General features: G+C 38.7%; 2 protein-coding genes across 3 annotated transcripts in view; one reads left to right on the top strand and one right to left on the bottom strand.

The window, feature by feature from the left end:
- The window catches only part of lrig3 (leucine-rich repeats and immunoglobulin-like domains 3), a 21,582-nt gene extending 14,569 nt beyond the window's left edge, over positions 1–7,013 (bottom strand). Inside the window, exons 1-3 of the mRNA XM_067581501.1 lie at positions 6,530–7,013; positions 1,930–2,001; positions 1,733–1,807 (exon numbers count right to left, since the gene is read on the bottom strand). Coding sequence (XP_067437602.1) covers positions 1,733–1,807; positions 1,930–2,001; positions 6,530–6,726 — 344 coding nt within the window. The 5' untranslated portion in view covers positions 6,727–7,013. The remainder of the gene's footprint in view (positions 1–1,732; positions 1,808–1,929; positions 2,002–6,529) is intronic.
- A 21,120-nt stretch (positions 7,014–28,133) lies between these two features.
- Positions 28,134–57,903, top strand: LOC137176247 (monocarboxylate transporter 2-like). Of its 2 annotated transcripts, none has more exons than XM_067582429.1 (5): positions 28,134–28,294; positions 39,007–39,252; positions 47,777–47,920; positions 50,761–51,564; positions 52,298–57,903. In XM_067582429.1, the coding sequence occupies exons 2-5, from the start codon at positions 39,036–39,038 to the stop codon at positions 52,576–52,578; spliced, it is 1,446 nt and encodes a 481-aa protein (XP_067438530.1). In that variant the 5' UTR covers positions 28,134–28,294; positions 39,007–39,035; the 3' UTR covers positions 52,579–57,903. The 2 variants fall into 2 exon arrangements, with proteins under 2 accessions (XP_067438530.1, XP_067438531.1); XM_067582430.1 differs by lacking the exon at positions 28,134–28,294 and adding an exon at positions 29,976–30,164.
- The last annotated feature ends 14,186 nt before the right edge of the window (positions 57,904–72,089 follow it).

The following is a 72,089-nucleotide window of genomic DNA, read 5'->3' as shown; positions in this document are numbered from 1 at the left end:
ATTAGTGTTACTTGGCCAAATATATTTAGTTCTATACTTACAAAAAATATCAAATTTCTCTGATAAATGTTTGTAAAAGTTTTCATTTATCTGTATCGCCTCAAGTCATACATAATTCTGTGACTCTCAGTTTTATTAGAAAATGAATATTGTGGTAAAAACTCAGGAACGTCAGACAGCTAATATAAATTAGCTTTGGCTATGACACAAAATCTGTAATATTAATATTATGTTATTTATACTTGCTTGTCTTTTTCACACTCTGGATTTTATTATGTTCTTGTCTTAAAATAAACTATTGTCTGTGTTTCGTGTTATTCTTTAACTCAAAAATTCAAATAGTGCTGTATTTTTCTGGAGCGTGTAAAGGCAGAGTTAACATGACACGACTTTTTGGTAAACCAAACTGAACAACATCCTGAAATCAAAGAAATTATGGTTTGGAGAAAGTCGGGAATTTGAAACATGAATCTGTGTAGAAAGTCTTCTTTCTAATCCAGAGTTGCTCAAGGGTACTTAAACAGCACACATAGCAGTTGTGGAAGATGAACCTGTGCTCTCTTTCTAGCCATTGAAGGAACAATCCAGCCAATCACACCAGGTGTTATTTGTATGTGGAACAAATACTACAATAAAGATTTTTTTTTTACCTAAATTAAGATATCATGCACAGTATATTCAGACAAAAATAGTTTTTGGTCAGAAACAGCATGCACATCTGAGAAAATTCATCTAAAAGATGCATGGCATATGACATCTACTGTGTAAAAGGCTGTCCTGCCCATCTTCTTCTGCTGGGAGCAAACTTGTAGCTGGCGGTGACACTCCTGCACTAAATGTGAAAACAAATTGTCGATGGCTGATGGCTGAACGCCCTGCGGCTGCTGCAGAGCATCGTGTTGGGGCTTGATGAGGAATACGCCTCATCTAGCCGGGAGACAGATACATTCTTCCAAAATAACTCCATGCTGGTTGGTTTGGAGAGACGTGCCACAGAAAGCAAATAAAATTGTTGAGGTTTCACACACTAATATCTGGTGTTGTTCTGAAAGCACGTATTGCACAACAATATTCCAAAGAATTGTCTGGCTAAAATCTGAACTGTATGAAAAATGACAAGTAAAAATGCCTTTTCATTGAATTTATCAGCAGGAGAGAATTCGCTCAAACAGCATGGAAGAGCCAACACTTTAAACACTGTTAGCGATGTTTATGCTACTTATACACACACGAAAACTGTGATTAAACCGCTTTTTTGAGATGACGGACCAACACATTGTCCAGATTGACCATCACACATTTCTGAGTCCTATAAAGGCCCACACAGCAACATGTAATCCCTCCACTCAAACTGAAAAATAAAAATCACCAAATTTGGATTTCTGTCATTCTCACATGACAGATTTTCTTTATTTCCAGCGTCACGTCACTGCCTCCAGGTTAAAAATACACCAACAGCAGCAATAGCCACTAAACAAAACATTTCCATTTCTGTTGATGGCATTTGTCTTTGACCATGTGACCTGTCTGGGGCTGGCTGCCATGTCTCAGACTGCCCCGTCTGGGAACTGGCTGAGCCAAAAGGGTTGCTCTCCAGGGAAAGAGGGGGGAGGAACCACTTCCAAGCTCACTACTTTACAGTAACCAGCAATGACAACCCTAGTGGAGGATTACCCTCCAGACCAGCCTGAAGTGAGAGTCCACAAAGGTGTTAAGAGGGGGTTTTACTTACAGAATGAGTGTTGTGATGTTTGAAGCATAAGGTCCCAAATCAGGTATTGCTTCCAGTTCATTATGGTTCAGCTTTCTGTTAAAATTAAGAAAAAGAAACGGTTAAAAGAATAGTTTGTCACATGTAGGACAGTGATTGAGGCAGTTTGGAAAATCTTGTGTTTACTCTAGGAATCTCAGAGCACAAGGCATACTTACATTTCACTTAAATGTTGTAGTTTGGAAAACAAAGTGCCATCAAGCACCTGCAATTTGTTATGGCTCAGGTCCCTGTTAAGAAAAGAAAGGCAAAAATAAAGGGAAAAGTATAGACCATGGACCATATTTCTCAGATGCAGCAGTCCTCCATTTGGGTCTACATTGCAAACATAATTACTCCCAACTTCCCTGTTGTTCTTGTGAATGAACACTGTGCACAGAGGAAATGGATCAAAGAAAAATTACTGTAATTAAACTGTAAGGTTCAGAGAAATGGTGTGGCAATGAAATGGAACAGAGTGGTCAGAAAAGTAAGCAAGAATAAGATATTGTTACTGACACAGAAAACTTGCAGTTTCAGATACTGTCACCTAAAGTAACCATGAAGTCCAATGTCAGTGTCTTATTTTTTTTAACAAAACTCTTTACAAAGTTCTTGAACTGGTTCTAATTTAAGATTCCTAAAGCTCTGTTTGACAAATATCTGACCCTGCCTCACAACGAACTGATTTTGCCTGAGCAACATCTGAAAGCAACTTTAAACGTTCCAAAACAAACTGCTTCACATTCAAACCCAAAAGTAGGCTTATGAGTGGTTGGCTTTTCATCCCGTCTTTATAACACAGAAGAGAAGGCCCATGCCAAAACAGCTCCCTTCATATCCAGGCCTTTGCTGAGACGAAGAGCCAAAACAGACAAGCTGATATGTTACTGAGGGTCGAGATTCTTTTCGTGCTGAAAGGAGGTCGGAACCTGGCGAGGGAAGTCAATAAAGTGTTGGAGTCGAGACTTTATTACCGGCCAAGTCTCAGTCCGGACGTCTATTCTGACGTCTGTACTCGTATTAATCTCGTACACATTTGACCTTTTCTTTTTCTTGCCTCTAGTGGACATTAACAAGATGTTTTCAAATGAGTTTTCCTTCATATTTGATGAATTTTCTGCCTATGACTTCACACAGGTATTTTACCTGTTGAAGCCTGAGTAAAGGATCTCAAACCTCTGGCGATGTGTGTATTGATAAGTCATTACCTCTGTAAACTGTAAATTTTTGAAAACTTCTCAATCTGTATTTGTACATTTGGAAGGATATGAGAGTTGCTTATTGCCTATTTTAGTCTTGAATAGTGCTCGATTAGCTCTGGTCTATGTCTTGATTTTGTCTGAACCCACTTTGGATCTGGGCCTGAGCCTGGTCTTGGATTCGACTGAAGCAGTCTTGGCTGCAGCTCACTGGGGGTGAGACTCTTGTTTTTTTGAAGAAGGAGACTGAAAACCAGCTCAAGGATTCTGGCAAGCGGAGCCTCGTGCGCTATAAAGTGGTGGAGTTATTGACGCTGCTGCGCACGATCAACGCTGTGGTGCCAGACACTTTTTTTTTTTTACACCCCCTCACCCTAACCCCCCCTCCGCCTCCTCCTTACCTCCCTCATCTGGAATCCATCAAGGAGCTCTGGGAGGAGGGGAAGAGCCTAACAACTGGTAATGTATTCACAATGCCGGGAAAAGCGAGAGGGACGCCTTTTCATACGTCTGAAACACCCCTGTCGAATTTTCTGGGGCCTGTTTTTGTTCTTTGGTGGAAGGTTTCATCAACCACTCAACCAGAGTTTTACTTGCCTTGCTAAAGCTACCCCCCACCCACTTTCATCCTTTTCTTTCCAAGCATGCAGCTGTGCGTTGTTGTTGTTGTTGTTGTAATTCCAGCGCTGGGGGCCATATGGGAAAGGTGTCCTATCATACTCCCTAGATAAACCCTGAGTAGCTCTGACACTTCCACTTCCCTCACAAAGCAGAGTCTGAGCGGAGCAAGATAACACACAGTGCTGCGTACAGGCTACAGCCTGTATCTGCTGGCCTGGTGAAAATGTACTGCACTGCATTCTTATCAGTGACTGAAAAGTGAATAAAGGAGCTACTCTTCAAGCTAAAGGAGCTGTCATTAATGTTTTAGATTAGGATAACAAAGGGACATAGCGGCAGATTTCACATTAAGTTCCATAAATGTTTCTCATTGGTTGGGTTGCACGTCAATAGAGGCAATGACCAACGTTTTTCGAAGACCTAAGTTGCAAACTTTGGTAAGAATATGAATAAAGCTGGCAGTCATGTCTTTCTCATTAATGACTTAGACATTTGTGATTTTGGAAGGTCAGCATGCTATATTGTAAACTACTAGCAATTAGCTAGGATTTATAGGTTTTGGCTAGCGTTATAGGTTCCAAAACATCTTGCCAAAAGACTGAAATTAACCAGCTGGCTTACAGAAAGGTTGATTAATGTGTGTTGTCCTTATAAATAAACAAATGAAATGAAAGAAAAGCTAAGTAAAACTCAGGATGGTCAGTTAAGTAGCTAACGTAAATTAGCACTGGCTACGGTGCAAACCCCTAGGCGTGCTAATATTGACGCCCTCTTGTGCTTCCTGTCTTTTTCACAGAGCGTTACTGTTACTTGGCCAAACAAATGTGGATCTTTTGCTCCAAAAATCATCAAATTCCTCTGAAAAATGTGTGTAATACTTCAATTCTAAAGAAAGTCTGTATACCACTCCAGGTGGTGTATATTCCCTTTTAACAACAAGGTAAAGTCTGTGTTTCATTTATCCCATGATGAATGAGCACTGGGATTCTTCAGATGGACATCAGGCAAGTAGCTAACGTACTGATAAATTATGGCTACTGGCTATGGCACCAACCCCTTGGATTCATATCATCAACTTAATCTTCCAGTTTTTTATACTGAAAATTAATGTTACTTGGCCAAATAAAAAATAGTTCCTTTGTTAAAGAAACCACTATATTCCTCTGAGAAATGTATGTAAAGCTCTCAAGGGAATCCGTAAACCCCTCCATGAAAAAATTACTTTCAGTTTCATGTCTTTTTTGACTCCAAGTTTTCTATTTATCAACACTATAAACGGTGTAGCAGATTTCCCTCAATGCACACATTGTTTTTAAGATGAAACTCCTGTAATTACTTGGTCTTAAACCCTAGAAAGAGAACAGACACTAAATCTTGGCAATCAATCTGTAATCTTTCCCCCTCCCAACAACCCCCCTGATATTCATGGCTTAATCCTACTTCTTCTCACTCCTCTCTCCTTCTCCCTCCCACTTTCTCCTTCCCCCCATTTCTTTCTGTGAGTTTGTTTCGAACCTAATCCTACACGCTCCTCCTTAATCAGTACCATGGCTCTGGAGTTGCTAATTCAGCAGAAATAATGGGGTGCTGGAAAACAAAGGGTCGGGCGGTTTAAGGGGTTTAAGATGTGCTGGAGAGCCACTCGTAAATTAGCATGCCAGAGTGAAAAGAATTTTCCCCCCATGTGGAACTTTTTTTTTTTTTTTTTTTTCATTTTCTCTGGAAGGCCGGCCTTGGTTATGAGGCTCAGGCTGGGTCTGTTTTCTCTGGCAACATCAAGTTTCCAGAGCAGAACATTTTAGAAAGAGAAAAACTAAAACCAACAGTAGGGCAACAGCTTCGACCAGGCACTGAATCAAGCACTATAGCCTAACACAGGACAATAAAAAACAAGTACTCCAACTTAACGCAGGGCAATAAAAATCCAGTGAGAATAATTATTTGTAAAGTGGAACACACTGAGGAACATGCCATTAATGATGTGTTTGGTATTTCAGCTAAAACAGGCTCTAGGCCAGCCTCGTCTCAACTTATGGAGCCAGTAGACAAACAGGAGAGTAAGAGAGATATTACTTTAGGAAACAGTCCAAGGCTGCACACAGACTACATCTGATTTATGCTTTTATGGCTCTGAAGGCCTAGAGGTCTGTGAAACTGAATCTGAAGACTGAACCAACACTGATGGATTTTAACTCTGAGAAAAATGTGCACAGTGTGTCAACACACTGTGCAACCACGATAAACACTATGGATGTCTTTTAGTTGCTATAATTATATGTAAGACTGGAAACTAACAACTACTATTAGTGTTGTCAATACTAAAACCATTACTATTGCTACTATTTCCATCTACTACAACTACTTTCACCATAACAATACAAAACTACTTAAATTTTAGTACCTTCAGGCACTGGGAGGATTAGTTGATAATTACACTTTAGTAAAGGGGTTTGCTGGGACTGACAATGGCACATTGATGTGTAAAAACACACTGAACTCCTGCTTGTGCTTCCCTGCTGGCCTTCAGCCTGACATGCTGCTGTGAGGGACAAGACCAATGCAATAAATAAAACCTATTAATACATATAAATAGATTTATCAACCGGGGTCAAGTTTTTCCGGCCTTTTCTGATATTTCTGAAGTTAACTTTCTGAGGAAGAAAAGCTCTGCAGAAAGTTTCCTGACTGCACCAGATCTACAGTAAAATAAGGGTCAATCTCTATTCAATTAAAGGAAAGTCAATCAGGTGGATTTCTTCTGCAATACTATGTTCCTCATGTGGTTACAACCCATTCCAGTTTCACTACGACAGGAATGTGGATCATCCCATCGGTGCTGAGAGAAAACACTAAACCTGTTTATTCCCCAAACTGCAGAGGTGTGAAATGGCATTAAAGCAACAAAATAGTAAACGAATCATAAATATTCAAACAAATGCTCTTTAACTGGACTCACAGTTGAACTGTCCATTCTGGGATCGTGTTTGGAATTTGGCCCCTTTTCAGCCGACTACAGTCCACAAGCTCCCCAAAACAGGCGCAGGGAGGGGGACACGTCCTTGTGGTAGCACCAGATCCACGCTGTAGTCTTAAAAACAGAAGAAAAACCACGGCAAACCTCGCAAAACTGCGAAGCTGCGTAGAGGGACACATTTTTGTCTGGCCACACAAGAGAACACCCCTTCAGTTTTATCTTCAGATGAAGCGCAACCAATCCAAAGAGTGCGTAAATCACCAAAAAATCCCCAAATCTGGTGCTGTTGATCAACACGGGAGATCCTTATATCCAATCCCTTGTTGTTGTGGAGATCATAGTTGTAAAATATGAAGGAAAAGCGCTCCTCTGAGACCTGATCATTCCTGTGGAGAAACTTTTCTGCCGTGCTTCTCGCCGAGCTGCTGTTGGGGCAACTTGTGCTGTGCAGGGTCCCCGCAGCGCAACGTGAGCGCACACCAGAGGTATGCGGGGGGAGGGACCCAGGGGTGCCTGGGAAATGTAGTCCGTGCTGCTGAATCCTGAATCTGAATCCTGCAATGTTATTCTTAGTGGAAAAAATGATTATGGGGGTTTGACATCAATGATAATTCCAGCGTGAAATTTTAAAAGAAAAAGTATATTAATGCCTTTTTAGAAATTGAAATGTAATGTGAATCAGTGGGTTGTTTGCTTATTTGTCAAACCAAAACCTATTTGTCAATCAAATATGACCAAACCACACCCACACAGTCCTGATGAAGCAGATAAACTGGTTGTTTGAGTGTTAATGAATGCTCAAGGATATTTTTCAGAAAACTTTTACTTTTGATATTTGCTTATTTAGTCATGAATATATAATTATGGAGAAATTCTTATATTTCAAAACCAACCAAAGCAATGGACTACACATACACAATCTGTAACAAATGCCATTGTAATGTTTTGTTCAATAAATACTTCAGGTCTTCAAAAAAACAAACATACCTATTCATTTCTTTCACATTTGCAGATGTGGGAGTAAATAAGTCCATTGACTTTAACCCTAATTAATGTGACATATTGGAGCATAAGTCAATTTTGTTGTTTTGTAAGAGTTCATATTATTTTCACTCTGTTACACTTCAAAGGGAAATATGATCTTTTTAATCGACTATATTTTACCGATAGCCAACATTATTTTGTAGATTTAGATTTATAGATGTTATATTCAACACAAAATAGCTACAATTTTATGCTGCTTACACACAGTAGAGTCCAAAAGTCTGAGACCACTTTCCCATTGGGAAAGTGGTCTCAGACTTTTGTGGTCTCACACCATACATTTAACTTTCCAACCCTTACTTACAATAAAGTATTTTCTATCATGTTGTATTTCACTAAATGATCTCAGAACCACTGGTCTATTGTAGAATGTACTTTAATTTAACTTAACCCAACTGTAATCTATTATTAGCCTTTTCATATTTATTTGTTTGTTATTTGTAAGGGACCATGTACAGTGTTAAACATAAATGTTACCATTTGATGTACTGTACCAGAATTAGCTGGCAGCTAATTTTCATCTGCAGTCTCTTAGCTGGTCACAATTAAAACATATGCACAGTAACAGAACAGTACAAAGCAAAAAACAGACAGGACTCATAATACAAAGTTACACAAGGTAGCACATCACACACCCTCACAATGTCAACTAGAAATGACAAATGTATGTTGGACAAATGCTGTATATATGTATATAATCAGACATTAATAATCCCATTAATCTGTTGTAAACAGCTTAACTGTGATGTTTTGAAACTGTAATATTTTAACCTATTTTTTGGGTGAAGTTTTCCTCCCACCAAGAATTGGTGTGTACATAATTCATGAATAGTGCTAATTAGACAGAAGGTGACATTTCTCCTTGTTGTAGGACACAAAACAACCTCATTCACCTTAAAGGTAAAGTCACTAACAGGCTTTAATTGACATTCTGCACTTGAAAGCGGACCGATATTTTCTCATTTGCAATGTAAAAGGTGTGTGCTCTTTTTGTCATTTCCACATTAAAAGGCCCTTCATGGGATATTCATGCCCACACAGATGTGTCAGGTTCCCCTCAGGCAATGTGTTCAACAGTTTCCTGCTGACCAAGGTCATACTTTCACTGTCCGCTGGCACTTCCTCTTCTCAGTGAGGGCACAAACTCATTAATCTGTTAACATGCAGATGAAAGTCAGACAGATCTGGATGGTAACTGAATAGAAAATAAATGTCAGTGAATCACTCTGTATGCTTAAGAGTAGGAGCCAAAACCAATAAGTACTCATCTTAATCTCTTTGTATTCATTAGAAGACAGAGTCTGCATATCTTTCTCAGTATTTGGACTAATAGGTGCATATGGTAAAACAAAGAAAAGATAACAAAAAGTCTAGATGACATTTTCAAACATTTGAGAGGACATTTATCACAGATTGGGTTGCACATTCATTTACTTAGTTATAGTTAGTCAGTTCTTAACTACTTGTTTCAAGCTAGTGATTTATTAAATCTGATTGCACCATTAAAACTTAAGGAATGTCTATCAAGCTGTAACATAACTTAAGTAAAATAACAGTTTTGGGACTCCAAGGGTTATATTAATTTGTCAGTAATTTTCTACTTTTAATAATAATTTGTGTCTAATATGGTTTTTCCACAAAAAGTTCAATTATCCTTAAAATTACATCTTCTCCTTCCCCCTCATTAAAAATCCAATCCAAAATCCAAAAAGTTTAACTGTTGGACACAAGATGTCTCCTACTTCACTTTAAGTTCATTCTGAGTGTTTACGCACTGGAGGCTTCAAGTTTCCACATCACACTTGTGCATAATAAATATTGGACCAGGATTGGCTCCAAACTAGTTGTGATGTCACAAATTATGCTCATAGGCCTGCCAATTACATTTTCGATGATCACAGAGAAGCTTTCCACTATCAGCAGATTAATGTGAAAACGGCTTTCTAGTGTCAAACTCTGCACATACATCATTCTGCACAGTGAAGCTCAAACATACAACAGTAGGAACAAGAAGAACATGTTTTTGAGTGGAGGGGGTCTTTAAGTGTGTGGAAAATATCCGATGATGCTAAGATGCTAACCTGACTTATGTTTTTTGCTCATTTAGGCTAACGTTATTAGCATGATGTTTTGTAATTTTAGGTATATTATGTTGTTTTTGTGAAATGTGATTGAAAACTTACCAGATTGCATAGTTATTATTAAGATTATTATAATCAATATATTAAAACGGGTAATATATTAGCAAGCTAACGTTATTTTTGTCAGTTACTTCAGTTAACTAATCAGATAGTTAGTAGATGTGAATATTTAGAAACAGTTAATCTCTGTCCAAATTTTATGTGGTGCAAGTCGTTTTAATTTAGTGATATATATATCTCCAGTTAGTGAATACTTATAACTGCACTAAGTTTGAACTTATGAACAACTGTTGCAACTGGCTATTGAGGCGGTGTAACAAAAGAGCACAGTACCAGCAATCCATTTTATGAGACTTTACATTTACTTCACTACATTTGATAACTGTAGTTATTAGTTATTTTGCATAATAACTTTTTATATAATCTCACTAACACTTAAGTACATTTTTACCATGAACTCTTCTACACTTTTATTGACATAAGATTTTGGATGCAGCAATTTTACTCCAAGCACAGTATTTTATTCATTACTTTGGCATTTTTTCACATCACTCTGATCACCATCAACTAACTGCATTAAATTGCACATGGTTACGGGACGTTGCTGTGTTTACAATAAACATTCTGCACCATCCATCAGTACCAGACATCACTTTGATTAAATACACGTCAGCAGACTGAATTGTTTTGGTGTGAAGCCTCTTTTGTTGATCTTGATCTCTCTTGGTGACTGGTGATAAGCAGTTCTATTGTTTTGTGAAAGTTGTCTTGTGAATGGTTTATTGCCTGTGTAACAGCTGCTCAAAGGTGTGAGACTTGTCCTTTGGTCAGGTAGTAAACTCATTTGTATTCAAAAAAGGACAAATGGGACAACTGCAGAAAGTGAACCCCCCCTTTAGTTCTACAGATTATAAGAGTCAGTATCCTATCATTAGGGGCATATGTATGTATATACATGCACATTACTACTTGTTAAAAGTTTTTCTAGCATTCACTATCACAATTTAACCAGAAATCTATTGTTTTATTTAACATTGTTAATGCATGTTCCTTTTTTTAATGGCAAAACTCAGCATGGAACATTTTCCTGTTGCTCCATTTGCTGCTATCTTCACTCATTTTTAATTAAAAGCTATCAATAAATTGGATTGTGCTGGAAAGAAACTGGGCTGTTGAACAGTGTATCGATTCTGTACTCATGGGACAGGATGTGCATGGACAGCAAGGTGATTTAATGCTGTTCTCCTGAAAAATAATGAAAACTTTATTTTCATTTGCTGCTGATATAGTTTGGTACATCACCAGTACACCCTCATTTGTGTGAGGGGCAGTTTAATTCAATTTGAACAAATGATTCAATTTGACATACCGTAAGAGCCATGTGGCCTGATTCCATTTGGCTCATCTACTATAGACTGGCTGAAACTTAATGAAATCAAATCCGGTGTCTGCAGCTGAATAACTATAGAGGAAAATGTCCCGCCAGACTCCGCTGATCGACACAACCGATAATAACTAACTTTTCTTCAAGGAATCTGCTGTTTTTTCAGAGTCTCAGTGTGCTGACCTCTCAGTGGGGAAAAAACAAACAAAAACACAAACTTAGCAGGAATCTGGGGCAGGAATGGCATGTCGGAGAATTTTGCCTGTTTGTAGTGATTGATTAGATCCCTGCAGACTCTTGAAGGATTTTGGAGAGCAGAGGGGGGATCACACCATCCCAAAAGACCCACTCATAGATGGGCTGATTATTTCCTCATGGCCTCCTCTGCTGAGGCCTACAACACCTCCATCTTGTGCAGTGATTTCATGTAGAGCCCAAGACGAAAATCTGATTTCTTTTTGAAGTAAATGGCAAAAAAATCATCCATTTTCTTTATATATGTGTACATTCTTCATTCTTTTCTTCCTCAAAAGTTTTGAACAAACTTAAATGTCCCATGCAGAGGCATTTCAGTCCCACAGAACATTACTTCAGGACCCTTGGATTTTATAAGGGCCCCTTATTCACGCTCTTGCCAGCTGTAGCCCCTAGGATCATCAGCACCTTTCACCTTTCTCCACTAGCAACACCACTGATCCCACCATGCCTTCTTTCTGCACAGCATATACAGTGTACACCAACCTTGCAGCGTGCCTCAGCTCTCACATTCCTCTCCTGGTGAAATCATATTTTCTAGCCGCCGCTGATTTGTTTGGTCACAGCGGCGCCTGCATGATAGATGTTTTTCTGGCTGTGAAACACCTCCCGTACCCCTCACTGCACCCCCCCCCCCCCCACCCCTCCAACCCACCCTCAGACAGTTTGGAGAATAGTTTGAAGGTATGTGGAGCTGCAAGTCTGTCTGTCAGTAGAGTAACGGTGCCAGATCCTCCACAGTCTGTGTGAAACGCGTACAGATGTTGGCAGCGAGCTCGCCGGGCTGGTAATGCTGTACGTGGCTGGCCGCCAGACATTATACTCAGAATAGTAAGGATGCTGAAAAATGCCTACCCAGCATGCCTAGCTCCAGGTATCACTCTGTGCCAGTAACAACATACAGTCGAGAGGCGGAGTGGCATGGAAGGTATGTCTGCATGTACATATGTGCTTTCAAGGAGTATTGCTTATATAAAAGAGCAGAATAGAGCTGAAAACATTGATCCATCAGATTAAAACTGTCATTTTTTTTCAGTTTTAATTAAATTGTGCATTCACAATCAATATTGGGTGAGTTACTTGCTCATTTAAAAAGATTACATTAATTTACAAATTGCTCAACAGAAATCACTTACTACTTTACTTTTGTTACTCAGCCAAACTCTCAAATATGCCTTTCAGAGATGAGTGGCTTACAGTTTGGAGATATGTACTGGCCATCAACAGTTAGTTTAACATTAGCATGAAGTCTTGTCCTTTTGCTGAAGCTGCATTGCTCTTACACTCTCCAACTCTGAACTAATTCCTGAATGTTGCCTTACCAGTAGGTAATGTTAGCAAACCAGCTAAGAAGACACAACATGCAAATAACACAACTTTAAAGTTACATGGAATTGCATTTCTCCTCTTTTGGTGGCGGCTAATCACGCTCCATTTTGTGAAAGGAGGGTCGCAGTCAGTTAGATATTATTCACATGATTTAATTGTTCATCTGTAACAGAACGTTTTTGGCCATCCAGCTTTCATCAGTGTGTGAGCACAGTGGCATCCCTGCAAACAGGGCTAATCACATTCCCATGCCTCCAGCCCCAACATCAAACTAGCAGATGCCAGACCAGTCTGTCCACTGAACGCAAAGAGATCAAACTGATGTTAAGCCTCCATCAAACTACCTGTAAGTCAACTCCCAAATTGTCAAAGTAATGTGTTACTGGGATTAGTAACTATAATGTAATTACTTAATTTCACATTGTAATCGCTACTTGTTACTGAAAAAACTAATCACATTATTGTAATGCATTACAAAATAATGTGTTACTGCCCAATGTTCATTAGATGCTGAATGTGCCATGAGAACTTTCTTTTGGTGACAGTAGGCATCTTTTTTCAGCAAAAAGATGAACCTACTGTGCACTAATTTTACAGACAAAGTTGCCGACCAGCCGACCAGACCATCTCTTCCTGTCAATGTGTCAAAGCATCCTTGAGCAAGACACTGAGCCCCAAGTTTCTCCTACTCAGGCCAGCGCCTTGTGCGTGGGTGAATGGGTGAATAAGAGACAACAATTATTATGTGTGTTGTCAGTTAAGGTAGAGAGGTGCTATATAGGTGCAGTTCATCCATATAATGGACCATTTAGCTGCCAAAGAGCCAGATATTTCCCTCATAAGTTAATGGAGACCAAATCAGAGCGTAAAGCAAAGAAAATATTGGGTCTACATTACATTAGTGGCCAAAAACACAATTCTTAATGAATGCTATGTTGCTCTGTTTCTGCTGAACGTGCAAATAAGCAACTGCATGTTCACACACCTCACCTTATCAGCGTTACAGGGTGATATGCCAATGTTGTGCTTTCAGATTGTTGCACTGCCCCCTTGTGATAAAAATAATAATAATTAAAGCAGGTAAGTTCACAGAGGAGGTGTAGAGAAATTCTGACTCTTCAAAACTCCATGAGTTTAACGAGATGGTGATCTGGCATTAATTCACAACAAACCATAAAACATAAAATGCATCACCTCCTGTGTGGAAGAAAAGAGCAACGGGACACCTGTGATAGCAGTCAGTCAGTTATTTGCAGGAAAACGTTTCAGGTTATTACTTTAAGTATTTGTGCATCTTGTCTGAGGAGGAGAAGATCTTTGGACTGAGCTGCATTCAGGCTCAGTCCAGGTGTCGAGCCATATTCGTGTTCTCACTGCTCAACACAGGAGCATTTTAAGCGTCAGAACAGTGTACATGTTGTCAAGGCTGTGCCTGTGTGGGGTTGATGTTGACGGGTGGCTGAGAGGCTCCAAAGTGGCCCATGTTAAGGTCTGCGTTGTGTGGCCGCCGCCAATTACAAGTCTCAGAGCCCGAAACAAAATGTCTGCTGTGTGAACCGGTCAGTGGGGATAAATGAGGCAGTGTGTGGAGCTCGGTTGGGATGCCTGCCTCTTATAATTAATGGGACGACTGACTCTGGCATGGAGTGTGGTGGCCGAGAGACTGATGGCCATGTGATTTGTCAACATGCGTCCTTTCACCCCATAATTTTATTCCCCCCCAAAACACACACAGACACACACACATACACACTGCCAGAAAATCAAGCTGTTTTTTCATAACAGCTTGAGCAGGTTCGTAGATCAGGACTTCACTATCTTGCTCTTGACACTGGTGTGAAGGGAAATCTCACTTCTATCAATATCATTTATCTGAATGTGAAAAACACCAGCAAACACAGCATAGATGCATTCACCTTGAGTTCAAGGTCAGTGTATATAAGGCTTTAGCCTGAGGTTTGTATTGATTGTAATTATCTTTCACCCTGAGGTAGAATTGCAGCTCATTTGTAACCCAATTGTCCTGTATTTGTTAGCTCTTATTAGCCTGGCATGCTTTTTATCCAACAATAACCCCGCTGCACACAGACACACTGACCGAAATGCAGACAAGTCAGTTCAATATCCAATTTAACTTCCCAATCAACCTTTTGCACTTTCCCTCACTGACATTTACTTCACAACACACTCTGGTGCTGAACTTAATTAGCAAGTATGCGTGTTTCACATGCTGATACTCACGGATAGACATACTAAACAGGCATTAACACAGTGCAGTAGAGGTTCAGAAAAAGTGCAAGCATCATTTGACTGAATAATTTATTGCCAAAAAAGGTAAAAGCAGAACAACAAAAATGTAAAAAATGTCTTGTGAGAGAAATGTTACTGTATCGTTAAAAGTGACTTTATCTGACATGTTAACAGAGAGCATCTGAATGCGCTTCATCTTTACTAAAGAGAGTAAGCGCTTCATTGGAGTGAAAAACGGGAATAGACACACTAACGGGTTCAGTGGCGGCCACAGAGATACAATGTGGGAACCGCAAGAACTGTGATTGGCCAGCCTCTGAATCTCAAGATTGTTGAGAGTTCTACCATCGATTTAGCATATTCATATTCAGCAATAAAACAATGCAAGCCATCCCTTCATTATTGGTATAGCAAATAATGTAAACTAAACAATACAACAAATACAAACAATACTTTAATCTGTCTATCAACAGGTGAAATCCAACACTGAACTATAAAACAGAAACCACACCATAAATATGTCTGATATAGTCAGCTATTCATACCTAAATTGAAAGGATTGAGAGATGGAAGAAATATTTGCAGAGATTGGTGCTAATGTTAATTTCTGTGACTTAATTAAGATACTTCAAGGACATTTCAGCAGATCCTCTGGTTGAAGGAAAGGCTTTTGTGCTCCTGGAATCTCATTTAGGTTTTTTCGTTTTTTGTTATCCTTACCTGTTATATTTTATTGGCATCATAATTATCAAATTCCTGAAGACATGATCTTTTGAGATACAGACAGACTCTTATATGCAATGCTGGAGGTCTGCTGCTGATGGTGTGTGTCTCTGCCTTGACTTCAGCTGTGTTCTGCTAAACAAGGCGGTAGTCACACCAGACCTCCTTCCTGCTGAGAGCCTCCAACCCTCACGACCCCCCACCTTCACATACTCACCTCACTTACCCCTCCCGCCAGGAAGAATCAGCGGTGGGTCCCAGCAGTGATAAAGAAAGCCCAGCTGTTCAAACAGTTGGAAGGAACACAGCGGGGGCTGGTTGGAGGGATACATCAGTATATTTAGGTTATAGAAATCTACCTCTCTGCACGTCAACAGACCACCAGATAATGAAAACAAAAATTCTGCGCTGATATCAGACCAGAATTCCAACAAACTCCAGTATTTTAATATGTAAAAGTTTTGTTTATAAAACTGCTCATTAGCAATTTGACATTTAAAGCCCAAACAGGTTACATTTTCAAAAAGTACCTTAATGCTAAATGGATCATAAGAGAGTAAAACTGAATTTCTTTCAGTTTTCATGTCTCTAGGCCAGGCTAGCTGTTGCCCCCTGCTTCCAGTGCTGATAAAGAGGAAACCCGACACACACACACATACACACTTTTATCACATAAGTAAGGCCCCAAATTAAAAATGCATTTCAATTAAAGGAATAAATGCAAATTTTGGGAAATACTCTTATTTGCTTTCTTGCAGAGAGATGAGAAGATTGATACCACTCTTCTCATCTAACTGTTGGAAAGAAAGCCAATAATCCTGTTTCCACAGACAAAAAACTGATATAGATAACCACCACCTGAAATATAAAGTAGCTATAAAATGCAATGGTGAATTGAGAGGCAGTAATAGAAGCTGTGTGAATATTTTGTTTGGTGAGTCAGATTGTGCACACTGTGGAGGTCAAAGCTAGATGGTAGTATTTCATTTTGGTTGCAATCCCACCATTTTACTTCAGTAAACATGCAAAATTTAATTTTGTTTGTTATATATGGCCAGGTTTAAAATGTTCATATATACAGTACATGCTGCAGAAACATATTTTGGCAGGTGCTTTGGAAAAATACGTGGACAATTTGATGTGCTGCAAAGGTTTCATGTAGCAACATACAAAGACTGTCTGAAGGTCAGAGATCAGTCTAAAAAGTTTCCCTCCTTTCCATCATTCTCACTGCCTTTGCTTCCATAGTTTTTATCACTCAAAAGAATTTAATGCCCTGATTTTTAGTGTCTGATTCTGGCCAAAATACTGAATATTGAATATCAAAGAAAAATATCACCTATCTCCTTTACCCTCCTATAAATAAAAGTTTTTTTCAGGTGGTCGGCCAGGTGTCCCTCGCCACTCTGGAACAAAAAGCTCAAGCCAGGCATGAATGCCGTGCATCGTCAGTCACCAAACAATAGGTCAGGATGGACAAACAGAGGAGGTGAGAGGAGGAGGGCACGCATTCAGGAGACAAGCAGCGGGAGGTTTGTGGAGGCTAAAAGTTGGCCGAGGGGGGGCTGGGTAATCCTGAGCACACACTGATAATCAGGCTGACTTGGCCTGCCCTGACAGTTATTGGGATATTACCTAATCACAACTGATAATCTCCCCTAAATGTTGTTTATGTTGTGTTTTTTTTAAGTTACAGATGCATGCAGGGTCACTCAGAGTGTTTATGACATTTTAAAAAGTGAATGTAAGTTATTGGATATACAGTACCAGTCAAAAGTTTGGATGCACTTTCTCATTCAAGGTAATGGGAAGGTATGTCCAAACCTTTGACTGGTACTATAGGTATGAATACAGCCATTAAAAAATATTGAAACATGAGTGAAATGATCATTACTTCCTTAAATTAAAACAATGAGCAGCTCAGAGAAGTGCAGACAATATTCAGCCCAAATTGTACCATTCTAACTAAAAACACATTTTCCCTGCAGCCTCTCTACCAGCTATTTCACTTCCTCTCGTCCACTCAAAATGACTCACCTATTAACAGTACATTGTTTTCAGCAATGACCCTTTTAACCCATCACTGACCTGACAGCTATGTGGTTTAATCTAACAAGGTTTCTTTGAAATGCAAATGTAACGACCCCACACACACTTACAAACTATCACAGTCCTATCAGTGTGGCCATAGCAAAGCACACTTCTGCTCCGGTGACACCACTGACCAGCGGGTGAGGAGGATCAGACATTTTTTGAACTTAGATTGACATACATTTCCCTGCATTTTCTTGCAGTGTATCATTTGGCTTTGTCAGTTGCAGTACTGGAGTCTAGATCTCACATTTTTACAAGAATGTGCCAAACAAAGTGCAACAAAACATGTACAATAAGTTTACTTTATCCCACAATTTAACATGTATTCTTATTACTGTACCTCATTTTTACCATACAACTCTATATATAACATAATACAGCATTTTTATATTTATATCTTGATATTTATACAGAACGGTATATAATAAAATGTACATAAACTGTGTTTTTTGTACTATTATTTCATACTGTATATTTTGATACTCTTATATCGCAATTGTTATTTTATATTGTATATTTTGGTACTTTTTTTGGTACTTTTTGGTACTAATTGACATTTTTTTCTTCATCGTAGCGCACACATTCTGTCTTGACAATGTAATACAATGGAAAGCTCCAGAACAGTTACTAAATGGAGTTTGTGGTGAGATTATTTTTTCAACTGTTTTCAGGGTCAAGAAAGAACTTTTTTTGAGTTATTGACACTTGTTATGACAGTTACATGGCACAATGTCTCAGAAAATGATGATTTTAGGATGCTACAGACTGAATGACTTGCTAAAATACAGATTCCTTGCCATATATTGATGTGTAAGGCAGCATGAGGCAGGTGGAGCATGTCTATGGATACAGCTGTTGGATGTCTCTTTAGCCCTTCACCCCCACCGCAGAGGGAGGTGTTGAGGTGAGAATGCAGAACCTCCCCCAGCTGCAGTCCCTCTGACCCAAACAGTCGGGGTCTTCACTGCCTTTGTGGAAACAAGCTGACAGGAAAGGTAAACATCAAGGTGTGGAAAGAGCCTCTTCCTTCGGTGGTCTCATCAGTCACACAGCCCCGCGTGGTTTAAGTACAGCTTTAAATCAGGAACGCAGGCTGTAAACTTAAACATCAGCCAGCAGAGACCAGAAATGATGATGTGAGGGATGATGTGATTGTGCAGTGCTGCTGTCCTATTGTGTGCAGGAGATTTCTGGTGCATAGTGACCTCTAGGGGTAGAGATAGTGGAGAAGAGTTGGTTAAGCTTAAAAATCCTCCCTTTCTTTATCTAAATCTCCTCCTGGAATTATGTCAGCATTAAAAGGTCTTTGTGTGACTTTAATAAAAATCAGTCGTTTAATTGTGACTTATGAGCCTGTAGATGATCCAAAGTCCATCAAAATAGACGAGGACCTGAACGTCTTCCTAACCAGTGATTTAAAAACGTTTCTAGATTCTAATTCTTCCAAAAAAGCCATATTTTTCTACATTATCGTACAAATAGAAAGGAAGGGGGAAAATACATAAGAAATGTATTATTAAGATATGTAGCTCACTGCGGCCTCATACCAAAATGCTTCAGTACTTTTGTCAGTCTGGTAGTTGTGAATTAAATTCACAAAATTGATCAAGACACAGGATGATTCTTTACTTCTTCTTCTGTTTGTTTTTTCTAACCTCTGGAGGTGTCACCTTTTTCCTGACCTTGTGTCGGGGAAACAAACACATTGCTGTCCTTTTCTTTTTTGAAGCAGTGCACCCACCTGAAATTCATTGCAGGAGAAGTATTGTAGTATTGTAAGTTTAGTGAAATGGACATTAATATAAAGACAAATGGAAAAGTAAGGAAAAGGTACTAAAACAACATGTGATTGTACGAGACCTTTCTCATTTTTGGTCATTGGTAATTCACTGCTGTACAGTTTACACTACTAATTTGTTTCTGATGCAAATAAAATGTGCACTGTGGTGAATAATTCTTTAAGTTGCTTCAAATTTATATTTTTTTTCCATTTTCTTTTGTTTTCTTTTTCCATCTACTTCTTTTGCATTTCTTGTTTTTGCATGTTTTAACGCTTCATTTTTCTTCTTCTTTTACAGTGTTTTTATGCTGATTTCACTACACCAATCCAATGGACATTGGTTTTATGGTTAACATTAAATCAAATAGAAAAATCAATACATTTTATATTGTGTAATTTTATATTCCTGTATGTGTGTGTGTGTGTGTGTGAATAAACTAATCCATGCAACATGAGTTTGTAAAGACAGATGTGCCTCAAGGTCCATGAAAGATGCACTCAAATGTCCTGTGGGAAAATGAATAGCTGCTATAGTGTGTAGCTGGACTGAAAGAACACCGTGCTACCTGCTGAATGTTTAAAATGATGCATTGTGGGTCTTGCACTGTCAACTGTCAACAAATTTAGGGACTTCTTATTGATTTTGAGCTGTAGCCATTTTTGCACAATCCACATCTCACTTCACCCAAAACTCAAAGGATATTTATTTCATGACAGAAATCAATAAGTAAGGATGATTTTTAGTTGATGTACTTATATGCTATTACATGTGACAAATCCCAGTTTATTGTGTTTGGTGCATTGTGATTGCTGATATCTGAAGACCGGCAAAGATTTTACATTCAGCTCAATGTCTTTTTCATAGCCTAACCTAAACTGATGTTCGTGTTTTCATTTCAGGGAAAGGATTACATACTGCTTGGTTAAATTAATCCTACCCAAACTCCTTTGGATAAACGTAACAAAAACATGTATCACAATTCTGCTCAAAAATTCTATTGGCATCTGAGGTGTTGGACCTCAGGTTTTCCAACTGATAAATAATTAGAAGTTTTACCTAAATGATACATCTTTGACCAACAGTGGATGGGAAACATGAAATTCAATGAGGCTGAATGAAAAAGTTTTCTACCCTCACAAAGAAATGGACCTCCACTGTGGTTGGATTCAAGGATAACCTTAGCTCATTTGTGACCTTTTGGATTCATTTACCCTACTGCCCCCTGCTGGCTGGATATGTCTTAGAAACCAGTGATTCGTCAGCCATGCACTCTCCATGTCTAATTTATTTGAGTACCTTTTTGCAGTGCAAAAACATTAAGAAAATGTCAACCTGAGGGGGCCATCTTAAAGGTCAAACTTCAAATCCAAAGACACTCACACTTGATATTCAGCGGTGGCCTTTGAGTGGTGTAGAGGAGCCGTTTGATGGCTTCAAAAAAGCAGAAGTTTGAAATAGCTTGACTCCTTTGAAGCCTTAAGATATTAAGAACTTTGTATGATTATTTTAATTGACAGAATATTCTATGAAGGACTGAACTGACAGCAATTTCAGCAAAATACATATGAATGTGCTGGGACACAATTATAAGAGCTGTTCTCATTTAATAATCACACAAGTGAGAACACCTGCGTGACAACTGTCTGTTCATTTAAGAAGGCAGTGTCTTGTCAGTTTAATATCCCAGAAGATATTCTAGCTGGTACTGAATGGACACATTTTCCCCTTCAAACTCGTGTTGAATTTTGTCAAAATTCACGGTCTTTATTAAAAACTTGTAAAAGTCAACAAAATCAATATAAGTCTTAAATTTCTAACCAAACCGATACAATTTTGGTAACAGGAAACAAACTATGCACTGATTTTATAGTAGTTCTGGTTATTCTAACTCTCTAATGCTCTTTACTGATGACATATGTCTTGCATCCGCAGCTATGAGCTGTAATAACTTCATGTCTTCTTTTTACTCATCATAAACCTGTGAAAAGAATGAATCCATTCAAAATATATCCTTAAGATTTACTCTGTGTGGTTCCAATCAAAACATGACAACACTCTGTTTCCATACACTTTATATTAGAACACATTATAATTATTTGTATATTACTGACAATCCTTCAGACTTGTAATAAGCTACACTTATACCTGTTTTACCTTATTCACATCCCAAACAAACTCTTCTGTATGTATGTAGTATGTACGCTTAGTATGCTTAAAATTCAAAGGTTAACCATATGTACAACTATTAAAAGTTAATATACTCATTCATTCTTGTTAAAATCTATTTGAAAAAGCAAAAAATTGGTTTAGTACAGGCTAATGTTAATTCAGGATTTCATTCTTTTGATGTAGCTCTAAATTAACTCAAAATGTTGGTGAGACATTACTACAGTATCTAAAAAAATAATAATAATTTGTACTTTATTTGTGCCTGTGGGATACATTACTGTAATTGAACTACTTTTTGCCCCCTTTGCTGTATCTGACATTTCCACACTTACAAGATATATAGTTTACATTTTGATTTCTATACAGCATCAAATTTAGTACATCATTGTTTACTGCAATCAATTATTTGAAATGCAACTGGAATATGTTATGAGTTACTTGTGATTACTTTCCTCCCTGGGTTGTAATTTGGATTGTGCAGCTGTGGAAAATGTATTGTTTGGATATTAAAAACTATAGAAATACTGAGCTTTAATTAGAAACACAACAGATGTTCCTTCAATAGTGACTGTAAATTCCCTCAGCGACAAAATATGCAAGTTATGTTTATTTGGCAGTTTCAAAGTTCCTGCATTTTCTGATGGTTTCTAAAGAAGCAGAGAATTCACTCCAACCAGAACAATAGCAGTGTTTACATTGAGATGCTTTTAACTTCTTCTCATGGATCATGTTCACCCTAAACAGTCCCCCTCCAGTCTCAACTATACTCTTGTGAGACAAAAAGCATATTTCCCTTGGCCTCCCCTGTGAGCCGCACCTCTACCTCAACAGCGTGAGCTTGTCTGAAGTTTCTGTTTGGATTTTGGGAGCGCCATGCTTCTATAACCTGAGCTGCCTGTTTGTGTTTTTATCTACAGCCTGAAAGCTTATTGTTTACCGATTCAAACAGTGTGGATCATGTGAATTCTCACAATTTACAGGACATGGTTTTGTTGAGATGAAAGAATTAAATGGAATACATTGCTATGTATCCCCAGTAGCTGCATTAGGTACTAAAGAGCTTGTAGGTATTTAAAAAATGTAAAGCCGATACAGGGAAGAGATGTAGATTATAACGTAATCTAAAGTAAAGGGAAAAAAACACTGTTGGGATTTGGTAAACTGTTAATCGTCTGTTTCTTTTAACTCTTTTATATACTTCTATACACTGCCCTCTTAGATTATTAAAAAAACACATATAGCCTACATATGGAGCTCCAAAACGGACAAAATGTAGTGATAGGTTAGACATGTCAAAGAAATCACTGATTAATAAATCATATTGTTTATTTACTGCATAATCAAAATAAAGTGTAAAACGTAAAAAAACACCAGCAGCTAAACACACTAGCCTTAGCGGCTAGCTGTACCCGGCTATAGCTAACATTCTTTATAAAACTACACCAGCCAGTGCACATAATGTTAAAAATCATCTACTGTACAAATTATTTTATTTTGAGATAATTTATTCACAGTTTCAAATACTGCTATTAAGTTGGGGCTTGTTGGGTCAAATCACAATTAACATCCTATGAGATTTCAAAGCTCTAAAGAATCCAAATCAGTTGCCGAACTGAAAGTGCATTGGTCCAAAGAACTGCTTAATCATTTATGTCGGTATGAAATGTGTTTCTTATAGATATATAATTCTTCTCAGCATGGAAAAGCCTTTAAAAGTGAATTTACATTAGCATGGGACACTCAAAGTCTCCACTGAAATCAGCCTAACAAAACAAGTAGTGTTAAGAGCTCTTTTAGGACAGAGTGATGTGCCAACTGCCACAGTTTATAGCTTTTAAATAGAGAATACTTTGCTAAAACAACATTGAACAATTCAGAGAATAGAGAAAATCAAATGAGTGAGAGCCTATTATCAGTGTTTTTCATTTTTTCAATTGATTCATTACAGATGAGTTGCAGCTGCAAGTGACAAAATTGGCAGTCCTGGCATATTTGGCAAGATTAGGAATAATTGCTGGATAATCATATTGTAAAGTGATATCCATTCACCAAATAATGGCACAGAGACGCCTGAAAATGCAGGTCTGGAAACAACCCCAAAGCACAAGATATTTTGGGCACAAGATCAAGCTTAAACAGAAAGAGGCAGGAGGCCAAACAGAACAGAATTAGGCTCAGCTACTTCTTAATTTGTCCTTAAATGGCAACACCACAGAAGAAGAGTGCAAGTACATCTGTGCTGAAGTTATACAAAATTGAATAATTTTTAGTTTTGCTGTTAAAACTACTGATCCTAAACAAACCAACCTTAAAAATGGAACAATAGAGTATTTGTTTATGTAATTATGTAATGCCCCTTTAAGACTTTGCAGGCTTTATTCTGCAGCTTGTCAGTTGTTATTCTTGATTCTGGCTCATACATACAGTAGACTAACGAATGAGATTGAAAAAGTAAAGAAATGACTCAGCGACTGTTGCTGATTATCTCACAAATGCTCCTGAAATTGGATTAACACTGTTATCATAAACATGAGTCACTGAAACATCAGCAAAGATGAACTGATGATGCTGTAAGCAGTGGTGTGCCTCACAGCAGGAGATTTCCAAAACCCAATGCTGGTGACTTCTGACAGGATTCTGGGTTTAATTATTCTGATAAAAGTTTTATGAAGAAAAAATCCTTCATTCATTCCTGACAAATTCAAGACTAACTGCGAAGATACCAACACTACTCTATTTGACTACCAACTGTTAAAGCTGCACTAATCAATATTTTTTTGCTGGACTGGCCATGGATCAGCCCTATAACCTCGAATGTCTGTCTGTCACTGACTGACTGATTGACTGAATATTGAAGTTACACCATTGGTTGGCTGGCCCATTGTTGGAGTTCCCCCATTGGTCGTTGCTCTTTCAAAATGAATCGGTACAGTTTCAATTATGTCCTCGGGCGTTTACAGCAGGACTGAGAGTGAGCACAGTCCTGAAATAAGTTTTTAAAACATACATTTACCAATTGAAGCATCAGGAGCTTCCAACCCACGGATACAAAGATACGTGACGGATCCATTTTACCAGCATGCATGGTGGATAGCAGCTAGTTAGCATGGCTAGAATCATTAGCATAGCCATGCTGTGCTGTGTGTGGTCCATAAACTGTATAAAAATAAGGTGTAGCCACTGTGTTTCTGGTTTAACAGCACTGTGCTGGGCAGATGACATGTGTGTTTACGGTGTTTGTGAGCTCTGAAAGATGTCACAGCGCAGATATGAAGTCACACAGCTGACGGACTGTTAGCCTAGCATGCTAATCCTGTGTAATATGGATGAGACCATATGTTTACAGACATCCGCAGATAGAAACAGATGAAAGAGCAAGGGGAGTAAATAGATCATTAGAATAGTTATAATTAGAATTAAAATAAGTTCTCTGTCAAATCAAACATCCCAAGATATGAGGAATTTAGGCTATTGTTCTTGCAACTGCATTTTTTTTTTTTTTTTTTACTCAAACGTAGCTTAACCATGTCATGTGATATGCTTCCTCAGTACACTTTAACAACAAATGTTACTGGGACCACTAAAGAAAATTGACAAATATTTAATATCCAGGAATTTACATCATAGACACTATCACTGACTATCCTTTTAACAAATTGGCCACAATTTCGCACACTGACTAGACTAAAGCATGATATTGGAAAGGTAAAGAAATGACTCAGCGACTGTTCAGCTGATTACCTCACAAATGCTCCTGAAAATGGATTAACACTGTTATCATGAGCATGGATGAGTCACTGAAACACCAGCAAAGATGATCTGATAATGTCGTAAGCAATGGTGTGCCTCAGACGAGGAGATTCCCAGAACCCATTGCTGGTGATGTCGGACAGAAGGACTCTGAATTTAATTATTCTGATGAAGGTTTCATGAAGAAAAAGTCCTTCATCCAATCCTGACAAATTCAAGACTAACAGTGGATATACCAACACTACTATCTTTGACAACCAACTGTTAAAGCTACACTAATCAATATTTTTATATCAACAATGGATCAAATGACTACCTGTCACGTGAAAAGGGTCGTTCATAGTGACAAACACGGAGAATTATCACAAGACTCTGCAGTTCCTCTCAGCTCTACATAGCATTTTAGCAACTCTCAGCTAATTGTTTTGGTTTTCCAGCCACAACTTCACTGTTTTGGTTCACTCTCACCGCACTCATCACCTTGTTTCAGCAAAAAGCTCTGATGTTGTAAACCCACCGTATGCTACCTTCTTAGCATCATGTACAGTAGCAGACAGACAAATTTAGCGACTAGCTGGTGAATATACTGAAGAATTTAGCAGCTAAATGCTTTGTTGTGTTCACAGCTTGTTGCACTGCCCCCAAGTGGACAAAAAATCAAATGCTTATTCCCTTTAATCACTATTTATATCACTATAATATTGTTTTGATGTAATCCATAAACTCTTTTAATTTGTTGGCTATTTTAAAGTGTAATGACATGTCACCACACCTATTTTTTTCCAGTCTTACTTAAATTTTTTGAGATTAGGGTGAGGCTAAAGTAATTTGGTTAAGGACAGGGTAAACTGATTTGGCTAAATTGGGTAAATTGTAGTCAGTTGTATTTTCATTTCAGGTTGCATTCCCATAACAATAACACACAATTTTCTCCTCATAAATTAGAGTTTAGCAGTTGATTGTAGTTATTTTTCAGTTTTCTGTATGTATCTTTTCTGTAATCTTAGTCTTAAATTTCCCTCTTTACATTTGGCGAGTCACTTTCACTATATGCACAGGCTTCACTGTGACCCTCTCCAAATAATCCCATGGATTGAGCCCAAATGACCCAGATTGAGTTTGCTGCTGGTGATAAAAACAGCTTTATGCACGCAAAGAGCATTTAGGAGAAAGAGTGCATCTGCTGAAGAAGGAAGACGGTAAAATTAAAGTTAATTGTAGGCTGGTTATCTCCTGTCCCCACTAGTTTGTGGATTTCGTAAAGAACACTGCTGACTGGAAAAGTGATCATTTCTTCCATCAATCAGTAGTAACAAAGTATTAATATAAGAAATTAAAACGAGGTTGTCTTTGTCTTCAGCCCCTTAGATGTCCAAGAAGGTATTTCAAAAAGAGGGATCCCAGTTGCATTGAACAGAAAATTAATCTGCAACTATTTTGACCAACAATTCCTCTTCAACTGCTTTCAGTGCTTGAAGTTCAACATTTCTCAATTTTAGTTCTTGCACTTAAATTGATACTTAATATTAATAACTAACTACAGAATGTTTACCTACATTTCAACTGCTTTCATCTCGTCCTCTTCAACTGACATTTCAGCTGCTTAAATATCTAATTCTTCATGTTGACATTTTTACTTTATTTCATCTGTCACTCTTTACATGACAGTTCAGCTGCTTTCAATGGTTATCCGTCAGCTGACATTTCAATTACTTTCATCTCTTACTCTTCACAATTCAACTCCTTTCACTGCAAGTTAAATTGACTTAAACTGGCACTTCATGTTCCCCAATTTCTTTCACTGCTCAAGGGTTAAATTGAAAATTCAACATCCGTCAGCACTTAACATTTTAACTGCCATTTCAATTTCTTTCAGTAATTGCATTTCAGCTGCCACTTCAACTTTTACAGTATGGCAGCTATTTCCAATGTTTTAATTACAAATTTTCAGCGGTGAGCACATATCTGTTTTCTTTATAACATTTAGCCATTATTATTATAAGATGCTACAAAATAATAATATTCAAGACCCTTAATATGTCATATTTGAGCAACTGAGAATTTTGTGTTTTAGAGAATTAATGTAATGTAATCGATCTACGATTATACTGACTGACATTTCAAACTAATTATCCTTCAACTCACATTTCAGCTGCTTTCAGTGTTTAACTCAATCTTAAACTCTTTTCAGCACTTTCACTAATTAGATAATTTGATTAGGTGAGTTTTTTCTATTTTTAATCTCTAAAGCAAAACTGCAAAACATGAACGGACTCCAGCCTCTCATTTGTAAGGATTTTCTTTGTTTTATATATAGACTGTAAAATATGTGACAGTAAATTGAACCTCTTTGGGTTTTGGACCATTTATCGAATTATAAGCAAGACATCTGTCATCATCCGTCACATTGAGTTTTAAAAATGTAGCTATGGAATTTTTCATCATTTTCTGACTTTTTATAGGCACAATTAATTGAGAATAAATGGCTGTATCCCCATATTGGGCTTCTTTGTGCTCTAGTGATGTCACTCTGAGCATGAGACACATTCGAGCAGCAGAGGGAAATACTACAGTACCCAGCAGCGTTAAGGAACTGTCAGAGTAGGCTGATATATCGGAGTCAATCCTTTAGAGCTGCTTGGGTTTAAAATAGACACAGAGTCAGCGCCGCCCTCTGCAGCCCGCAGCAGCTCCACGTCAGGCAGCGGCTCACTACAGGAAATTTAAACACAGAGTCGTTCACAACACAGACACACGCATCTTCCCGCACCAAGGTCACCGCGCCGGCAGCCTGCACGGGACGCACACACACCTTCATTCTTAAAAGGTAAAGTAATAGTTAATGCCTGTTTATCGCTGACGGCTGACCGGTGATCAGGAGGATTAACCGAGCTCTCGGCGTTTATGGGACGCCACACTATGCAGAGATGCGATATCAAGAGCAAGGCTTAGGCTGTGTGAGTGTCTCTGCTGGATGTTTGAATACATTTGTGTTGCGTTCAGGAGCATTTGGAAAGAGGTGGAAATCCCTTTTGCGCTGCCATGAGGCCAATTCCCTCCTGGAGGAAAATCAGTTACATAAAATATTAATTGGAGCTATTTTTTGGAGCCACTCTGACTCTGTGCGCCGGTTTAGCCCATGTGGGCCCTTGGCATTTAGACTGGTTTCATCCGGTCCTTGTCCTTACATCAACAGCATCATATGATTAGGCTGCAGTGCTGAGGAGTCACTCTGCTGTGACTGCATCACCTTATCAGCTCTAGTTTTTCTAATGGGGGTCCAACTTTCCTTAGGACAGGTCACAGTCTATTATTAGAATATGCAAGGATTTGATGGAGTTTTATTTCCAAGAATTTTTTGGCACTAGCAGAGGATGTTTCACCCCTGGTCAGCTGTTGAGCTGTAAAAATAACTTCACAACGCTGCTGGTTAAATCTGGCAAGTGTTTACAGTGTTCTTGCACTGTAAACTTGATTGAACCATTAAACACTAAGCAGTTAATCAGGTAACAATCACTTGTTGAAATTGATTACATAAACTGATATCAGTTTTCATTTGCCTCTTGTGGAACCACTTTGCTGTGGAAGTGACAGTCACTTTAAAAGTAAATAGTCCTTCATCTGAGTCTATTTATTCTAAATGAAAACAGCAGAACAGTAAGAAGAACTTGCAATAAGATTTAAGTGACCTTGGAGGAAAAAAAAAATAACCTAGAGGCTGATAGAGGTTGGGATGATGGTACTTTCCCCCCACTTTTATTACATAAAAAGCCCACAAATTGAAAATGTGTTTCAGTTAAAGGAATAAATTGACATTTTGGGAAATATTCTTATTTGATTTCTGGCTGAGAGTTAGATGAGAAGATTGATACCACTCTTATCTGTATGCTAAATGTGAAACTACAGCAGCTGGTTAGCTTAGCTTAGCATAAAAGTGGAAACAGCTAGCTTTGCTCTCTCTGAAGCAAACAAAATCCACCAATTAACACCTCTAAATCTCACAAATTAACACTGTATATATCATCTATTTAAACCATACTCAAAGCAGACACATTGTAGTTTTACACAGGGGTTATATGCTGGACTATTGCTTGGCCAGGCGCACTCACTTGGAAATGAAAAAATATTTCCTAAAATGTCCAATGAAGGAATGTCCAGTGGTAAAAGACTGTTACTGGATGACTGTGACTACATTTTCATGCACAAAATATTCTGGGTTTTGCCCTTATTCCAAAAAAAAAGGCAATATTCCTACTAAGCTGCTTACATGGCTAATGAAAATGAATATTCCACTAATGTTCCTGTTTACATGCTTAGGGTTTCAGTTTCAGGGTTCCGCTGGGAACGGAGCAGGCAGTGAGGTAAACCAATCAGGTGAAAAACATTGGTGAGCTGCTGCCTGACATTTATAAGTGATATTGATATGACTGATATTATAAATTTACAGTTACAGGCACATCCAGTATCTAGGTTGTTCCATGATGTTTACTACTCTGCTGAGTTGTCACCGTCAGTCAGGATAATAACCAAACCCCTCTGTCCCTGGCGTGGAGAAGGTACATTTTGTTTTTCCAGCCCACCCTGAACAGCTCTCCACTCTCCTCTCATTCCTTTCCCGTCTTCCTTCCTGCTCCAGTATATGTCATTTTGCCTGTGCAGGAGAAAACAGGCAAGAAGGCCGTGTGCCGCAAACTGAGGTAAAAAAACCCAATTGAGATGCATATTCTGAATGTGCTGTATACATGTCCAAAGAATGCTCCTAAAACCTGAATAATACTGGCATATCCCACATGTCTTAATCGGAAAATGCTACAATTGGAATACGGTCGAATTTGTAATATCTAAATGGAATATGCTGTTTGCATGACCTGTATCAAATTAAGAATATCGTCGTATTTGGAATAATAGTGCAATATTTGTGTGCATGTAAACGTACCCAATGAGTGCATCTTGGAACAAAAATTGTTTTGTTTTCAGTACATTTTGGAAGATATTCAATAGATGACTGTCAGTTTGTGAAGAAGCTGTGACTATTTAAATCTTCTGGTTTAAGCCTTTAGGCAGAAATATTTGTTCAGTGAAGGTCTTGCTCTTACTGGCCTTTTGGTCTTTCTTGTTCTTTCACCTTGCTCATAAGGTGAGACAGGCACATTTTTTCTTTCTGTTCTGTTTTTTTCTTGTTTCAAAATGATGACTTGCATGAAGCTTCACTCAAGGTATTTCTAGGTACATTACAGTGTCAAACTTTTTCTGACTGACCAAGATACTGGTCTCTTTACTCAGGTGTTAATGGTTGACATCTTTGTGTAATTAAGCATTGTTGGCACGGTTGTACTCAGATTTATGCTCTTGTGTGGATATGAATATATTTTTGTGGGCGTTTTTTTTTTTTTTTTTTAAAGTTTGGATTAGGTTTCAAGATCAAGACTTCTTTCCATGTTCCCTGGGGGAAGTTTGTTGTGGATACAAGTCTGCTGTGTGTAAACAATACCACCTGATACACAACAAGGCACCATTCTCCACATTAAAAACATATGCAAACTAAGTGCAATGATTTATTTTTGATAACTATAAACCTATAAATAAAATTGAAAATGTCAGGTGCTGCATGTTGCATTTTTAAACATCCAGATTATTTTTTCAAAAATACCGTTTTGAAGTCTAAGACAGAGATGACTGTCAACCTTTAGTACACTCATAAAGATTGTAACAAACTCCAAGCTCTGTTTCCTCTGGAAGAACAGCTCCCTCCTCTTGTTAAGTCAAAATCAATCCAGCAGAATTCCCTCCAAATCTGACACCATGTCTCACAGGGTGAATAATTGAAATTAAATACTTTTTTTTTTTTTTTTTTTTTACTGTGTCAAGGATTTTATCCAATGAAATGGGGGCATTAGCCTGATGTTTTCTACCCTGTATCTTTAATCTATGTCCTGTTTTATGCTGCTGCATTAACTTGATTTCACATTGCATCATTCAGTTTAATTTGGAAATTGCGGGGAATATGAAAGTAATGTATACTTATGTTTCTTATGGAAAAACAAACCACTTTTAAAGCAATTGACAAGGTGTTCAAGCACTCTGCCACCCAGAGGATCATCTGTCAATGAGCCAGTGTGTGTGTGTATTTTGATAATGACGTTTCTGCAGATGTTGTTTCCTTCTGTTTAGCGGAAACTAAAACAATTCTGACTTATTAACTGGGCTGGGACTGAGTGTGTGTGACATTCATCACTGCAATTTAATCTCCACAATCTGCATATACTCTGTTAAATGGTAGTTGTATGATATTTAAAGATACCATGTAGACACATTTTAAGACATGTAAAAAGAGCAATATCATTGCTTTGAATAATGATTTGTGTCTGATATGTTTTTTCTCACAAAAAAAGTTCAAATCCAGAATGAAAACTCCAAAGAAAAAGAAAAAAAAGCTTCCAGAATCTATGAATATGCACATATTTTTCATTTCAAAAGTAACATGTGAAACAGGAGATGCGTCTGTGCACTGAAGTTTTCAACTTTCCACACCACACTTGTGTGTATTGAATATTGGACAGCAGTTGGCTTCTGAACTAGTTGTGATGTCACAAATCATTCTTGTAGGTACACTCCTTAAAGTGAGATCTAAGATAAGCACACAGAGAAACTTTCCCCCTTCAGCAGATGAATCTGAACAGCCTTGAAGTGTCAAATTCTGCACATACATCATTCTGCACAGTGCAGAAGAAGAGCACATTTTTGAGTTTTCAGGGGGTTTTAACTCAATTTCCTCGATAGATCAATATCAGTGTCTTTGCCACATGTCAAGCTGGAGGTGAAAAAAAAAGATGTGACATAAATGAGTGACTCTGACCTTCATTATGTGATCAGAGGTGTAGAGAAGAGTGGGAGCTTTTGATTGGGTGTTGAAAGTGGGTGTTGTCGGCCCACATGGAAAGGTGAAGTGGATAGACTTCGAAGCATGCTTTTATGTACCGCTGCGTAAATATACCCTGCTGTCATTAAATGAAATCCAAAAAATAAACACACAGAGGAAGCAGCTTTGCAGGTTGAGAGATTTTGTTTTGTGTTGGCAGAGGTTTGCCATCCATTTTTAGTTTTGTTGTCTTCCAGCTGCGACGGAAATTTATAGGACAACTGACAAGTTTTTTTAACCATGGTTCGTCCCCAGGAGTTAGCTCAAGGGCTTCAAAGTGTTAGAGGTTTACAATTGAGTAGAAAGGGTATTATAGTCTTAGTATATTTTATGGGAAGACCCCCTGCCTGATGGCCTTTTTGATCAGAAAGCAGCTTTCAGAGGAAGCCATTGTTTCTATGTTATTTTTCCCGTTTGTTGGTGTGCAAGACCAAGGGCAAATGTATTTACAGGATCACTGTAGTGATTAGATGTCATGTTGATAACAGGAAAGAAATGTGTAGTTCAGTCAACATTAAGAGAGTTGCTGACTGGGTTAATGATGAACTATTTCTAAAACAAAGTGAGTAGTACAACTCTGAGGTTACCTTAGAGCTAATCTTGCGTTGCCATAACTTTAAGTCTCATGAGACTTGGGTGGAGTGGGTGGGAGGGTGTGAGGGTCATGCTGGCAGACGCTGATTGTAAAGGTCAACTGTCCTTTTGTTGAAGTGTGTCATGGCTTACAGCACCCGTTTATCTGAATGACATTTAAATATTTCTGCTGTTCAAGGTCTAACAACAAATAGTATGTATGCTGTAAAGGCAAAGATATACTATATCTTATACAGATTATACAGGATTGTGTTCTTGCCCATTAACTATGATTTAATCATGTTCCAGCACCTGTCAGTCAACTAACCTTGAGAAGCCCTTGATAATTGTTTCAACCATACAGGCCTTCACCAAAGCTATTAAGAAACAATTATTAAGAGACCTCTATCCAACCTTTGACCATCCCTGTAAGTGGGGAAAAAAAATCATTCCAGTCAGCAAATATGAAATCAAAGAAAGATTAAAAGAAAAATTGAGTTTTTTTCTTTTGAGTGTTGGCTTTACTGTACTTTTCTTTCTTCTGCTTTAATGGGCTTTAGATGCTGTCTCAATGAAGTCTAACCATGTAAATACCCAATTCTCTCAAAATTTATTTTACTTAATTTACTTAAGAATATGCACAATGTAAACATGATATGAACAGGAATATTAAAGGTATTGAAACTGGATTTTGGGGCCTTTGGGGCGTTGTGTCGATCCATTTGGTGCATGTTAATTGAAGCCCATAACTCACACTGGACATACTGGGATGTGCCAGTTCTGGGGAAAATAATATTCATAAAACTGCTGCTGTTCTGAAGATTTGACACTGGTAAATATAGCAGTGGTGTATCCATAAACAACATCTGTGCTGGGTTAATACTGCTGGTGTGTCGGCTTACATGGTAAATAATATGTTCATGTTGTTGACGTGTGTCATAAGCCGGGGGACTGTGTTGCCCTTTAGTTGTTGCTTGTCCCACCTCAGCTGAACCCAGACTTCCCTATTTGACCAATCCATTGGATTTTGATTGTAAAGATTGTAGGGCTGCAACTGATAATTATTTTCATTATTGATTAATCTGTCGATAATTTTCTCAGTTCATCATCGATTAGTTGTTTGATCTATAAAATGGTGAAACATGCCCAGGATGACGTCTTCACATCAACAGTTTCACATTTCACATTTTCAGAAGCTGGAATCTGAGAATTTGGACATTTGTTTTCTTAAATGAATCAAAACCATGAATCAATTATCAAAATAGTTGACAAATAATTTAACTAATCGATTAAATGACTAATCGTTGCAGCTGTAAACAAGTGTAAATCCAAATCCAAGCCTGTCACACCTGTATGTGAATGTTTTTCAAGACACTCACCTTGATAGTCAACCCCCCCATACACGCCTCCTGAAACTCACCTGAAATACAACACTGTGGTCTGAGCCTGGCCCTTGTTGTGAAGTAAACCTGAGATCCTGTGTCTGTCCTTTCTACAAAGAATGTAGTTTCCTTAGGCTTTCTGCCAAGCTAGTAAGTGATGTCCTTGTAGGAGACAGACACACATTGTTGTACTGCAGTCAAGTACTATGTAACCCAGTCTGATGAGCTCTTGCCAGTTGGATGATTTGATTATAGAAACGCTATTTTGGTTCCTGCAGTCCCGCCGTCTCATTGCTGCTCACTTCCCAAGCTCTGTCGCTTGAATCGCCTCATCAAGGTGAGGGCAACAGGTCATCTCAAGTACATGCAGAGGACACTGGACTGAAACAAATTGTATGCTCAGCTCCGCAAGGCACAAGGACAAGGGTCTCTTTGTGTATGTATGTGTGGTTTCTAACATACTAGTCTGTAGCTGCTGAACTTTGACCTTCCTGTGGAGAAAAAGAAGAATTTCCTTACAAGGATCAATAAAGTTTTATTATTACCTGACACCTCGACAATCAATTCCTTCTGGTTGCAGATTTGGGTTAATCTAACCTGCCCAAAATAGACTTTAGACAAGTCTATTTTTATTTATTATTTTAAATAGACAAGCATTAACAAACTCTTTCCTGTGGGTACACCCAGAGGTGAGGCTGCTAATGAACCAATATATGATGTGATGATAGTGTTTTAATAAACCCTTCAGAACACACTGGCTGTGAACGCAGCCTGTCAGTCACCCTGCTGTCAGCTACTTTGAAAGCAAGAAGGAAGTGTTGACATTGTAATGACAGGACGGTGACTTTGCTTTGTTTGACTACTTATGTACTTATATGGTTGATCATAAACCAAATTCGTCAAGCTTGGCTGAAAGTCTAATTTTATCACACCATAGCTGCTCTTTTATGGTCAATCTGTTTGGAGCTTCATATTCAAACCCATCAACTTAAGCAGCTTATGAGTTGTGAGGCTCCTTCGTGCAATGTCGTCACGTTCAATCAATCAAAACCAGTATCTACACTGAGGGCTGCTGCGGACAGTCTGTAATCTGATTAGCATGGATTAGACCCACTGTATGGAACTCTGGAAAAAAGGCATAATCGCTAACTTTGATTAAAGTGGCAATGCAATGGATATACAGAGAGGATTATATTTCTGTTCACAAGGCACAACCGCAAGATGTTTTGTTGGTATTCAGGCAACCACCTAGTTAAAATCAGGTGTAATCACCAACACAAATGTGTGTCAGTGTTACAGTATAATGTTTTGACATTACAAAGACCCAAACAAAACTTGATGTTTGCAAATGAATAATGAATGCTTCCCTTATTGTTGGTTAAAGCTGGCACTGGTTTGCAGCAATTCCAAAAAAATCATAACCTCAATCAGTTTTATTCAACATTTTTAATATAGATATATATATTTTTCTATATTATAGTTTTCTTCTTTGAAAGATAGTGATTTTAGGAGATTCCAGTTGTGGCACAAAGTTTAAAAGATTAGTAGAATATTTAAAGCTGTACAAATCAATATTTTTATAGTAATAATGGATTAAACAGTTAAAGGTGCACTGTGTAAATGTCATGGCATCTAGTGGAACAGACTTGGCAGAAATGGAATACAATATTCATAAGTATGTTTTAACTAGTGTGTAATCACCTGAAAATAAGAATCATCATGTTTTTGTTGGTGTAGTCTAGCTAGCAACAGTAGTTGGTGTAGACCAAAAACAACTATTAGACCTACATTCGTCAGGTGGGCAGAAACCGAAATGAATGCTAATGTTTTGTGTCTGCTGGATGTGTGACCCTGTGTCTAGACAGCGTGTCAGATGCGTTTTTCACGCACACATCACACGCAACACATACGCTCTCATTGTAATCTATGCAGCTGTCCACACAGGCTCCATGCAGGCTCATGTCTCAGCCGCGTCTAACGGGCGTAACCACGACCTGAAGTGTTCATTTATGCTTCAAGTCTTTTCTCCTCCATTTTATGTACATCACTACAGTCATATGTATTGGGCTCTGAGCACTTCCACCACGTGGGTGACCTACGCTCAACATTGCACCTAAAGGCCTCAAGTGTAGACACACGGATGGAGCACTTGCTGCTGCTGCTGCTGCTGCTCTGCTGACATGCTGCTCAAAAGTTAAAAGGCCATTGTTACCAGCTTTATAAGAAACATAACATGAAAATGAATTTTCTGGTGGCACTCTGCAGCCACCATAAAGCCGGTGACCATTACTTTTATTATCAAATATTTATTATCAAATAAATAATAATATTATTGATTCCCTTTTTACCTCATTACTTCAATCTCTATAAATCTCTCTGGTGATAAATTTATTTCTGTTTTGTAAAATGTGGCCAGTGCATTATTAGCGCAGTAGTGAGTCATCCTACTAATGGCTTCCTGTTGACACTTCGAGCAGAACTCATCAACAGAACAATATCGCAATCTGATCTGGGGAGAGCAGCAACAAGGAACATCATTATATGTTGATAGCTGATGGTTATGGGTCATTTACAGACACTCTGAACACTGAAGTTTAGCTTCCATTTCCCTTGTAAGTCTTTGATATCCTTAAATTAAGTTTGCTGCTGTAAAATGTCAATTCCATTAAGACTACCCAGTGCTGTTTCCTGTGGATTAACTGTGGAATAGCGCCCCCAGGAGGTGATGGGAATTCATTGTGCTCCTTGTAGACAATTGGGGCGGTCTACAATTGTTTGTTTTTTTTAAATAATCTTTTCCTGGTCACTTTTACATGGTCTTGTGATTTCTGTGCTGAAGGAGATAGGGACTGAAGCTCCAAAGCACTTTTGTTTTGCATTTACAGAATTCAACTTGCCCTTATTGCTGCCACAGATAGTGCTAGATAGCCAATTAATTCAGCAAGAATCTTTCTAAATGCAAAATATTCATATATTCATACGCTGGATTCCATTACAAGGGAAAAACAATGGGTTTGTTTGAAAAAATAACTTGCTGTATAAATTTGATAGGAGATAACGCTTAGAGTAATGACTCAAAAGTGTAAACCGATGTGTATATTACGGGATGTCAAGTGGCCTTGCTGAGCCATCACCAAGAAGGCACAGCTATGTTTTTTGTTTACCACCACGTCAATTTTTACAGATCAAACACTAAGAGCAAGCCTCCTTATGATGATGATCATATAGTCTACTGTAGTCTACTTCTACATTAGAAGACAGATGGCTGCCCACCTAGAGCCTAGTTCTGCTCGAGGTTCCTTCCAGTTAAAGGGAAGTTTTTTCTTGCTGCTGTCACCAAGTGCTTGCTCATGGGGGAATGTTGGGTTGACGAATATGGTCTAGACCTGCTCTATGTGAAAAGTGCCCTAAGATGATTTCTCCTGTGATTTGGCTCTATATGAATTAAACTGACTTGACGTGGTTAGCCAGGGTAAGGAATTTGTGTGCATATTTTTGCCCGTTTTTCAAGTTGTGTCACTGGGTGTTTCAACCTACTCTTTGTTCTACTAGCTGTTGCAATCACTGGTTGTAATTATATTAAAGCCACACATGCAGTGAACCTGTTTAGCTTTGTTAATATCCACAGCTCATTCTGCCATGCAAACATGAGGAAACATGTTGATTCTTCCACAGGCTGTTCATTTATGTGCACATGCTGCATTCTCCCAAACTGGTTGCCAACATCTCAGTATGCCATAATCTAATTATACAGCTGTAAATTATTCCTGGCTGATTAGTAAGGTGATGCTAATGAGGTTGGACAGAGCTGAAACATCACAGCTACCTGTTTTTTCCTCTGTGATGTGTCTGTGAATGTGTGTGTGTTTCCACATGTCAGGATGCTTGTAAAAATCAACAGAGTCAGGTGTGGCTGTAGACATTTGCTTCTGTTTGGGGTTTTTTTGGGGTTTTTTTTACACATAATTAGGGTGTGTTTGCTTTGTATACACCAGCACCTGATTTTTAGTGCAATTGTGGTTCTACCAGTATACAGCCTTAAATCTGTTTCCATTACTGCCTGGGGGCTGGTGGGTGTTCACAAGGTGAGTACTGGGCGAGGCAGGTCTGGTCTCTCAGGTATGGTGAGTGCATGTCCTCTACAACGGATCATTAAACCTTGTGTGTGAGTGTGTGTGTGTGTGTGTGACCAAGTGTTTGCACATGCCTTCTCCAGGATACGGATCTGATACGGACCTGCTGGTATGTCCTTCTCCCTTACGTGTCACATTACTGCTGGCAGTTAATGTAAATGACAGAAAGGACAAAGCTTTTGACCTCTTTTATAATCCCACAGCCGTCTGTATACTGTCAATATGAGCTGCACCTGGGTATTTTATATATCGTCCCTTTTTAGTGTATAGACTTTTTTTCTATATACTAACGACTGCTCACTTTGAGGTAAATGTATTTCAAACCTTTAAGTCCCAAAGGACTTTAGAGAGACGGAGAAAAAGCCCGCCTAGATCTGGCTAATCAATAATCAATCACAGAGGAAAATGAAGTCATACATTATGTAAGAAAGAAAACACTAGGAGGCAAAAAAACATAAGGATCTTGTTGGTAGGTTTTCTTCGCTGCATGTTTTAATTTCCTCTCCATTTTTTCCATTTTCTGTCATTGCAGTGAACAATCAGTGTTGAGGTGGGCCAACGATGCCGCCCCCAGCCACAAGTCCCCCTGCCGTGCCCCCACCAGACGGCGGTTGGGGGTGGGCTGTGGTGCTCGGATCTTTCATTTCTATAGGCTTCTCGTACGCTTTCCCCAAGGCCATCACAGTCTTCTTCAAGGACATCCAGATAATCTTCGATGCCTCCTACAGTCAGATCGCATGGATCTCCTCCATCATGCTTGCGGTCATGTATGCTGCAGGTGAGCCATCGGTTGGTTTTATCTTAATCTAAAACTAAAATTTGGATTCTCCTCACTTTTTGTTAAAGGAAGTATATAATATAATCATACTGCTGCTACTTTTCATAATTTTTCATTTTACATTTTTGGACATATTTGTTTGAACAGCATCTAATAGCCTCAAGCTTTAGGTAGCAGTTGACTCATTGGAGGGCTAGCTATCAACTTCTGACTGGAGCATCTCTTAGCCCTATATAGCCTACACACATTTTCAAGAAGCACACATAGTGTTGGTTTTCACCCATTAGTCTCTTAAGCTGACTGTCCTTTTAAAATATTCACCATTTGGGAGAACTCACGCTGTTAAGTTTGTGTTTCAGTCACAAAGAGGACGCTAGCAAGCAAGGCTAATTAGCCTCCACTCTTAAAATGGAAGTGAGTAAGCCTTGCTTGCTAACATGTTATTTCAACACCTAAGTCTCTTTTGTTAATCTTCTACATATTCAGTTTTGTGTTTGTCTCACATTATACACAGTTGGGAGGGGTGATAGGCGGTCTAGCAAGCATCAGTTAGCATGTAGGGAACGACCAGAGTTTCAAAAGTCACAGCAAAGGGTAGTCCTGTAACCTCAGCACTCTCTACGTTACCACATAATTCCAATAATGACATAGAGTAACGCGCAGAGTAACGCAAAGAGCCTCAGAGTATCACACAGAGTATCGCACGGAGTAACATATGGAGTAAGGTACAGAGTAACAAACAGATACTGGACCAGCTAAATAACAATATTGACATGGTCAACTAAAAACTAACTAAAAATTCACACCCACACAAATGGGGGCGCTGTCAATGCATAAAGACAAATACAATTTTTATTCCTTCTTTTTGGTAATCTGAAACACCAAGGAGATGTTTACTGATTTCTTGGCAAAAAAACAAATTTTAATTTCAAACATGAAATGACTTGTATGACTTGTGCATCTTTATTTATTATGATAACAATTATTATTATGTTGTCGTTGATGTTAAGAGACAGAGCCACATTCAGGACACAGTGTCTTGCTATGGTCTTCAAATCATGATGTTAACCGTCTTTAGGTGCTAATCCCTTTAGGATTCCATTAGTTATACATGTTGTTGGTTGTAAGGATTTTCTTTTTTTTTTTTGCAACATGGAGGTGGTGTGTTGTTTCCTGAGCAGATGCTCCATTTAAAAGGCCAGAAAGTGTAATTGAAAAAATGGAAGCACGCTGAATTTATCTTGTCGTGGCTTATTCATCAGTGTGTTGTTTGCTGAAGCTATCAGTGACTCATGCACTGTATGCATGTTTGTTTTCTGCCTCAAGATACAATAGACAATGACCGTATAGAGAAGGAAGTAGGTTGTGTCAACAGATCATGACCTGGATTTAAAACCACAGCATCAAAGATCGCTGGCACAACGCTACATGCTGAGCCCCCTGACAACCAGAAAACCACTATGCTTTGTAGAGCTAAAGAAGCGAAGGAGAATTCATTTGATGATCAATTACAGGCGTAAAATCTCCATGTTGATTTTGGTAAATAATCTGCTGGAAGCCTTTGGATTTTGCATAACTCAAAATACGGATCTATTCTGCTAAAGAGAACCAGGAGAAGAGAGATGTAAAGACCCGAAAAAACATAGGCTACATTTATTATAAAAAATAGAGAGTAGAGACTGGCAACAATTTAAATTCAAGCTAGACAGACAAATCTTCCATCGTACAAAACTCTGACGCAATGCTACATATGGCCCTTCATTATTTTTTGAATAAGGAGCCTTTCTAGGGTCAGAATGTCTTTTCAGCAGGTCATTTTCTCCACCATATTGCTCTGATCACCTGCTGTATTTCCCACTTAGGCTGCAACCCTGCAGCCCTCTGCTTGGCAGTGCCAAGGCTGCCATCTGTCCACACTGTAATCCTCCTTTCACTCTATCTACTGCTGTTGTCACCATCTGTGGTGCTCATCAGCAGGCCTGGAAAGCTGATTTCCTATGTTGTACATTGGCACTTCAACCAAAAACAGTAAAATCAATTCTTCATTCAGAATCTATTTTAGTATTGTGACTGATATGTAAAAAGATATATATTATTATGCTTTGTAGTGTGGGCACACTAGCTGCCATAAATAATCATGATTACTGCGGCAAATGCTCGCTGCCATACGGACAAGTCACTTTCTGATTTATTTTATTTTTTCTGTCCTCGATCAATCTACTAATGTTCCTGCAGGCCACCATACATTCTCTCTGACCGTGAGCCCATCAAGTCAAATGGCCCTGTGTCCAGCTTGACTGACAAATCAGCTGGGTCGATTTATGGATGGATATTAGCTTGTTACAGGTATATCTGTATTGGCGTATGTGTTGGCCGATAAGTAACAACAAATGTCAGTACATAAATGCCAAATATATGTTTGAGGTCATTTAGAAACAGCATCTCCATTGTTGTTAAACTCTCTGTCGATATTGGTATCAGTCTCAAAAATCCAGTATAAAGTAAAGGCGGCTCCAGTGATTTCATATGTAAGGCACACTGAGCTGTTGTTGAAAAAGTTCCGTCTCGCTCGTAGTTCATAAACACGTTTCATCTATGCGTTTGTGTTAGTTTATAGGTAGTTGTTAGGTAGTTGCCGAAAATTCTTTTGTCATTGGTACAATCAGCTTCAGGTGCATAACCATAACCACTCCCTGGGCTTTGAGTGCTACCAACTAATTATCTCATTACACCAGGTACGAAGCAGAACGTATTTCTCAACCATAAAGAGCGTCATCATAACGGGCATCTCTGTTTCTTGTTAGGCTTGTTTTGTCATCCTCGTTATAATGAGGTGCTTAATTGTAATAACGAGATTTTGGCGCCTCTACACTGCTGTAATGTGGCAAATCCCTTCATGAAGAATTAAATATTAAATAAATATATTATTAATATATGTAAATATTGTCAAAACCCAACAACAAAAAAAAACAACAAAAAAAATGCTGATCTGACTGAAAGAGCAGCATTTTTCATCAGCTGTGTGTCTGCTACATCATGTTTTTTTCCCCTGCTCGCCAACTGCCGCTTTAGCTTCCTAATGACTGTACGTCATAATCATGAGGTGACGCCGTCGACATGTGCAGTTACTAAGCGAGCGGCTCTTCTTACTCATTCATTCATATCAATCGCTCTCATCAGCTATTCATTAAACACCTGCTCTCTTGTTCTGCCTCTTGTGCTGATGAAGCAATCATTGTTTAAATGTTCCCACCGCTGTGTCTATACGCACGTGTGTGTGTGTGTGTGTGTGTACCGTTGTTTACACAGCTCTGTCATTACCGTGCTGATGCCTGATAATGAGCAACAGCCTCCAACACCTAGAAATTTGAATCCAATCGATCCAAATCGCAGAAATGACCTTTTACTTCTCACGACTGGTCGGTGTAAACCTTGTGTCTGCAACAAGTAAAAAAAGTAAAATAAAACAACATAATTCAAGAGGTCAGGTCCATCAAGGAGTGTTTGATCTTTAAAATTCATCAAATTGGACTGTGACCTTCTCATGTTTTGGATTTCCCATCATCCCCTTTTAAACCATTCTGTTTATCCAACAGTTAAAGAAAAGTTTTCATGATGGTGTTGTTCTCGCCATTCATTCACATCTTAAATATGCAGAACAATAATAAGTTGATTGACCATTTACTGTTTGACTAATTAATCAAATTCCAGACTTATAATCAATTTATGACTGTATTGTTTCATCAAGGGATGGAAGTATCAAACTTGCTTTTGTTTGAAAAAGGCGGCCATCGTTTTCATTTGTGAACCTTTTTTTTTCCTCTATAAATATACTGTATATATATCATTAATTTGACTACTTTGGAATATTTAGCAGCAGAATTTCCTTTTAGTTATATATTTAGACAGAATAAATGATCAGTTGATGAAAAAATATGTATAGATGAATTAATAATGAACATTAGCTGCAGCCTAAATGTGGTTTAATTTCTGGACCAGGATTCAGAAGCACAATCATGATGTAACTTTAGCTTTTGTATCACACATTTTCCTCTGCAGATCTATAGAAAGTCATGCAATATGTTTTGTGAAAATGGTTTAACAGAGCTCAAATGATATGCTCTGGATTCAAGCAGTGAACAGGTTAAAAACAAACTAACCATGACCTATGAGACCATAAATCAACTGATCAGTACAGCCTCAGTAGTGCTGATAATGTCCCAGTGTCAGTGTGACTTTATTGTCTCATTCCTAGTAATTTGTTACTGACAAGCCTGAGCTTGTTCTTGCCAACAATAGATACAACTGTAGAAAGTTTCCTCATTTCAAAGATTTGCATAGTTATGAAACTGACATGCAAATAAATTGGCAAGCAACATGTTTTCCATCAAACAAACTTTTTTTTTAGGGTGAAAAACAATACTAATGTTTTAAATCCCTTATTGTTATGGTAGTGTATTCAGTTATTCTGATTTCCAGTGTCACTACTGTGAAGGAAGGAAAATAAAGAATTCATATTTCTGAGTAAATACTGGTGGAATGTTGTTTCATAATTGTTTCCAGTGACATGGAAGAGGGCTGGGCACATTTCAGCTCCACGGTGTAATCCTTCATAGCATTACATCAGACAGCTGTGAAGCAAGCGTCGCTCTGAGATGACGTGTTTTAAGCTGCAGGCTGTGTGTCTGCGTTGGATCAGTGTCGTTAATCCACACAGAGAGAAAGAGAGGGAGGGAGAGGGGGAGGGAGAGAGTTGACCTTGGGCGAGGCAGCCTGGAAAACTGTGTTACATTCACTGTCAGTCATGAAGACGGGTAGATGACAGATGGCTAAATAAACAATAGAGTACACATGGTCACCTTTATTTTCAGGAATGCATTGAGGAAATAGCTTCACATTTGCATGCAAGTGTCCATGTGCCATCCAAAGAAAACTTGTTTTTTTTCTGTTATAGAAAAGAAAATATTCTGCAGGCACCCTCAGGTGGAGCAACATCAAAATCACATCAAAACAAAATATTAATATCATGAATAAAAAAGTTTTGATTGTCTGTATAGAGTACTAAGTGTTATCAGTGAGGTCGAATCCAGGAGTCTGCATTTTAAACCATTATGCCCATTTTTCTTTGCTCTGCCTAAAAGTGCCTGAGGAACATTTTCTTCTGAGCTTCAAGAGCACCATAAGGTTCCCTGGATTTACTCCATGTGAAAGTGATTGAGCACTTAGCCTCTGCAGTCTTCCAGTGTCCCTGTTACACTGGATAATCCACAGAGCATGCTGTGAACAGTTTTCAAAGGGACTACTAGCAATGAAAACTGCTATCATTGGGGTCTGTGGATTATCCAAAGTAAGGAGGACATTGCTTCTGGAAGTGTTGACATAAAAAAAAATAAATAATTAAATGCAGTTTTTTGAATTGTCTCCATATTGCTGAGGTGGTGAAGCACATCCAACCAAAAGTATCTGCACAGCTGGAATATTGCCAGATACACGTGAAACAAGAGAATATGTGTCCTGACCCTTTAATGCTGTTTCGATAACACGCTATTTTGTACTTTGTCTGTACACAATGCGATGTTAGGTCAGTATACCTCTTAATATGCAAGTCGTAGCCATTGGGAATCTTTGTTATGGTTACCTTTCCTACAACATGACAAAACTGCAGCGTTAGCAAGATGGTCGAAGATGATAGAACAATTGGTAGATTAATGGATTAGTAGATAGATAAATCTGCAACTATTTCGATAATCAAATAATCATTTCAGTCATATTCTAAGCTAAAATGCCAAAAAAAAATCTGTTTTCAGCTTCTAAAATGTGATTATTTAATCTGTGTCTTTGTCATATATGATAGTAAACTGAATATCTTTTGGACTGTTGGTCGGACAAAACAAGACGTTTGAAAACATCACCTTTGATTCTGGGAAATTATAACAAGCATTTTCACAATTTTCTGACATTTTATTGACTGCACAATGAATCGAAAAAATAGCAGATTAATTAATAATGGAAAATATTTGTTAGTTGTAGTCATACTCTTTTTTTCAGGAACACACTGTTCACATCCACTTAGTTACACATACTCACATCTGGAAGCTGCCCAGTACAATCACAGCCAAACCCAGTTTTATCAGCTGGACTCTACCATGGAGCAATTGGGAATTCAAGGCCTTACTCAAGGGCAACTCAGTGCTGCTCTTTCACTTATCCTGCCCAGATTTCTGTTGATGCTGTTTACAGCTACACAGCTCTAAGGTTACTTCAAAGCCTCATGTCAAGCTAAAAATATGGATAAACTTTTATCTCATAAATAATCTGGGTTTTAGGTTGGTTTACCCTCCATTATGTCCCTGTAAATATCTGTGTAGCGGGTCAATAGCCAGACACACAGTCACTTCAGAGCAGAAGATCTTTTAAAAGTTGTTTGCTTCCATTTTTGTCATCTTTATCCTATTTGAAATGTGATAGATAGCCAGCATCTTTGCGTCATGAACTGTACCCGCCTCTTCGCTGTTGCTCAAATTAGAGGGTTGTGGGAAAAAAAACAAAAAAACGGTTAGACACATTTTTATATGTGTCGTTCCCTTTTGGGATTGAGCTGGTTATATTTAGTTTGGGGTTTTGTCCACTGTGTAATAAAGTCCACGCTGCGTCTGGCCAAGAGATGATAAGCCTTTTTCAAGGGAGGTAATGTGCAGGCTCAGGGGCTTCCTCATCTCGGCCGATTCAGGTCCCGCTGAGCCCCTGAGAATACTGATCACTGCTGCGGATGCAAATTAGGGGAACTTTCTTCAAGGTCAAAAAAAGATTCATGCAGAGCAAATTAAGTCAGATGACTCCTTGCCCGTTGTGGCTTTTTAAATTGCACTGAGCCTGGCAGAAATGTGATACATCTTCTGGCGGGTAATGAGAACATTATTTAAAAAAAAACAACAAAAAAAACATCTTTCATTATTTTTCTCTTCCTACACCTCCTGTGCTTAAGATTCAGCAAAGGGATATGAGACAGTGTCAATTATAATATGCATAGATGCCTAAAAAAGTGCTGAAAGCAGCCACATTATTCATAGAATGATTATTTCCCAAAACATATAAAACTGATCAGATCTCTTGCTCTTATATACCTTAAGTGGAAAAATGCAAATAGTACAAGAAGTAACACAGCAGGAATATAATATCAGCTGTAGAGTCCACCACTTTACTTAATCACTCAGTGAACCGCGTCCTCATTTAAAAAATCAAAGCACATTGAGCATCGCAGGGATAACAACCTCACCCACTCCAATTACATATTGGCTTTTCTAATAATAAAATTAGGATTCATCATGTGAAAAGATTGAATTACATGTACAGTAATAAAAGAGAATATCGACTCATCAGTATAGAAGAAAAGAGCTTCATCATATTTCCATTTTGAATGTGAATGTGCTTCCTGTCATCATCATGTATTCTGCATTTTAATGTCAACAAATGTCTTACTGCTGTCTAATTGTTTGTGTATTGATTGGATGTTCAGTGTTAACAGATTGAAGTTGATCAACCTCCTAGTGTATTAAATTAAAATTCACACTAAACTTAAACTAAAAATCACACAAACTCAGCGGCTAGCTGGTGAACCAGATTTGTACCTCAGAACTTTGTGGACACCAGAACAGAGCAAAAAGGAGAGTAAATATTGTCAGGTTGCCAGAAACTCTACTCTAAAGGAATGCTAATATTGCTCTGCTAGATGTGTAACTAGGAAGCTCTTTGCTAACACATTAGCCTTGTCAACTTTATAGAATTATAATGTCACTATTATCCAACAAGAATCCCCTAATACTGGTTTAAACACCGATTTCACTGCTAAGATACATGGATTTCGAAAATCAAATGGGTTGTAAACAAACCCACCATAGTATCTAAACTAAATTTTTGTAATTGCTAACGCTCCCCTGCTGTCCATCATAGTTCAACGGTAGGTACAGTCTATCAAAGCTGAACCAGGGAATGGCTCTGCAAGACTTAGTGGACATTTACCATGGACCATTTAGTTAATAATATTAATGCTGACCTTTTGTTTTCACTTCTAATTAAGTCATTTAGGTAATATAGATAAAGTGGGTACAACCCAATTAACCTAATTAAATATTTTTATTGCCATCTGTCAGTGACAAATGAATTGGCAGAAACATATCTGGCACAGCTGTGTAGTTGCCTGAATATAAACCTCACATGCTAACACTACATATGGATATGTCTTTTTTCCAACATATACATTATAATTATGTAATATAGAATAGTAGAATAGAATAGTAATTGCTGTGCTGTCACTCACTCCCCTTTAAACTGGTTTGACATAAGATGATAGGAGTGCTGTGTTTAAAAATTGAAACAGCCCAGTTGCTGCTATTAATAGAAGCAGGGCTCCTGCTGGTGTGCAGCACTAACCAGATTAAATCATTATGCACTCACTTTCAGTGATCCTGACTATTGTAAATATGTTACATGTGTGGGTTGATTTTCTGTTTTCCGTTTGTTCCAGGTCCCATCAGCAGCATACTGGTTAACACATACGGCTGCAGACCCATTGTTATGATGGGGGGCTGCCTCTGTTCCACTGGCATGATCTTAGCTTCATTCTGCATCAACGTGATGCAGCTTTATATCTGCATAGGAGTTATTGGCGGTAAGTCCATCTAAAGCCACTTAAGTCCATTTTGAGTTAATGTGATTAGCCTCTACTTCTAAGTATCACGTTAAAAATAAAACTGTTGTAGCAGAAAGAGTGCTGGCTTTGTTTCAGCTTTTTTTCTTCAGTATGTTTTGGTTTTTGCCTTAATCTCATCATGCTATATTTTTAGCTTACAACTTACACATAATGGGGGTTAGCAAACAACAGCCTACCTCCACCAGAATAATCTGGTCCCCTGATGAAAGCTGAAATTTTCTGTCATTCCGCTTCATCAAATCTTTTAGGTTTATTTTGGAGATCTACTGTAGATATAGTGCAACAATATAAACTCATAGCCCATTTAAATCCAATTCAATGACATGAATTTACCATCTAATAATCAATACTCACATGCAAAGCAAACCAATAACTCTGTCTTGTTGTGCACCATGATCAAGGCAATCGGCAGCTGTATGTGAATTTGCATTTCAGAAAGTTATTTGATTCAATATTAATATTAAAAAATTGCTAAATTAAACTTTTATGATATTTCATCCCAAAAACTGAGTGCAAAAAGCCTTTTGGTAGCAACTTACTAAGTTCCAATTATTGTAATCTATATCAGTTACTTTGTAACATCAACATACAGTCACTTTTTATTTTTTCTTCTTTTTGTTCAATACTGTAATTGATTGTAATGTGATTTCAAATGACATTGCTGCCTGTTCATAGGCAAGGTGTGATTTGCCATGGGGGATGGTGGGGATTTCCCCTCCTCTGGTCTGTATGTATGTCTGGTCTGGTCTGTATGTCCCTGCCTGCCCTGCTGAGTTATTTTTATCCCCGGTGGGGCCTAAAATATGTCCCCCTTATAGTGCACTGCTTCACCAGTAGACCATATAAAATAACTAAAATAAAAATAGTCTATTTAAAAAAATCTAAGTAAAGCGCTGCAATGTCAGAACAGTCTATAGTGCAAATAGGCCTGTGCGATATGACAATATAGCTATATTGTGTGATGAGAGAAAAATGTCTATCGTTTGACAACTGTTTATTCATTGGATTAAAATGTACTATATCAGGATAGATGTCGTTATTGGGATACGAAATGACCTATATTGGGATATGAGATTTTGGTCATATCGCCCAGCCCTAAGAGCAAACAACAATAAAATCAGAAATGGACTTTCCCTGTCAGTGCTTGTGTGACAATACAGATGAAACTGCCCTAGGCTATGTGATGACACGGTAAATGGACCAGGGGTTGCCTCCTTCCCTGCTTGGAGATTTGTGGAGATGTGGGTAAAAGAGGGGCGACATGCTGTGGATGACCCCTCCACAGGAAAGAAAGCAGACTGTTTTCATAGTCTGACAAGTAGACATGTACTGTGGCCTATTTATTTTTTATGATGACAGCATGTTGTGCTATTGCATGTTGTGATTATTTTCTGTTCAGTATTGAAGTTTGCTGCGTGCTGCGCATAGAGCTGAATTAAACAGTGACTTGCAAGAATGACACAAGTGTATTGGCACATCTGGCCAAGTGGCACTATCCACAGTACTGAAAGGAGCATTGAGGAATTTAATTCTGGCATGTTAAAGCTGGGGTGCAGGACTTTTGTCTCCCCTTTCTGGCAGTGAGAGTAATTACAAAAATACTGTGCTTATTTCATAGGCTCTGCCGTAGTCTATGCTGTCGCTATTGTTGCGGCTGTAAAACGGTGGAGAAATTGTTTTGAGCATCACACAACCCCTGCAAAATAACTTGTTTCCCTATCAGAATTTGATCCATTTGGTCTGGAAAATCTATAAGAGCTGCACAATTACATTATTTTATCCCCATTCAAGTTAACAGAGGGCTAACCGTAAGTTAGCCACTCGGATGGCAGAAGTCTCTGGTGTGCATGCTCTGCCCATAGAGCATGCGCAGTGTGCAATCATCCAGCCAGGTTGGGAACATTGCCACCGACACCAGATTAAAAACTTGGTGATAGGCTTAATCAGTATTCTGTGAACTCGTTTGGCAAGGGTTTGAATTTAATGGCCATTCATTTATATGTAAAAGTTCTGCACTGCAGGTTTAAATAAGCATTTAAACTTTGGTTTTATTGTATATGATCACGTCCTCTATGTGTCCGGATGAGGAAAGGACAAGGTATGAACTTGACATCACATTGCTTAGAGTGAAAATATTGTGCTACTTGATGAATTCAATTTTTGAAAAATGGATTAAAATATTCCTGCTAATGCAGTGGTTAAGTTCAAGTTTCCTAAATGTTTTATTAAAGTTCATAATTATTTTACAAATGTTACTGTAACAGCTGCAAGAAATAACCTAATAGTCTTCATATAGGCCCACTCTGGTTATTTTCATGAATAAGAATGTTTCAAAAACATCCCCCTTCTGATTTTTTTTTCACAAATTGCACCCTGCTTTTATATATTCTTATTTCATCTGTTGTCAACAAATTCCAAAAACCATCAGTTCCTCTGTGTTCTGTCTTGGTACCATTGAATACTAACTAGTATATCAAATGTGTTCATGTAGCGCTGGTTATCAGGGTAAATGGCTGCATTTAGCACTTATTTAAAATGCTTTACAATTCATGCATTCATTTGTTCACCCATTCATGCACTGTCACACACTGATGGCAGCAAGCTACCATGCAAGGTGCTGGCCTGACCACAGCTAGGGAACTAAACAACAAACCTATAATTAATGGACAACTCGCCCTGCCTCCTGAGCCACAGCTGCCAGCCGCCAGATTATTATATTTCATGTTATCATACTAACATGACATTAGAATTACCATGACTGTTACAAGTCTAATCTACCTCTGTATCTTTCCCCATAGGACTTGGATTAGCCTTCAACCTGCAGCCAGCACTGACTATGATAGGCAGATACTTCAATAAGAAGCGTCCCATTGCTAACGGGCTAGCGATGGCAGGCAGTCCAGTGTTCCTCAGCACCCTTGCTCCTCTCAACCAGTACCTCTTCAACCACTTTGGCTGGAGAGGGAGCTTCTTCATCCTGGGTGGCCTGCTGCTGAACTGCTGTGTGGCTGGTTCTCTCATGAGGCCTCTGGGACCTCCACCTGGCAAGGTCAAGAAGGACGAAGAGATAGCTGCCATTGCCACCACAACGAAAGAGAAGCACACTGCCTGGCAAATAGTCAACAAGTACCTGGATCTGACGCTCTTCAAGCATCGCGGCTTTCTCATCTACCTATTTGGCAATGTCATCATGTTCGTGGGCTTCTTCGCACCTATTGTTTTCCTTGCAGCCTACGCCAAGGACATGGGTGTGGATGAGTACTCGGCTGCCTTCCTGCTCTCAATCCTGGCTTTTGTCGACATGTTTGCTAGGCCCTCAATGGGGTTACTGGCCAACACACCCTGGATCCGACCCAAGATCCAGTACTTCTTCAGCTTTGCTGTGCTGTACAATGGGGTATGCCACATCCTCTGCCCGCTGGTGGAAAGTTACACTGGTCTGGTGGTGTATGCTATCTTCTTTGGCTTTGCCTTTGGCATGGTCAGCTCAGTGCTGTTTGAAACACTAATGGACCTCGTTGGGCCTCAGAGGTTCTCCAGTGCTGTGGGACTCACCACAATTGTGGAGTGCTGTCCGGTCCTCATTGGTCCACCACTAGCAGGTACTGTATGTCTGTCAGTCTGAGAGCATATTTTATTCACTTACAATTACATTTTTTAGGTAACAAGGCCAGTTAAGGCCAGTCAGCTAGCTTGCTAACTGTCAGTTGAAACACTAGACCTGCTTATAAGTGTGATTGATAACTATCAATTTGCAAGCTTGCTAATGGGACAATAAGTTCACACAGTGTATCCAAGAGACGTATTGTACCGTTGACTCATTGTCTCATAACCGTAATCATAATAATGTCTGCAAATCATGCCTTGTTTGCAGAACAGTTTGTACTCTGACAGAGGATGGATAAATAAAGGTCGGTGGTGCAACACAGCTAATAAGCTATGATAGCTTCTTCTTTTGTTGACTCTCCATATTTCCATTTCCTCAAAGGTCAGCATTGTCAAGACAATAGGTCTAAGTTAATAAAAACTGACCTTAATGTGAAAGATTTGCATGGATTTACTTCACCCCCACTTGCAAATTCCCTGATCTTCTTGATTCCATTCAAATTAACTGATTTGCCACAAAATATTTTGTTTGCAGGTGTGACCAGGCTTTTACTTAAACTTAAGCCTCCCAAGCTAATAATTTATGACAAACACAACACTGTAAACCCCATTAAAAGCATATTTAGATATGTTTTCTGTAAAACATATCTCAGCTCTACTTGGAAATACTTTAACATTTTAACGTTTTGTACCTGCAAATTTATAAAATCTTTATGTGCTTTCTTGCAGGGAAACTGGTCGATGTCACGAAGAGCTACAAGAACATGTATTTTTGCTGTGGAGCTATAGTGATTGTGGCCAGTATTTGGCTCTTCATTGGAAACTTCATTAACTACAGACTCTTGGACCGTGAGCGCAAGCGTGCAGAGATGTACAAACGGACTGAGACGGAAGATCCAGACCAAGTCCAGGATAAGAAAGAGGCTGATGGGGAGGCCCAGGCCTCCGAGGAACTGGTTGACAAAAGTCAGAGAGAGGAGGAACCTATGCAGCGGGAAACCAACATCTAAATCCTGCCAACAGCTAACCGCCACCTCTAATGCAGCCTCCCTACGTCCTCAACTATGATCAAACTGAGCTCCAAGCCAAGAGTTGCCTCTCTGTGTTCCACCAGGCTCTATTCTGGGTCCTTTGCACTTCTCTAAAACTAACTGCCAAAGCAACAACTGTGTTGTAGGAGGCTTTGAGGCATAATATCTGTTTGCCGAGGAGCATCAGCGGTGACTCAACAGATACATTAACCAGAGAGAAATGTGTAAGATACTGTATGCATGTGAAGAGGCTAAAAGTCAGAAAATGTTTGTGGAAAACAGTGTACTGCTAACTGTATTTTCTTTCTTGCCACGTTCACCTCATATCGGATTTATTGTTAATACAGGACTTCAACTGGAGTACAAATACCTTCATGGCAGTTACAATTAGGATGTGGGATTAGTGTTTCTGTAGAAACTGCAGAATTGGAAAAGCAAACATAGCAACAAATCCACCAATGCTGACACATTATTAGAGAATTAGTTGAATTCACAGTCAGACAATCAACTCTGCTCAAGAAAAGTATTATACACTAAAGTCTGTTTATAGTTTGATTTTAGTAATTTTAGTAATCTGTTCCAACAAGTAAAATGCATGAATATTCCAAGTTGTATCAACAAGCGCTATTCTGTTGTTACTCCTGTGTCTTCCGATATGATGTGAATGCGGCATCAGTGTGTTGCCACTTTTCCTACAGCACCAGCAAACTGAACCCACATGTTCAAAATTAGATCTGTCTTCTTCACAACACACTGAAGTTTTGGTTGATGAGGAAAGGTTAATTTATTAACATGAAGCAATGACAGTATTTCTTGGTGGTTGGAAAGCCCTTTCTGTGACTGAAAGGTCACTGGTTTGATTCTAACGTCAGCCAGTGTCCAGTCCTGGTGACATCTTGAGCAACACTGATCCCTAACTGTGCGTTCACACAACAAGTAACCAAGTAACCTGGTGTACATGTTGCATTTTTGGCAGATTGTGGGCAGGTAGAGGCTCTGATTGTATCTACTGAACAGTCAGATCAGACAATTGGAGGCACTCATTTTTTAGTATAGAAAATGAACCGATAAAATGATTTCAGAAATGATGATTGGCCTTAATGATTGATATACCTATTCTCTAAGCATCAATGTTGACAATGTCTGTTCCAGTAGTTTTTCAAATCAAAGTTGTGGAGATGTGGGAAGCTTTGAAAGGCTGGAATCAATTGCTCCCATTGTAGGCTGATGTTCATGATATCAATCAGTAGTGAACAAAAGAGGAGCTGAAATCTGACTTAATGTTGGCAGCCGTTGAGCCTAAAAAGTTTGGCTGAGTTTCCCTGGTTGCTCAGCTCTGTAGGAAGCAAAAACTTCTGATGACTTGTTGATTGTGTTGCTCGCCGTGTGAATGCAGCGTTAGCAACCCAGTGCTCTGGAAATGGTTGATCCATCTGGTGATATGTGTCAAGCAAGAACGCAAAATCCTAATTGCGTTGTGTTTCATATAGCAATTGGGTGCCCAGAAATTCCCGCTTCCATCAATAAAGAACAGGTGTGTTCACAGCTGGTGATGCTGGCGCCTGAGTATTATGCTGCCCACCTGAGCACTGTAATATTGTGTAGTAAGACCTGCACAAATGTCCCACTTTAATACTTTCGATCAAGTCATAAAATGCTTCCTATAAGTCGTCTATTCTTCCATATTGCACTCATGTATGCTGCACTAAAACAAAAAATGGCCATACTTCACCCCAAACATCTTTATAAACCTGCTGCAATCAATGAATTTGATTATGGCTGAATGTAATTTCCTCTGTGGGCCTTAATAAGGTATTAATGACCAAAAACCATCTACATAATAGTGGTTTTTCTACACATAATGCCCATGAGCAATATACTCATATTTTAATGCAGATATACAGGGACATGTTTTTTTTGTGTTCAGTGTAGCAGTCTATTCTGTACATTGCCTTAAATGTAATGGATGAATGCGGGGTAGATGTACAACGAATACTTAATAGTATTACCGAAGCTGATAAACCTTTGTATAAAATGTGACCCACTTTTTCGCTGTGATTGACTTTAAAAAGTCTCTGTGTAATCTGCATTTTGGGCTCCGTTTGTGTCCTGTATTGAAATGTATGTTATTGCTATGAGTTTAAGTAATCATGTTCTGTGTAGTCCCTTCATTAACTAATTCACTAACAAACAACGTCCATGCCAGTATCTTAAAACAGCCGAAGGAATATTAATGATACTACTAAATAATGCTATTTTGAATTGTATTGTGTGCACTCAAATTTATTGGATGAACATATCATGTAACAATTTAACTGTTTGTTGCTATAAATGTCACTATTACTTGTTCAATATTCTATCCATTCCATGTGATAATTTGTTAAATTTTATCCTGTCGTGCTATTGATCAGTTTTCATCTCGAAACCTGCAGCTTTGGCCTAAAGCCCAAAAGCTGACCAAATGGTGTCCTGACTCAGATGTCCTAACAAAGCCAAACACATTTCAATACCAAATTTAATTTTTCAAAGCAATCCTGAACAAAAAAAAGCAATGTTATTGTCCTTTTTTTTCCTGCTTTGAATAGTTGAATGTGTATTCGGAATCATGAAAATAGATGTCCAGCTGTGTGACAGTGGCTCTCAACCATGTCCCACTTTCACCCAAGGCTCATTACAACCACACAGCACGTTACTGTGAAATGTTCTCTGGTTTCTGGTGAAATCAGAGAAATAAACTGCTGTTTTATTTGGTTGGGAGAATCTGTGAGAACTTTGAGTATTGGTGGAACTTTGTTGAGAGCAGCTGCTATACAGTTGACTGTAAATAAGATTATTTTGAAAGATTTATGCACTATTCTGTTTGTAGTTTTACTAAGCTCTTAACTTCTTCTGATCTTGCTTTTGGTCTGCCCCAACAACATGAGGACAAACCCAGTTTGTCATTATTTTATTAGAAATCGTGTGTTGAAGTTAACTCTGCTTAGAGTTCATCTGTTAGCTCATATATTCAGACTTAGTTCACCAGCATTTCATGCCAATACTAGACAGTATTTTTATATTGCCATGTCCGCACCTTCCTTATAGCTTTAGTTGAATGACCTTAGATTCTTTTTGAATGTTATCCCGCTTGCACTTGATGAGTGGAAAGAGGGACTACTTTCGTTCACTGAAATCAGATGTCACTATGCTCACTGTGCATGATGATTCTCAATGAGGGAAACAGAGTGCTGCACAATCACTTTCTACCACATAACACTGCCCCCTGCTGGTTTCAAACCATTTAGACCAGAAGGTAAAGAAGCTTCCCCTTTCAACAGGAGAACAATAGTTTTCATTATTTATTATTTTTGTATATTCAAACAAGATTGCAATTTGGGTTTGTTTTTTTTCTTTTGTTTTTTGCCATTTATAAATGACTGATGCAGTTTCAGGTGTTATCAATGCTGTTCTCTTTTTTCAGTGGGGGGTTTGTCTCAGGATAAATAAACATTATCTATATTTATATATTATAGTATACAAATAGAAATATACAACTAAAGGAATACCCTTGAGACTTGTTGGATTTAGATGTCCCTAACATCAGCCTCCTACTAATCTGCTAATAGGGAAGCTCCCGCTGATGGTGGCTCTCTGCTTTCTATTAGTCAATTGTTCAGGTTCAAAGAATGTTGCATCTGTGTCCAAGTCAAGACATCAAAATTTCACACTGTTCTCTTATAAACTTTCACTATGCTGTACTGCAAAAACAATGAAATATTTGTTCATAATGAAGCCAGACATTTCTGTGTATTTTGGTTCAAAATGTGTATTCTAAGAACAAAGCGAAATGAGTTATAACTAATCCAAATAGAGATAATTGAGAGTGGATTTGACTTGCACCAATAGCCTTATCAATGATATTGCTTAGCATCTGCTATATTTTGTGTTTCTTTTTTATGTGTGTAACTTTAGAAACAGAATGGGGGATTTATTTTTAAATTTGCTGAAGACCAAATTTAGCAGTGAAGTTTAATTTAAATGAATATTAAATACTCCCCCCCTCTTGTATTATTTCTGTAAGTGCACATATCTGTTATTTTAAAAAGGAAATGTTAAAATGTTCACTTTAGGATTAGGGCTGGCTGAAAATTGTTTTATTATCTACTTTGTAGCTTGATTTTTCTTTTTCCCCTGATGTGTGGGATCGATATGCAGAATGTAATGTAACTGGAAGAGATGCATGTCTGTTTTTAAGGTTTTCCTGAAAAGCACTTAGCAGCTGACATTCTGAGCTTCTGACTGTGTTTAAATGATAGAGATGACAGCTGATTGGAGATTTAATCATGAGGCAGAAATTATCTGACTGGTTGACTTAAACCTTAAAGGTCAGAGCCAAAATCACATTTTACTGGAGTGAAACTCAGTGGAAAAAATGTGGTGTGAGAATAATTTACTATTATTTATATAACTTCCCCCTCTTTATTTTGAATTTTAGGTTTTTCACATACAGAACTCCATTTTGAAAAACATGATTTTTAAATAAGCAAATGCAAATCTCTGCCCACAGAGCCAGTGACATAATTTCTGCCTATAAAGTGTTCCAATCTTGCAACTTCTTGAACAAGCTTTCATTTTTTTCCTCACTGATGTGATGACACAATCAGCATGTGTTGGTGTTGAGAGTGGTTTGCTACTGGAAGGCTGCAGGACTGTCAATAACATCTCTAGCTGTTAAGCTAACTGTGCCTTATTGTGCTATGATGACCATTAGAAACAGCTTGTTGTGAACATGGTATTGTGTTGTTCAAATCATGATATTTAAGTTCCATTTCTGATTTTGCCCCTACTGTCTGTGTGCCTGCAAATCACTGCAGTGTTTCATTCATCAATAAAAAAGCTGTAAGAATGTATAGCACCAAATCTAGTCTAAATATCTACAAATTGTTCAGTCTTTGACAATATTTACTGTATATTGTGTGTACAGGGCTTTGTACACATAGTCACGGATGCAAAATTTTCTGCATATGAACACACTTGAGGACAGTGGTGTTCACATGTTTGGATCTCAGTACTGCAGTGTGTTTCAGCAGTGGACTCAGTCCAGTATGTCCTTCCAGTAGCAGACGCTCTGTGTGCTTTCTCATCAGAGCAACTTTACATTAAACAGTTTTTCAGCGTCAGTCTTTCCACTACCTCTGCGGCCATCATGTCAGAGTGAGGAAAAATACCACACGGGTATAGAAAAAAATCTGATTTATGTTTTTGTAATTCTAATAGAATTATATAACCTATCACAGTAGCTCAATAAAGTATATATCCAAACAAGCCTTTGGAATGTGTCTCTGTTTGTAATTATAAAGTATGACTTGTATGTTATAAGTTTTATCTTCTAACCAAGCAGATATTTTATGCTGCTGGTCAGTAGATTATGATGTGACTTAATCATCAGATTTCATCAGAGCTGTACTGAAAGGCAGCCTAATATTAGTGTGATTATAAGAATAAGAGGAAAATTAAATGAGCAAACAATTAAAAAACAAACAAACATGTAATGTGAGTTTTCTCTACTTTTTAGGAGAAACTGCCATCATATTGATTGCATGGATCAGCAATTCCTAATTAATTTACTTTTACCCAATTGCCTGTTAGCGGCTATAAATCCTGCTTACATATTAGCTTAGACACAATAAGAGGGTGGCAATGTCGTCTCACAGCCAGAGGGTTCTGGGTTTGAACACACCAGCCGGCTGGGGACCTTCTACCCATGCCTGCGTGGGTTCTCTCCGGGTGCTGCGGCTTCCTCCCACAGACCGAAAACATGCAGGTTGGGTTAATTGGTGACTCTTAATTGCCTGTAGGTGTGAATGTGAGTGTGAGTGGTCTCTATGCTATATATTAGCCCTGTGATTGACTGACGACCTGTTCAGGGTGTATCCCACCTCAGCTGAGATTGGCTCCAGCTCCCCTGCGACCCTACAGAGGATAAGTAGCAAAGAAAATGGATGGATGGATGGACAATCTGAAGAATGTTTTGATACAACCACAGGGGGTTGCCAAATTTAGACATTTTCGAAGTCTACATGTTGTGGCTTTAATGTTAAAAATCCCAGAGAGGGTCTTTATAGCCACACAGAAAACAGGCCAGAGAGCTAGATCCAATATATATACAAGGAAATAATTAGTAGGTATTGCACCATATACAATAACACACTCTAGACTATTATGCACCAAATCAGTCACACGTACAATATGTGGCAAGATAGTTTCAACACCACAAAATACTAATTGTAGTGGCTGATCTGCCCATCAAATGCAAAGTCTTGCAAGTCTCTCAGAAATCCTGCTGATAGGCAAAAAAACAAACCACCTGGTGGAGGTAATAATCCTTCAGTAAGCCTGCACAATGAATAATATCTGTGTGTGTGTTTCCAGTAACAGTCAGCAAACATGATCACCTGGATGCCACGAGAAGCTATCATTAGACTCAAAGTGCAACACCTCCTGCTCTCTTCCTGCACCAAACCCACTACTAATCAAGCCTGTCAGTAATTCTGCCTGGCGACCAATCCTAACCTCCATCACTGCATTTTAAAGATGCAAACCAGGCACCCACCATCACCCCTCCCTGTCTCATTAGTATGCAATGCTTTGGCAAGCCTGCGCATGCTGATGATGGCTGGAGACCCTCAGGCAGAGTTTCAGGCTAGATTTTAATGGGGCGGTAAGGGTCAACAGGAGAGGAGAGAACAATAAGCCTCTCCAGTTTCCTGTGATAGGCGTTTCAGCAGGACCGGGCACCTCAGGGGGGGACCTGTTGGGGTTTGAATGCAGAAATTGACCTTCAAAACAGTGTCAAACTCTATTCCCTGCAAGGCTGCAGAGTTTCAGGTCGGCTGCCTTTGAGTCCTGGCGGTTGGCAATTAGCTGTCACACTGGCATACAGGTCAACCACACTAACTATGTTGTGATAATTGGTTAAATACTGAAGGGATGTAGGCGGCCCAGTAGAGATGTTGCCATTCTTTTGATGTTTTGTTGGGCTAATAATTGCCTTGTCTACCTGTTTCCGATAGCTTTTTGGTTTGCATACTTTGCTTTTTTTTCTTTTAAATGGTTACAGGGCGGCATAAATATGGCTCAGACCAGCTGTTTTAAACTGCAAATCACCAAATATATCCTTACCTTTCCTTTAAGGTTAACTTGGCTTGTGTTGCAAAACTTGAACTAATTAAGATTTAAGAAATAAAGCTTTTCTGCAGCCTGTTTCTTTGTATCTGTATCTCACTGAGGGGCTTCCGTCATATCAAAGGTTGATGACTCTGACTAAGTGAACTCCTGCATATACAAAGCTTTATTATGTGCTAGTATCTCAAACTATAACAGAGGGAAACCTGGCAGAAAACTGCTCTCCAAGCATCAGTTTAAAACCCTGTTATCGTGCTGCACACAGTAACTGTGCGAACGAAACCGATAAATGGTGGCCCCGAGGCGTTCTGACCCAAACTGGACCTCAAACCGACATGCCCAAAAGCTACAAGCTGCTCTGGTGTCTCAACAAGACACACATTAACCTTTCCTCCGTTATTTTTCTGTAGAGATCTCCCACTTTGAAGTGCTTCCATTTAACCTTCATTTAACTTTTGTGTCATGCACTCCCCGGCGCCCCATTTTGACAGCGGAAGCCTTTAGAAGTCAGAAAAGGCCTACGGCTATAGATGGCATATCAGCACATCTGTCTGCTCCATCGCCAGGTTATAGAGGGAAGAACTGGCTGTTCGTTCTTCTGCGAGTGTTCTGCCACTGACTGACTGGATCTCGCTGCAGATCAGTGTCAGGAAGACGCTTTCAAAAGGCATAATCCTGATCTTAAAGGGACAAAGAGTCTGATTTTTACTGGTAATAACACCAGTACTTATAAAGCAACCAACCCAGCAAAATGTCATTGAAAAATCTGAGCTATTCAGTACGTGTCTATTTTGGCATGATGATTAAAGTTGATTAAAGCTGAAGTTGTGTTTTTGTTCAACTAATGATTGTGAGATCAATATCCACTTTCCTATTGTAGCAGGGGACACAGGTCCCTGAGAAGGGGTGGGCCTAGCAGAGGGAGCAGGTGATAAATGAGCACAGGTGTGAGAGTTCTGCCATTTGATTGCCTGCACTCGGTGTGATTGTCCCTGTTCCTGCTGCTGCCCAGGTAACAGCTTTCATTATATGTTTGTTTTTCATTATTTTATGACTTTGTACACTTCTGTAATGTTAGGTAATGTATGTTTAATGTTTTAATGGGTCTTGCCATAATTTTAGGTGTGCTCAAGAAAGGGGGGGGGGGGATTGATAGTTTGGGGTATGTGGTGGCACATTATTTAGTTGGTGTTTCTTTTGTTTGTCTTGGTTTCGTCATTGAAGCCTCCGCATCTTGAACTGTTACACTTTTAGCTCTGTTTTGGTCTCCACCAAGTCTTGAGGAAAATACCTTGCTCCTAAATGCTCCTCTGTGTCCACCAACTTGTCACTCGCTTTGTCAGCATGTTGTTTGATGCTGGGCAGGTAATGTAAAGTGGGTCTGTCAGAGATTTTTCTCCAAAAACACCTGCCTGCTGAACTCGAAATGAGATTGATGAGAGCAATGAGAGTGAATCAAAACAGTAAAATTGTGGGCTGTAAAACCAAAAAAATGAGCTGAAAGATGCTAAAACATTCCAACTGAGCAGAGTCTGGTGATAATTCTCTGCAGTGTGAACAAAAACTGGTAAATTGAATTGTCAAATGTCACACTTTTGAGACAGAGACATACAGATGTTGGTTGCTTGGTGGAACATACTGGCCAGGGAAGACGCAACAATTACAATGGTCAGCAGCAAAACTCATAACTGCCACATGCATTGGTTTTTGAAGATGCACACAAACACATACAAACATTTAGCAGCTCAGTGAAGGGTTGAAAATTCTCAATCTCAAGCCAAAAATGCCAACAACAAAGCACTGCTGTTATTCTGTTATTTACTACTAACTATATTTTTCTGCTGTCAGTGTTGTGTGTCAGGTTGAGAAAAGTCAATGATGCCTTTTTATTGACATTTTTTAAAAAGCCTTACAATTTCTCTTCACACTGGCTCTTCAAACATCTTAACAAGATAATTCCTGTTTGATGGCTTTAAAAACGTTTGGCCTTGCTTCTTGTCACTGTTATTAATCCTTTCTGTTGGTGTGCTGTTTTTTCATTCTTGCTGCACTTCTCATATGTCTTTTTTGTGTAAAACACCAATGTTTTATTTCATCTAATTTTCAGGAGACAGCATTATCAACCTTTTTTCCATGTTGCAATGTAGATCGACATTAATGTCTTTGTTTTCAATTTTTCCTAAACAATTTAAAAATTGATAATTAAAACTGCATCCATCTGGCTGTACAGATTTAGCTCTATCCCATTTACTGTATTCACATGTACTCGTGTGTACAGTGTGTATGCATATTCATGATATTTATAATTTTATTTGTATTGGCTGTTAATTCCCTCATTGTATCAGTATGAGTCACTGCTGGTGACAAACCCTCTCTTTGCATAATCTAACGGGAGAATATAAATTGGGATTTTGACACTGACTCCAGATTTTCCATCTAATTGCAGTTTTTATAGCTCCGTAATAGACTTATTAACCAAACAAGTCTTCAAACGGAGCGCTTTGATTTGAGTTACACAACCGTGACTAGTGTGTGTACCATCATCCAGCACTGGAGGGAATAATGAGTCCAGAAGGAAAATCTTTTTTTTTTTTTTTTTGTTTTTTGAGCATCTGAGGTTGTGACAGGGTTTCTCAGGCTTTTGCAGAGATAAACTGAGACAGTGAAGATCTGTTTTACTGCTTTGATCTGGCCTGCCTTCCCACTTAACTTCTGATGACACTGCACTTAGAGAGGGCACCGGGAACGTTAAGCTTTATTCCCTGACTTTTACCTTAGTTGCTCTTAATATTGGAAAAATGCAGAGGTAGGTAGAAGAGAAAGTGTTTTATTGATCACATAAGAGGACATGGGTTTTAAGAAAAAAAAAAAAAAAAAAAAAAAAAGATTTTGAGCCAATTCACCCTGCTCAAAAGCAAAAGCAGCTCAGTATGTGTAAGACATGCCTGATTCTGTACATTCAGTGTACATCTGAGCCTTTTTTGCATGACTTTATGCCACATTTGCAGGCACAAAGCTTAAGCCTGCACATAGAGGGCACTCTTAGCTCGGTTTTCTCTGCAGTAATACCACTGGGAAGTTATTTATAGAGAGGCTGAGACTGCCTTCAAAGGAGGAGAGAGCAAGTTTTATTGAGGTGATTTTGCTTTGTGTGAGATAGAAAGGACGGCTTAGTTTCTTTTGTCTTCAACTTTACAGACTATTGTCACATTTTGTAATCTCTATTATTTAGGACAAGAAAATTATAAAATGTTAAATTCTAAATTTGATGATGTTCAGTTTGTTCTGAAGCCCTACAAGGTTTGAAATGTCTCTGTTGTACAGCAACAGCAGTGATTTTTCAAAGTGCAAGTCCACCCTGAAGGAGGATTCACCTTTTGATTTTGGACAGTTGAGTTTAGATGAAGAGACTCCAAAATGTGCTGTCATCACACACAGACTTTCTCTGGCTTTATTGACAGTGAGTGGGAGACCAAATTTGTGGACTCTGTCAGTGCTGAGGGTGAATTTTTCTGTGAATTTATTTAGGACTGTCAATCTATGAAATAAGCCTTGAGCGTAAAAACTCAAAAACAAGCAAATAAACTCTTTTGAATCAGTCATCATCAGGCTGTGTAGAGCTGTCTGGAGCAGCTCTTACAATCATTGATTATAATCTTTATCAAGCTGATCTGATATCATTTTTTAAGAGTCAGCTGTCCAAAGTTCCTGATGAAATTCTGCGTCAATAAATCTTTTCCACATTCAATTTAGACACCGTCACAAAACAACAAACAAACAAGGCCATCGGCAAGCAGCTTCTACCGGTTTAACACCATTATTATATCTCTGAGAATGTCTTTCCCTGGCAGCGTGTCCTTGTGTTGTCCTCAGTGTGTTGTTTTTCTACTTCACAAGGAAATGATGGCGTTTGTTTAATAGCTAACAAGCTGACTGTACATCAGAGTCTTGTACTTTTTTTGGAAATCATTGGCTGCTTGTGTTGTTGAGAAATTAAGATTACAAATGAGTTTGATCTCTAGTAATTATGCAGAAACAAGCAAAGTTCCTTTCATTTTTTTTTCTGCCAGATGAAAGGTTTCTCATGTTTCATGTTTTCAGCACATAATAAAAGATGTTTTGCACGCAACTTTATTATGTACCACAGCTGTTTTACTTTCACTTTAGTTAATAACATTTTAGCATCCTACTACCACTGGAAATTAATAAATGAATGAATGAGCTTATTTTATCAACATAATCTTCAAAGATCCCCTCTAGACATGTTTTAAGACATATTATCTTCTTATATACTAAAAATGTATACTGGACCATGAGTGGCTTCCAAATAAATTGTGATGTCACAAAATCATGCTCGTAAGTACAAGTCTTAACCTCAGATTTTTTTAAGGTGAGCACAGAGAAATTTCCCCCTTCAGCAGATCAATGTGAAAGCAGGCTTCTAGTTTCAAACTCTTGCATAGTTAAAGGTGCAGTATGTAAGAATCAGAAATTCCTTCTCATTAGTGACACCAGTGGCCATTAAGTGACCTGCAGTCAGCATCCTGTTGCTTGCACTCACACTCCATCAGTGTGAGTGAGCAGAGCACTAACATTAGCCAACTAAAACCATAATATCAAAATATATTTCACATACTTTGCAGTAATTTTAGCTTACCTGTCCAGTGGGAAGAGAGCAAGCTCAGGCTCGGCTTTGATCCCCCAAACCAAATGAGGGTCCCTCAATGAATCGAACGCCCTGCCCTTGTTGACCCTAGTTTTCCCTCGACAACGGTCACATTGCCGTTTGGCCAGATGGGCTTCACTAGATAAAACATTTGTGTTTTTTGGGCTCAGGTGGACTTTGTGTTGGACTCTGTGTTGTGGTGGGTGCCGGTTGTTTATTGACGTTAGCAGACTCCATTTCTAAGCTAATGGTAGCTAGTGTTGCACCCGAGTCCTTTACATAGAAATCAGTCCACAAGCTGTTATGGGCAAAAGTTGGGGAAGATCTGATTTTATTTGTTCACATTCTGTTGATAATTTTAGTTAATTTTTGAATATTTTAAACTGAAATTCTTACATAATTCTTACATATTGCACCTTTTAAGGTCAAACATAGAAATGATGTTACAAAAAGCAAAACAAACTTTTGACTGGAGGGCGACTTCAAAGTTTTCTTTTTGTTGCCTTGTATCTCAATAAAAATGGAAGAAAGTGGCAGCAGCCTCTTCACAATTAAAAGCAATTAAATCACCATAACTTAAATGTCCTGAAAAACACTATTTTGTCAACTTAATCTTAAAATATTATTTGCAATAATGGCATGGCGTCATGCGAAATGCCTCAAAAACGAAAAAATAAAATAAAATCAGAGAGACAAGAAAAGATGAGTCGCTGACAATATAATAACACAACCATAATATTGAAGTAGACAGTAAAGTAGGACAGGCAGAAGCTGGCGGGACACATACCAGGAACTGAAGAGAGCAAACAGCATAGCAAATAAGACCAGAAACAACAAGGACAGCATGAACACACCGTTAAGCATAAAGCTACAGTATCTGCTGACATCAAAACAGTGAAAAAATGGAACACTTTTCACTACCAGATTTGGTGGTGAAAATTCAATTGCAAACATACTGACACTGCATCACAGTGGATTTTTTTTTAATTTTATTCAACCTTTATTTAGCCTGGTAAGTAGATTAAGTGCAAATTGTCAATAATATTAATGTAATTAATATAATAATGGCTGGGGAGAAGGGAAGGGTAAATATGTCAAAAAGCAAATGGGGGGGAAAAAAAGAACCAGATAAAGTAATAATAAATATCCATGCAATGTCTATTTTTCCACACCAGTATTTCACTATCAGACCACAGAGGTTGACTGGCTGCTGCGTCATTGCTCTGCCTTTTCTAAAATCCCATCCCTGAAATAAATTTTAGTGCATCCTCCGAAAGACACTCACAACTGGGAAATAAATCACAGTGGAGACGGAGGATGTTAGAAAAAAAAACAAAAAAACCCCGCCCAACACACAGAAGAGGGGACAGAAAAAAAAATCAACAAACCAAACAATAGATGACACAGACTTTTGTCTCTGTTTCACACGGCAATGTCATTAATCATGTCCTTCAACACAGCGGTACTGAGATTATTTGCTCGTCTGCCAAAGTTGGGCAAAAGTAGGGCACCAGTTTTAGTGTTTAATTACAATCAAAACTGCTGACATCCAAACTAATATGCTGCAAGTCACAGCAGTTTCTCTGACGCCTCACATACTTGTCTCTATCTCATCAGCAGCCCCACAAAAGCACCTTGCAATGTCTGTTTCTGCTATAATTTATTACTCAACTGTTTTATGTAACCATAAAAAGACAATACTCTCAACATCCACCAGAAACTTGTCTCAGAATGCTTGTGAATTACCTTTTAAATATTCAAGATATTAATCGGGAGTAGATACACAAACACTAAAGACTGAAGCATGTACAGGTCTGAGCTGAATTCCAAGCTGCAGGAGTGTCACTACGGGCCCTGATGAAGACCTACAGTGGTTGAAACATGTTGGTTATTTAATGATTTAGCCACTACAATAAAGGCTTTTTAATATTTCCTTCCTCACTGTTCCATTTTCTTATATTTGGAGTGCCTGGATTACCTTCTTGTTTGAAGCACTTTGTGTCACTACGGGAAGTTTGAATCCACAGGAAGAGTTCACTTCAGGCTCAAGTGCCAGCACGTCTCCGTCCCTCTCCATATTGCTTCTTTCCACCTCTCAGCTTGCTAAAACCCATCCAGCTTCACTTAATGTCAGTTCACATCATCATATAGTGATTCCTGACCGTACACTCTTTGCATGAATTCGGGATGATTTTTCCGACTGTTCCCACGCGTCTTGAAACACAGTTAAAGCTGCTCGCAGATTTAAACAGGACAGAAGAAGCTTTAATCACAGTCGGTTTTCTGACGAGCAGGCTGCCTCCTGACCTATCACACTGCAGGCAGCTATGTCCTGCCTACGGGGCAAGGTTACCCAGAATTCATACAGCAGCAGGTTGCATCTTTCATGCCGTGACGTGAGGTAAAAAGGTCACCTGTCTGGGCACCCACTCAGACTGTGGATGAACAAGCACAACACTTTTTTTTTTCTCCCTCTAGGAAGTGAAACTGCACCAGATACTAATAGACCTCTGAGGTTGTAATTCATCACACGCCTTTTTTGTTAGTTGTGGAGGGCAGTTGTATACTTGTAGTTCTTCTTATTTAACAATCCTTTAGGCTTCAGTCAATTGCAGGGAGTTCTGCAGGTCTGAATGTACGCAGTAATATCAAAGGTTTTGTATGCTTGAAACAAACTAGGTTGTACGACTTGTCATCCGAGCATGTTTAAAGGCATAAGTTATACCTGTTTTGAACAGCCACATCCCATTGCTCTCTCCAAGAGCTCTGTGTCTTTTTGTGTCTTTGTAGTCTTGATACAATGATTTGTACAAATGGGGATAAATGGCGCACACTTTCGAAAATTCTCCTCTCAGAGGCATTTATGGTGTTGAACTCAGTTGTACATGGGTAATGACAGAAGTGGTTGTGTAAGGAATGAAAAAAGAGAGTTTGAGAGAAAAGTTCAAATCTTGCTGCTTTTTTTTCACCTCTGCATGCCTCACCAGTTGCTGCGTTGTCAGATTGTCAGTATTTGAAAGCCACAAAAATTGTTGGATGCAGCACTGGAAAGAGGTGAGGGGAAGGGGTTTCAGGTGCTGCTACGTGATCTGAAAAGCACTTTGTTTGAAGCATATTGAAGCTATTACACCAAACTGGAAATTTCACACTGAACTTCTCGCTGCATGTAATGATTTCAAGCTTCAATGAAGGTTCAATGAATAGGTTATATTACACACACACACACACAGTCTGCATCCAAAATTATCCCATTTGCCATAATTAGGCTTTTCTATCATTATGCTACTTTTTCAGATTTTTACTATTTCCTGTGGGCACTACCAGTAGACATGGCCGTTATCAGCATAGCCCAATCCCATCCCTAGCAAACTATGTTAATATTGGAGGAGTCTGCAAACCCTGGATTATGTTCAATGGCAACATTTTCTAGCATTCAGTGCCAACGTTTTAAATATTCTTTCTTTGTGAGTGATATTGCAGTGCTACATAAAGGGGACACTACTTTCTTCATTGGTACTGAATGTTGACATCGGATATTAACCGTGAGGTGTGGAATTGTCCAATATGAATGGACTCACCACAATAAGTAGGGCAGTACTATCAATCCACTTCCCGTCTCAAAGAGAATTGGATTTGCAATTTCAGCATATCTCTTTGCAAATCATCAACCCCTAATTGGCAGGAGTAGAAGCCATTTCACTGTAATGAGCACCTCTCTGCTCATTATATAAAGAACAATAGAACATAGAAATTAATCACTTTCAGTGTGTTCCCCAAATTACCTCACAGACAGAGCGCTCTCTCTGGTGCTGCACTGAATCTTCCAGCTCCTGTAGCGACAGGGCTCCTAATACCAGAGTGGGCGAGCGCAGTGCTGCTTCTCGAGGTCAGGTAGCATCAGTGACTTTCCCTCCTCAAGATTACTCCCTAGGAAGAGGACCAACTCTTTCCTTGAACCTCTTTACCTTTTATGGATCTGATGGGCTCTTCCTCACCCATTAGCTTGCCTGATGGTAACATGGCCTTCTTGCAGACCGGCTCACACTCTGCTCCACTCAGAGAGGCCAACGGTGGGGTTTGGTGCAGATGGGAAAACTTAAAACTTTGTTGTCACCTGCAGTCTTTTGCAACAGTAGGAAGTGTGTAAGATCACAAGTCAGGGCGTAAAGATAGTGCTCAAAATTTATTTTAAAATAGCACAGAAAGTTGATAGTAATACAGACAGCAAAGGTGATACCTGGTAGTACAACTGCTAATTTGAAGGGTAAAATATTATGCCAATTAGTGCATTGTTCTTTCCTATCAGTTTTAAAAAAGCATTTGCCTGAAGGAGGCTCCTTTATTGTCTGAAAGTTTAGAATTCCACAGCATTTTTTTGTTATCAATTGTTTTTATTTCCAAAGAAAAAACATAACAGAATTTGTTACAATAACAACACAAAATAACAAAGTATAATAACATAATATATCCCACTATAACGTGAAGGGGGCAACAGATTTGAAACATTCCAGTAAAGTCTGATACTAATGATCTGTCAAAGAATTCCACAGCATTTTAAAGAATGATGCAACCGAATATATTTCTGCTTTTTAAAAATGATTTACGTTTATAGTCCCAGCAAAATAAAAATCTCCTTTATTCCTTTGTTGTTCTGTTATAAATTGCTATATACCAAATATATGTCAAAATCTTTTTTGATTTATATATAATAATTATATATATTCATACACATCCTCCACTCCAGGACATATACATAAATATATCCCGTTTCAGAGGGTAGACTCTCAGAGGACCATAACCTGTAAAATGAGGTTCACAGGACCAGTAAGAGTAGTCAAACTAGTGTGCTAACATGTTTACTACCAGCTAACCACAACTGGTCTTGCCAGTCACAATGGTGTTTTTTATTTAAAAAAAAGTTTTTTTTACAATGGATACATTTCAGTAGGAACTGATTATTGAAAACTATCTTTATTGTGTTTGTACTTGTACTTACTGTACCTGTACTTACAGGATGTAATGCTTTGTTAAAATAGAGATGAAAGAAAAAAAAAACCCGTGACAGGAACAAGCTTAGACATGTTTTTACCTTTTCTGTAGAGTTTTATAATTTTTTCAAAAATGTTGGGTCATCTTCACTGATTATCTTCTCACAGTAAGTAGACAAGCTAGCGAGGATCCTGAAAAGTAGCCCACTGATGCCTTCGGTTATTTCTGTCTGCCACGTGACCATTGCTTTACAGGTTGTACAACCATTCAAACAGACTTGTTTTTGGCTGCAGTTCCTCCCAGAGTATTCCAAACTTTCTGCTGTACTTTGCTGAACAAGTGTGACTCAATAGATTAAAGTTCAGGCAGGAAGTTGCAATGTGCTGCTATTGTAACAGTTGTATTTACACCGTGTGCTGACCGCATAGCTGCAGTGACAGTGAGGCAAATGCTGTGTGACCAGAGACCATAGCAAGGAGCCTTGTTAGTGCCGTAGCCCACGGACGTTAGACAAACTCAAAAGACAGGCAACACAGAAGGTGAAGGCAGCAAAAGAAGACATTTAATATATGCTGTTTGAAAGCTGTCTCTCTCCTCCCCTCGAATGAGTCTCCTTTTGTTGTGGCAGAACTCTTACGTGTCCACGGGCCAGAATAACATTACACTACAAACAGGATCCCTGAAGCAAGTCAAAGCTGGGGTCTCGCTATTCCACAAAAATCTTTCTCATTTCTGAAAGGCTTTAGCTCTGTGTGTAACATGGAAATGCGCTTTCCTTACTCTTTAACTGCCAATTTCCATCTCACTGAATGATGTTCACTTTGTACAATAGATTCCCTCTTCTCAGCTTTATCTTCCCCAAGTCCTATTCTCATGGACAAACACTCTGTATAGCAACTATCCTCTTATTATATCTCATGAATAATTTAGAAGCCACTCCTCCATTTCCAACACACAACTGCTGATGTGCAGCTGTGCAATAAATTATCTTTCAGAGCTGATTCATGCTAATGTTATGCTGGTGTTGTACATTCAAGATTTGTGTCTGGACAAACTTAACATGCGTCCACAGTTCTGTAAGTCTGATCTGATGGATTACTTTACCCTACTAACAAATCAAATTTTATGTATTCTTTTTCATGCTTTTTCATGTGAGTGAATGCTACAGAGCTGGATTTCTTCTTTAAGAATAGAGACATGTACTTGTGTGTAATGTTATTTGGAATAATCCTTAGCTCTCGAAAGATGTGTATGTAACAAGAGCTCGTGGCTCTGTGAGGCTGAACTTAGACCCCGTTTACACCTTGCATCCCACCACTGAGGATGGATTGTGATCCAATCGGCTGAAACCACCTCCAGAGGTCGTCAGGGACACATTGTGACCACATTAAACACAAGTGTAAGTGCAATTGCGTTGTCAATCCACATACAACAACTGTGTGAGAAAAAATATGCAAATAAATGTAATTGTGCACAACTGTTCCAAACCAGCGAGGTAGCAGCCATTAGCCAGTTAGTGAGCTAAGCTACCAGCAAGAAAGTAGCAAGAAATCTATGGATATTCAAGACACTCATTCATGGAGTCAAGACGAGACTAAGTGTCAGTTTCTTCTCTTTTAAAGTTCAAATTGTTTCCTTTGGTTTCCATTTGTGTAAGTGATGTGACGGGTGCTTCAAACTCAATGGTGATTTGGTTTGAACCATCACTTCCTCTGTGTAGATTTCCAGTCAGTGTCCATTATAAATCTGGACAATCAGGATTAACCTAGAGCTTTTCAGTTAGTTAAGACAGGATGCAGCAGTATGGCAGCACCTCTTAGTGACGTTTAATTTGACACAATGCTCTTGCAGCTTTCATTTCCAGCAGGGTTTCTGGTGTTCATGAAATAATATTGTACAGTAAACGTACCAGATGCAATGCCAAGATCATAACTGAACATGTCAGACACTGGGAGTATGCACACACACAAGCACACACAGGTGGAGGCATACACACACACATCCACAGAGACATCATTTAATAACATTACCCCTGGCAGAACTTCATTTCGCGTTTCGCTTTGGCTGCTCCAGTCTACATTTTTCATGCAGTATTAGCTGCCTCGCTACTGTTTCCCTGCGCTGATCGCTAAACCAGACATCAATCAATGCAATGTAATGGCTTCTGAAACACGGAAAGAACCTCTCTTAATTAAGGGATTCAATTTAAACCATGAAAATTGATTTTACTGACGGGCCTGCAAAGCAATCAGATAAACAAGGTGACATATTCATATAATCATTGTAATTAGTTTTGTTCAGTTTGTAATAAAATTTTACCTCATCATGAAAAATACTTCATTCCTGTACTTGTGTTGTTTTTGCATTATTTCGCAGTGTTCTTGCAGAACTGCAGCTCTTAGTCTTCCTCTGCATTTATAAAGCAACGGTGCATTGATGTGAGCTGTGTGGCAGGCTGCAGTGATGCCCTTGACGAACTTCAGGCGACAGATTTCCTCACAACTGGAACAGGGCACTGGGGGCAGCACTATCACAGGGTGGCTGAATGACTGACGTAGAGGGACAGCTGGCAATAACGCACTAAATACATATATTAGCCAGGTGGGATCTGTCAACCCGACCGGCAATAAAGAATAGAAGGACAAAAATATGTTAAATTGAATTTGTAATT

This window comes from Thunnus thynnus, chromosome 23, assembly GCF_963924715.1.
Source record: "Thunnus thynnus chromosome 23, fThuThy2.1, whole genome shotgun sequence".
Lineage (NCBI taxonomy): Eukaryota > Metazoa > Chordata > Actinopteri > Scombriformes > Scombridae > Thunnus > Thunnus thynnus.
Note: the sequence above shows the minus strand (reverse complement) of the source record. Positions and strands in the feature narration are given on the sequence as shown.

Bases quoted from the DNA above. Each gene is read 5' to 3' on its own strand.
- LOC137176247 (XM_067582429.1), top strand. From the start codon at position 39,036: ATGCCGCCCCCAGCCACAAGTCCCCCTGCCGTGCCCCCACCAGACGGC. The intron at 39,253-47,776 runs GTGAGCCATCGG...CGTTTGTTCCAG, and splicing joins TGCGGTCATGTATGCTGCAG to GTCCCATCAGCAGCATACTG. The intron at 51,565-52,297 runs GTACTGTATGTC...GCTTTCTTGCAG, and splicing joins CATTGGTCCACCACTAGCAG to GGAAACTGGTCGATGTCACG.